We start from the raw sequence: 72,089 nt of genomic DNA on the forward strand, positions 1-72,089 counted from the left end.
ATTTTACAGTAATCACATAAAGGATGGAGGCCATTGTTCAGTTACACCTAGTGAGCCAAATAAACCTCCTTTCTTTATTGTATATCTTACATTAACCACTTTGAGCTTATAGCCTTTATTTGATCAACCTCAATACAAGCTTCCCTACAAAAAAAAAAAAACCATGTCACCTATTCAAATGGAAAAGAGGCAAATTGAGTTTAGTCAAAGATAAGTTTTAAAACTAAGTTTGGGGTGGTATCAAGTTTCTATTGCATTAATTGAGGACAAGCAATGTTCTAAGTTTGGGGTGGAGGATGGAAAGAAAATAGCAAAGTAAGAAAATTCATACAGAGAAAATAAATAAAATGAAAAGGAAACAAAAAGATGCAGATAGAAAATTTAATGAAAAAGGAATAAAAAGAAAGTAGCAAATTAGAATGGAAAGAAAAATTGGTGAATCATTCTACAAAGTTGAAAATGTTTTGATTTGATTGTGTTTGATGCATAATAGAAACAGATGATGCAATCCTAGGCTAAGTTTAGAGCTTATCTACTCAAATTGCACCTTTTCTATTTGGAATTAGCTGCATTGTTTTCTTTAATTCATTGAACACACACCTGTCCTTAAGCCTCAATATTACCTGAAAAAGTCCTCTTGATATGTGATTAATTGTAAATTTGCAAATGAGGTCAAGAATATAGGCAAGCTTATGGCAGAGTTTAATGAATTTGGTGATGCTGAGAGCAAACACAAAATTAAACACTGATTGAGTTAGAGAGAAACACTATCTGAGAGTTATGATGATATTTCTCAACACTATTTTGCATGCAGCTTTGATGATTTGTTTGACTGAAATGTATGAGGCTTTGCAACAAAAAGATGATTCAAGTGTGATTGTCATGATGAATAATTGGTGAACAACTTAGTAAAAAAATAATCAAAATGGATTGAAGTGGAATGAATTTTGAAAATATGAATTTTTTGGATATGTAAAAAGCTTTTCATTATGGATTTCAATTGATGAATGAATTCATGCCTTTGATATGTGTTGATTTGCTTGAGGACAAGTAAAAATTCAAGTTTTAGGTGGTGATAAATCTATATTTTACCAGTATTTTACTTTAGTTTTAATGCATTTAATAAAGAAAACATGTTAGAAAAAGCTGAAAAACTCATAAAAATAATAGAATGTTTAAAGTCTTTCTTAAATACATAGTTGTTTAGATTTTATGAATTTTCTGTGTAAAAAGTAATGATTTAATCATATTTTGTAGGAAATTCTAAGCTAAGTTCATAAGATTGGAAGATCAAGGGAAAGATAGAAGAAAAGTAGCAAAAATTGGAAGGAAATAACAAGGTCTGATAAAGCAAGAACTGGGCGTGATCACTTTTCCTGACAAAAGTGATTGTTCCAAAGCCTAACATTGAAAGATGACCTATGAGTTATCACTATCACTGATGATAGTGATCGTTCCAGAGAGAGCTCTAGCATGGCAAAACGCGCGTGATCACTTTTCCTGGCAAAAGTGATCGTTCCAGAGAGAGCTTCAACATAGCAAAGGTGCGCATGATCACTTTTGTTCACTAAAGTGATCATTCCAAAGAAGCCTCTAGGAAAGTAAGCTGCGCGTTATCACTTTTATTCACAAAAGTGATTGTTCCAAAGAGTCTTCCATCCCTACAAGTCGCGTGTGTCTCCTATTGTTCACTAAAGTGAACATGCGCAAACCTCGAACTTCTGTGTTGCTACTTTCTTGAAGAAAAGTGATCATTCCAGTCATGAAGATTATCAGAAAAGCCTCTGCGTGGTTACTTTAGTGAAAAATAGTGATTATGCTAGATAGACGAGAATTCTATAAATATGAATTAGCTCAGATTTATGGGAATCTTTTGTTCATTTTTACTTTCCACTTGTTTTCTGGTGTTAAGAGAGTCTGAGAGAGAGATTGGGGATGAACATCAAGCTTCAAATCTTTAGGAATCGACTTGAAGATTGGCTTGAAAATGCTTCTTCGTTCATCTTATTCTTCTCTTTCTTTCCCTTTTCATTTTGTAATGGTTGCTTAAACTCTTTGTAGTTAGGGATTGTGGATCTGAAATGGAAGTGTTGAATTGATTTTGGATCTGAACTTTCAGTATTGGATTGGATTGAGTAATTGATTCTGCTTTTCAAGTAGTTATTGAATGAAAATTTGATTAACTAATTACAGAGAAACTTTTATCAATGGAAGTTGAACTTGTTTCTCAGATCTGAATCAATTACCAAGATTATTGATTTCTTAGAGATAAGACATCTTTATCTTGCAATCTTTTGATTCCTCATACTTAATGCAACATTTAATTGAACCAGATCTCAGGCATTAGAATGATTGAATTGAATATTAGATTCATTGAGTTAAGAAATTAACCTTTGATTAATATATTGTGAAACTGATTGTCATTCCATCTAAGTACTTGCAAGTTCAGAACTTTATTGAATAAACACTGAAGTTTTGCTGAAACAAGTCCCTAACTATGTTTTCTACATTTGTTAAACACATATTTGCATATTCATTGTTCTATTCTGTCTTCTGCATTTAATAATTCTTGTTTTTACTTACAAACTTCATCTGAAATTCGTTAGGCTCAACTAATTGTGAACTTGTGAAGTGATAATTGGAAATCTATTCCCTGAGGACGATATTTGAGACTCAAACATAGTTCTAACATTTTTTATAACTTGCTGCAATAACACTAGTAAACTTGCTAATTAAATTTAGTTCTGTTAAGAAGGTGACAGTAATCATGGATCATTTTCTAAATTCCTTCATCATTAATTATGTCCTGTTTGCTAACCCTTGTAGTAGCACCTGTGGGAGTACAAAGGTGACATTTGAACCTGTTGAAGCAATCTGCATACAGTAATTGAATCATATTCATTTTTAAACACTTGATCATAGTCTATAAATACCGAACAAATTGACAAAAAATGAATACATACAAGTTCTTGCTCCAACTAAGCATACCCTTTTGTTGACTGCATATATCTTTAAAACATTCCTTTTGCCTTTGCTGTATTAGCCTCACGTTATTTCTATATTATATTTCAAAAAACATACCAAACTATTAGCAAGTGATAACATTACTATTTTGAAGTAAAAAACGTCAAACTTCATCCAATGATGAGTTACACCGATAAATCGCTGATATTACTCTAGAGGATGGGAGATATAATTTTTTCTTTGTCTCTAATATGTTTCTTCAATTGTGAATGAAAAACACAAATATCTCGTCTTGCTAATGTAAGAACAAAGTCTTTGTGCATTTCTTGCACCTCAAAGCTTTGCAGCATTGGATAAAATTTAATAAATCTCACAACACAGTTATATTTGTATTAAAGAAATAATTAAATAGATTTTGTTCACCTCTACTTGCTCTAAAATATGTTTCTTTATATTGCTAGGCACATTTGACCAATCAAAATAATTATTGATATTGTACTCTAGTAACAAACTCAACAAAATATGCAAATATGGATATGTTAGGGTTAATAGGTTGACCTTTTGAATTCCCTCCAATCTATATAATATTATAAAGTAAGTATTTAAAGTCATAATATAAACATAAAAGGAACATAACAGTAAGATTGAGTAATGTTTTTATTATCAGTAGTTTTTGTTGTAACTTCCTAATTTACTAACGCTCTTTATTTTTGTTATTCCTTGAGTGTTATTCTTCTTATCTTAGGACTTAGAATGAGGACCTCTCTCCATATTATTTGAAGAAGCCATCTATGATAAAACCAACAATGTTAGTAATAAATAATGGTATAGAATTAAACATGTCAGTTAAAATAGTAAAGTAAAAACATAGATGTTTATGTGCACTATTTTCTTTTCTCAAAAATCTTAAGATCTTATCTATGTCCCTTTATGGTATGAAATAATGGATTTAACCAAATACATTCTTTATGATTATTAGTGAATCACTGTTTGACATGTGTTCTATGCATATGAAAGAGTTGTTCTTGACTTCAACTTCTTCTTCCATGCTTTCACTATATGTGAAAACATTGATTTTATTTGTCAATAAGAAAATTGACCATGACTTATCAATAGGATCAGGGACATAGAAAACTTGTTGGGTCATTTTTTCATAACTCACTCCTTGAAGATCAACTCTTATGAAGTCTAAATCCTCAATTCAAACATCGTTATTATTGTCAACCCACTTGTAACCAAATACAACAACTCAAAACTTTGTTAATCCAATTTCTATATGTGTTCAATTACTCCAAAGTATGACATATTTGCATAAATAGGATTTTTATCCTTTACACTAGAGATTTGTAGTGATTAGGTAACAAGAGTCACCCCACTATTTTACATTATACTTTGGTTATCATGCTCTTTTGTGTAAAAGGTGAAGCCATTGATTATTAAGTAAGAAGTGTAAGAAAACGCATAACACAAGAACCTATTGATAACTATAGAATCTTTTTCAAAATTGAATTCCTATTTTCTCTCAACTGTTGAGATACATGCTTTTGTAGCCATGAAATAAATATCTCGTTATCTTTTTTTATAATCTAATTTTCACATCTGTTAGGATTTTTATGCTTTAATATGTCTTTGTTCACAATTATATAATGTTCAAATTTCAACAGTGTTTTGTAAAGTATATAAGTGTGTTTGATCCCATTAAGTCTTATAACCTCTATTAGTTGATAACCAGTGTTACCTTTCCCTAATATCTTTCCTGTGTGACATGATTTTGGAAATCTATTGATTCTATATTTGACAAGTATTCATTGTAAAATTTAATAGTTTTTTTTTTTTACTAAATATCTTTCAACAATACACCCCTTTGGTTTGCTTTATTCTTTACATATCCTTTTAAAATCTTCATATATTGTTTAATGGGATACATTAATCTCATATATAGGCCCACACAATTTTGTCTCCTTAATCAAGTGAATAGTCAAAAGAACCATGCTATCAAAGAAAGAAGGTAGAAAATATATTTCAAGCTCATAAAAGGTTTCAGATATTTGGTTTTGCAAAGTAGGTAATCTCTCATAGGATTAATTACTTTGCTATAAATTTCCTTAAAAAAACACACATCTTGGTGATGGTTACGCCAACTTTCTTTGATAGAATAGAACATATAGTCACTGGAATTAGATTCTCTAATAAGATATGATAATTATGAGACTTCAAGCCTTTTAACTTTAAATTTTTCAATGATACGAGACTTTTTATGTTTTATGAGTACTATGAAGCCAATTTTTGTCTCTCAGAAGATGTTAACTCCAAATATTAAAAAATTTGAATAAAAATAATAAGATTATTTTAACAAAAAATGGAAAACTTTGGAAAATAAGCTTGACTCTTAGAAATAGAAATCTTTCACTATACATGCTTATACCTAGCACCTAGAGCAAACTTTAAGCATAAGAAGGGAAAAATGCAAAAAGATTGTCCTCAAGACCCTAAACATAAAGAAGTGGACCAATATAAATACATAAATGAGAGATCCATAAAGGGGTAGAGTAGAAAAATTTCAAGAGCGACAAAATTTTTAAGAGGAGAAAATTTTAGAGAGATCTAAAAAAAAAAAAGGAGAACAAAGAAGAAAAAAAGGATCTTCAAAACAAAATATACAAGAGTAAAAAGAAAAGAGAGAAAAAGAAAAAAAAAACTATAGAGAGAGAGAGAGCTCTAATACATAAAGATCGATTATATGTTATCTAACATATTGCCAACTTTAACTCTATGTTGGAGAAGTTCTTCTGCCAAGTATGATGAATCTTTGCTTATTTTCTGAATCTTCGCTTATTTTCTTGATTTTCAGGGAAGTTGTATCTCTTTTTTTTTAGCAATGTCTCTGCCCCCTCTCCCCCCCCCCAACTTATCTAACAACGTGTAGAAATTATGAACATAATTAGTAATGAATAGTAATATTTTGTTTTGATCTAATCAATATTATGTTTTCTATTTCTATTAAATATCATTTGTAGTAGTTTTGTTACTATCATTTTTAACATTATATAACTATCAATTTTAATAATTTTTTTCTAAATACAATTCAAAGATAATGAGTATAAATTAATTATAATTATAATTCTTAAATTATGCAAATGAGTATAATTAATTTTAATATTTTTTAATTTAATGTAATTTTAAAATTTCTTATCTTATATATAGTATTTTCATACATAAACTTTTCTTTTTATTAAAAAATTAATTTAATAATATATAATATAAACTAATAATTTTGTAAGTGTATTCTTTTAATTCAAAGTATATTTTAGTGTTTGAAATACATATTGAATTATAGATTATATTAAAGTAATTAATAAAATAATTTAAATATGTAAACTTATCTTTTCATTAAAAATTTAATTTAACAATATATAATATAAAATAATAATTTTATAAATGTAATTTTTTTAATTTCAATTATATTTTAATATTCGAAGTACATATTGAATTATAGATTATATTAAACTAATTAATAAAATAATTTAAATATATAAACTTATTTTTATTAGAAATTTAATTTAAAAATATATAATATAAATTAATAATTTTATAAGTGTAAATTTTTTAATTCAAAGTACATTTTAATGTTTGAAGTACATAATAAAATATAAATTATATTAAACTAATTTTTAAAATAATTTAAATTAATATCATTTAAATATAACTTAAAAGTAAAGAAACAATGTTATTTTTAATTAAAAAATAACTCAACAAATTTATAGATATTTTTTTTCTATTAATTATTTTCATTATGAAAAATATTATAACTTATTTTAGTAATTTTATTTTTATTTTATATATAGTATTTTCATTTCTAAATTTATCTTTTTATTATAAATTTAATTTAATAATATATAATATAAAATAATAATTTTGTAAGTATAAATTTTTTAGTTCAAAAGTAAATTTTAGAGTTTAAAGTATATATCTAACTATAGAATATTCTAAATTAATTAATAAAATAATTTAAATATATAAATTTGTCTATTCATCAAAAATTTAACTTAACAACATGTAATATAAACTACTATCTTTGTAAATATTTTTTTTTTAATTCAAAGTACATTTTAGTATTTAAAGTGCAAAATAAAATATAGATTGTATATCCAGTATTTAATACAGTAATTTGAATTAATATCACTTAAATTTAAGTATACTTAAAGAAAATATATAATTTTATTTTCAATTAAAATGTTACTTAAGAAATTAATAAATATTTTTTTACTATTTAATTATTTTCAATCATTAGGTACATTTTTACTTGACAGTGAAATTTTTAAAGATTTTTACATTTAAAAATTTAATATTTTTTTATTAAGCATTATGTCATTCACAACAATATTGTTATTGCCGTTTTAAACATAATATAACCATCAATTTTAATAAATTTTTCTTAAATACAATTCATCAATTATTATCATCATAATTATTATAATATAAAATATAAATAAAATATTATCTACGTTAATAAGTTATACATAATTATGATATATCAATTCCTATTAAATTATTTTTAAAAAAATTATAATAATAGAAGAAAAAAAAATAGTAGTTAAAATTTTTTTAATTACGATTTAGGTAGAAATTAAAAGAGAATAATGATTTTATTTAATACAAAAAAGTCACATTTAAAATCTAGGCAAATTTTATGTTAAGAATAAAGTCAATACATAATAATAACAATAATAATAATAATAATAATAATAATAATACATATTGAGATTGTATAAGGTGGACTAAATTTGAAGGTGTCCGACCTTCGACATATTATTTAATTGTATGTTGTGAGATTTGTGATAATTTATGTGCTAGATTTATATATTGTACTGATTGTATAGTGTGATGTTGTATAATAACTTTCTGTTAGATTGATATGATACAATAAGTACAAATATGATTTGATAGTTGTGATATATCCAAATTGAGTAAATTCACATGAATAATTAAAATGTTAATTAATATTGAAAGTATGTGATGTATGAAAGAGAAAGAATGATATGCATAATTATGATACGTGGGTCAGAATAACTTGAAAATGATTATTACGATATATATTATAACACATTGAAGGGTGTATTATAATATATATTGTGATCCACGAATTTATATAAATTGTAATTCATGCATTATAACACATTAATCGATAAAAAGAATATGAAAATGAGAAATGATAAGAAAGAGAAAGAGAATAAGTATAGATAGTACAACGATACACTTGGGGTATAGAGTCCGGAAAAGATTTGGGAAATCTTAAAAAAATGAAAATGGTGAATGCTAACGATAAAATGATGCAGAATAAATTGTTGAAAAATAGACACTCACGGGCCATACCCTCATTTCCTGACGAAACTCCTGATTATACATTTACTAAAAAGGGCTGGGGCGGGACATGTGTATCCTGATGTTGTGGCCAACCAGCAGTTATCTATGTTAGGAAGTCCTCAAGAGATCCCAAGGGCAATTATTAAGAAAGTGTATAGATCTGTAATGGTATAAAATTTGTATGATTATAATATATGTATCGTAACAGATCGATTTATGTTGTTATTATATGTGTGTTGTAGTACATTGATTGGTATGACTGGAATACATGTATTTTGACATATTAATTGAAATGATATCTATATCTATATTCTATATATCAATGTAAAATTGACTGCACCTACTTATTACTGAGTGTATTAAATTTTAAAACTAAAAAATTATTTTTATATATGTAACTTCATCTACTTATTACTTTATACATTAAAATTTCGAATATATAAAGTTACTCGCATTGACTACACTTACTTATTACTCTGTGCATTAAAATTTAAAACGTATAACTTATGAATTAAAATTATATTTTATTCACACTTATTATGTTTGAATTGTATTTAAAAAATGTTTATTAGTATTAATAGTTATATTATATTACAAACTGCAACATAAATATTTATACTATAAATTAGCTTAATATAACGTTATTAAAAATAATTATAATATTTTTCATAATTTATGAATTAAAATTAGTACTATATTTTAATATAATTTATATTTTATTATGTATTTCAAACACTAAAATATATTTTCAATTAAAAAATTAAACTTACAAAATTATTAATTTATATTATATGTTGTTAAATTAAATTTATAATAAAAGATAAATTTATATATTTAAATTATTTTATTAATTAGTTTAATATAATATATATTTTAAAATGTACTTCAAATATTAAAATGTAATTTGAATAAAAAAATATATTTATAAAATTATTTGTTTATATTATATATTGTTAAATTAAATTTATAGTAAAAATATAATTTTACATATTTAAATTATTTTATTAAATATTTTAATATAATCTATATTTCAATATTTATTAACAATACTAAATTATAATTTAAATAAAAGTACTATATTTATTAAATTATTAGTTTATAATATATTATTAAATTAAATTTTTAGTGAAAAGATAAATTTACAAATTTAAATTATTTTATTAATTATTTTAATATAATATATAGTTTAATATATATTTCAAAAGCTAAAACTTACTTTAAAATAAAAAAATTATACATACATAATTATTAGTTTATATTATATATTATTAAGATCAAATAAGATAATTTAAAATTACTATCATAATTTACATAATTTAAAAATTATAATCACAATTAATTTATATTTATTATTTTTAAATTTTATTTAAGAAAAATTTATTAGAATTAATAATTATATAATGTTTAAAATGATAATAACAAAATTACTGTAAATAATATTTAATAAAAAATTATTAAAATTTATTATAAATAATTTAAATGAATTTCAAAATTTTCTATGTTAAATGTTGAAAATAGAAAAAAGAATATTGATTAAATTGTACAAAAATACTTTTGAGAAAATTTGATGAAATTCTTAAGTTATCTTTTAATTATAAATAAAAATATATCTTTATTTTTAATTTCTATTTAACATTTGAATGAAGACTGAGTGCATTAAATTTTTAAACGTAAAAAATTATTTTTATATATGTAACTTCATCTACTTATTACTCTGTATATTAAAATTCTGAATGTATAAAGTCACTAGCATTGACTACACTTACTAATTACTCTGTGCATTAAAATTTAAAACGTATAACTTATGAACTAAAATTATATTTTATTCACATTTATTATATTTGAATTGTATTTAAAGAATGTTTATTAGTATTTATAGTTACAATATGTTACAAACGGTAACATAAATATTTATACTATAAATTAGCTTAAATTACTTTTATTAAAATTAATTATAATATTTTTCATAATTTACGAATTAAAATTATTATTGTATTTTAATATAATCTATATTTTATTATGTACTTCAAATACTAAAATATATTTTAAATTAAAAAATTAAACTAATAAAATTATTAGTTTATATTATATATTATTAAATTAAATCTATAATAAAAGATAAATTTGCATATTTAAATTGTTTTATTAATTAGTTTAATATAATTTATATTTTAATATGTACTTCAAATATTAAAATGTAATTTAAATAAAAAAATAAAATTATAAAATTATTTGTTTATATTATATAGTGTTAAATTAAATTTCTAATGAAAATATAATTTTACATATTTAAATTATTTTATTAAATATTTTAATATAATCTATATTTCAATATTTATTAACAATACTAAATTGTAATTTGAATTAAAAGTACTGTATTTATCAAATTATTAGTTTATAATATATATTGTTAAATTAAATTTCTAATGAAAAGACAGGTTTACAAATTTAAATTATTTTATTAATTATTTTAATATAATATATAGTTTAATATATATTTCAAAAGGGAAAACTTACTTTAAAATAAAAAAAATTATACTTACATAATTATTAGTTTATATTATATATTGTTAACATCAAATAAGATAATTTAAAATTACTTTCATAATTTGCATAATTTAAGAATTAACTTAAAGTTCAATATTTTGTATCTTTTATTAATTAACCCATATACATTCTAGGTAACTTAGCCTTAAATTTCTTGATGTTGTTCTAACTCATAGTTTTCTCTAAGAATCCGATTTCATTAATATCAAATAAACTCAATCTTCCTTTATACCAAAAATACACTTTTATCACATGATTCTCATAAAAATTTATAGATCTTTACTAAAGTAGGTTACTCAAATTTTTCATAAAATCACTATATCTATATGTATAAGACTAAAACTAGATAATACTCTCCTTACTTGGTAACAGTTTCTCAAAACTAGTTTTCTGAGAGATTTACGGAGAGATTTCACAATATCAACAGAGATATCATTCAAAAGATGATGTTTCCTAAGTATTTTGATATAGATGTCTTAATATGAGAAGAAAACAGAAGAAAAAGAATAAAATAGAGATATGAGTTATGAGAAACTTACTTAGATCTGAATGAAATCGATATTTGAGCTCAAATCTGGAAGAGATTCGAAGTCCGAGAGAGTTTTTTTTAGATAGAGGAAAGAGAGAGAAAATAGAAGGTTGTTTGGTGAGAAATGAACGGTTTTTAGGCTGAGGTTCCTTAAATATCCTTCAAAACTCATGCGATCTCGTTTGAGCGAGTCCTCGCCTAAGCGAGATAATTAGACAGCGAGACTACTCATTTTTCTTATATTCTTGCTTAAGCGAGAATATTCTCGCTTGAGCGATATATAATTTTGCCTGAACGAGCTCCACCTCGCCTGAGCGAGATTAGTTCCAGAGAGCATCCTATCTTTCATGTGACTCTTCGTCTGAGCGAGCTCTATCTGCTTGGACGAGCCGCTCTCGACCTGAATGAGATTCCTTTCTTGCCTGGGCGAAAAGACAGTTAAGGCAACTTTATCTCATCTCGCTTGAGCAAGAGAGTTCCAGAACGTTCTTTTTTAGAAGGTCCTACCTCGTTTGAGTGAGGTTTATCTCGTTTAAGCAAGATACCTTCTATTCAAATTCCTATTTTTCATATCCAAAAGTAACAAAATTGAGGGTGTTACAATATCTTATTACTATCTATTTACGATGTTTGAGTTTAGAAAAATATGTAATAATACAAAAATTAAAAAGTATCATGATATTTTAAAATATTTTAAAAACTAAAATACTTGTTTTTTTATTGACAAAATGTAAGTTTAATCTAAACCATTACCATCAAATCCTCTTTCACCAAGAACTCAAACTTAAAATCTTACTTAAGTGATATTAAGCTGCTTGCTACTCAAATTAACTTTCGTTAATAATGTATCTTTTGCTTTACTATGTTGTAGCAATTTTTGAATGACTTTTCACTACCATTTTTTCTCAATTTAAACTATACATTTTATAACTTGGATTTGTTGAAAAAAAAATTATATATATATATATGAAGTTTGAATATAATTTTTTAGTTGATTCATAGCTTGACCTTTCCTTTCTATTTATCTATTAAATATTTTTTTATGAAATTTTATGAAATATAATTTTGAAGTATGAAGTTTATTAATTTAGTATTTGATAAATATTTTTATCTTGGAGGATGAGATAAAAGTAAATAGAGATCAAATTAAAAATATTTAAATAAAAAATTTGTAATTATTTTGTTTAAAGATAAAATTATATTTTGTTAAATTAGTCATTTTCTTATACAAAATTACATAAAATTAAGAGTTTTTGTAAGCATTATATGAGCTATTTAAAAAGGCTTTTTTACATTGGAGAAATTTCTTTATTTATTTTTATTTCCTACTTTCTTCACTGTAAATCTGAACCAGAAAAACATATTAGGTTAATCCTCTCTTTTTTATCTTTCATTTTAAAAAAGTTGTGAATAAATATATAATTGAAGTATTTATTACATGGTGTAAAAATTTGTCTATAAATAATTGTTCCCTGAAAACGAAAAATGGTTATCTGTGGGAAACTCATACACAGTGATACTGATATGGGCTCTCTCAGACTCTCACATGCCACGCCACAGCCACAGCCACAGCTCACAATAGGGTTTCCTTCAACACCTCAAATCTTTTCCATTTCCGCTGTTACTTTCACCCATACATCTTCTGCATCTTCTGCCTCTTCTTCGATCTTAAGGTTCAGCCTTTTTTGTTTTGGTTTTTACTTTTTTTTTTTCCTTATCTCTTAGTTTTTTTTTTCTGTTGATTTTTCCATGCATTTTCGGATTTCTCGATTTGGTTTCTGGGTTTTCAACTTCTCACCATCTTCTATTGTAAAGTTTTTTTGTTTTTTTTTTCCAATTTCAAATTTTTATGACAATGGTTAACACTTAACCGTGCTTGTTTTGAAGTGTGCTGAACATGATTTATCTTTATTTTTTGGTTCAAATTGTTGTAATAGATCTAACTTTATTTATTTATTTATTTTTATTTCTGCTGTTAGGAATAATTGTGGGGCTATCAGTGAAAAAAAAGGATAATAATGAGAAGAGGCTTAAATTAATAAATTCAATGTAGTTTAATTTTTAGTGTATTGGACAAATCATGCAGTCTAGGACCTATGTCTTGTAAACTTTTTCATTTTATTTTATTTTATATTTTTATGGTTTATTTAAATCTGTGATGTGTGATCCCTAACCATAAGTTTTATTCACCCTGGTGTTTGTTTAACAACTCAAGGCTTTTGAAGTTGAATAACAGAGGAGGGATAGTTTTTTATTTCTAAATTTAGAGAATTATAAAATATTTATATAAATAAATAAGGAATTAGAGGAAATTACTTGTTCATGTTGCATTCTATTCCTCTTATTTTTAAAATTTTAAAACTAGGGAAATGTTTATTTAGGAATTATTTGTTGGGAAGAGATAGAGAGAAGGAGGAGAGAATTTGAAATTTCTTTTGTTATACTTAAAATTTTGTTATTATTATTTATTAATGTTTTTCTTACTTCATTCTCACTTAAATCATCCTTTATTGTTAATTTTATGTGTTTTAAGAATTCTAGAATTCTCCATTCAAACATAACATTAAGATGTGTTTGAATAAATAACTTAACTTTACATGAAGACTTGTGCTATAATTTTCCACATTATAAACTCTTGCAAATGTATCTTTAGAATAAAAATCATCTCTGTCTGAACGAGTTACAGCGCGTCTATATTGTAATTATTGCATTTTTTAATCACAACTATTTTAGCTGATTTGTTGTAATACCACATGAAACTATATGTCTTATATGGCTTTGATTGTATTCAGGTGCAAAAGTTCTAGGAGATTGCAAGCAAATCAAAGGCTGTTGGCTATTTTTGCTACAAACCCAAAGTCACCCAATGAAGGATCAAATGTAAATGAAACTAGCAATGCTGCTCAGGGACCTCCTATCCTTACTATTTTGGCTGGATTCTTAATCTTTTTTCTCTTTTGTTGGATTATTGGGTCCATTATCATGTGGCTGATAAGTTTAATTGTTAATGTACCTGCTGCAAAATGATGTCTTTTGTAATGTTGGGTTTGTATTTTAAGCCATCTTATTAGTACTTATCATTAATTTTTCTGTCATTATTGGACTTAATATTATTTTAGTGGTAAAAATGCCAAAGTGAACTAAAAGCAGGATAAAGGGAAGAAACATAGGTGAAAGCAACAAGAATTGAGGAATTGGCAAAACCTAATAATGTTGGTTCTAACATAGAGGGGTTAAGATATAAGATGTTGTTTTAGGTGGTTTTCCCCAGCAAATTTCTCACATGCTGTACTTCTCGGCTTTCATTGGCTATACATAGCTTTTTCTAACATCTGATTGTGGAAATGAAACTCCATTTCTCTGCCAATAAGTTCAACAGTAGCTTAAAGTTCCATTTTCAGCCAGAATCATTAATTGAAGTATAATTGGAATGTCTTAAACAGGAGAAATTTAAATTAGCTGTGCAATACTTGTTGGTTGCACTTCTAGTGATGGTTGTGGAGAAGTTGTAGAAAGATATTAACGATATTTTTTCTAATAATTATTATATTTTGATACTAACGTTTCTTTCATTCATTTTTGTTCCCTTATACCTTGCTTCTTTTGACCGATTTCATAGCCATTTGATGGGTGTAAAATGATCATTTTTCTTTTTCTAATTCTGAAACCATTAATACATATTTTTTCCAAACAACAATTTAATTTATCAAAAATATTAGTTTCATTCTGACAAAGTAAAACTTTGTGTGTGAATGCAATTAACCAAGTCTCCTGAGCCACAAAACAATTCAGCAATGATAGGCGGCAACTACCAATCTTGAGAGGCGGATATTAGAGAGAAAGCTAATGCTACAAATTTGATAGCTATACTCCACACTAAAACATGCATATGAGAACCATTGCATCAATAGAATCATTGTATCGAAGCTCTTAAGAACTAAGCTTTACTGTGCAAGTTATCTCACGACACAAAATTCTCATTCTTCCAGTTCAATTTATATGCATACGAGAGCTGAACGACAGTTGGTGATGCTGGTGCTCTCCAGAACACCTATGCTTATTTGATGCAAAGAGAACTTGCATATAAACATAAGTACAAGTTCTTGGATGGAAGCATAGAAGTTCCAATGGAGGATGATGCTAGTTGCAAAGCTTGGTAAAGATGTGCAACACATTGACACATTCATGGGTCATGGATTCGGTTTCACCACCAAATACTCAGAGCCTAACCTACGTTGGGAATGCAATTGTGGTTTGAAATGATATAAGAGAGAGGTTCTCTCAAGGGAATCTAGTTAGAGTTTTTGAGTTACACGAAGAAGCTTGTGGATTCAAAAGCAAGGGACACTCTCAAGTGACTGAGTGTGTTTGGTTTAAAGTTAAGTGAAGTTTGTTTTGATAAAATTAATTTTAAACTGTTGAATATGATTGAGACACGTACATAAATTAATCCAAACACCATATTTTCATTAGAACATGTATTTTTCATTAAAAAAAAGTGTTGGAATAATTTATTTTCTAATTATAAAGCAAACGCGTGTAAACTCCTCTACAGCTCAAAATGTTATAATGGAAGGAGATTGATTCAAATGCGATGATCATCAATCAGTAAAGGAAGAATTTCATTAAAGCCTATTAGTATTTTAATTCAATAACAAAGTCAACAAGCTGCGAGCTCAAGTCAAAATCAAGTCAATTTATCACCTCATGATAACTTTTTGACAAGTGCACTAAATCGTTGAAGTAACAAATTAGATTATCGTTCATAGAAATTAATGCTAAGTATTAACCTACAAGAATAGCACTAGTTGGGTCCTCAAAAATAGGATATAAAAAGAACGAAATTTGACTAAGTGCAGAATTGTAACAAAATGAAATTAAAAGTGCTGGAATTGAATTTTATAAATGAACATAACTGAGAGACTAAAATTGGGAATGAAAATTAAAATAATTGCAGAATTTAAATGTCTTAATTACTGAAAGTGGGTCTAAAAATAATTAAAAGGCAAATTGAGTTCAGAATCTCTTATTCCCTTCCTTTTGCATACAAATATATTATAACTCAAAATACAACTTCATCTAATGGCTAGATTTTCTAAAATATTCAACTCCAATTCCTTGGTAATTGGTTCTAAAATGGAATTAGTGTCCTAATTTCTTAGATACAACTAAAAACATTCAGCATTAAGATTTAAACTCATTGATCACATCATCACAAATTTCGATTCCTAGATAATCTATAATGAGCAAATTAATTTCAATCTAAGAAAGTTTACTACTTTTCAGTAATAAACTCTTTTTCATCAACCTTATTCACATAAAACAAAAAAGCATTAAGTTCAGAATCAAGATGTTAAATAAAAGCATGTATCTTGAACTATATCCCATATTAGTTCATTGCAAAGGGTAAAGGTGTAGGTTTATCTTTACTCAACCCAAAGATATTTAGTTAGACATAATGAAAGTAAATAATATAAAACTGAAATATATTGCAGAAATAGAATTCATATTCACAGCAAATAGATGAAATGAGAGTGTTACTGTTCCATTACATAAACAAGAGAAAATGAAAAGAGAATGCAAGTTCCCATAAGAATCCTCTAACCAAAATGTAAGGAAATTGTCCTGGCTATCATATTCTAAGTAAACTGTATGAAAACCTAGAATTCTGCACCTCTAAAATGTACTAAAAAGGAAAAGATAAAAGATACTACATTTTCAGAAAAAATTCGCTTTTATATGATCAGTTAGCATTGTATCCCCACAATCAGAAATATGTGTTCCCACAAAAGTGACCTTTAACACACAACTTTAGCTCTTTAAGTCCAAATGTCAATTTTTGTCTAATCCCTTCAAAATTAAACTGTCAGCCATTAGAATATGAATAATTCATATATATTTTTAACACTTACAACATTCTATTAAATTTTCTAATTAATTGCATTAACTTATAATTTAAACTCAATAAAATATGCTAAAAAGACTTTAAATTTTCTAGATGAGTTAGTAACTCATCACCTCATTTATAGGCCTTACGCCAATTAAGGGTCACAAAGTCACATGTTTTTATTCAATATTTTCTTGTCATAAAGATTAACATTCATTAAGGTAACTGGATGTTATATTCAGGAGCTTTTGGTCATACATACTGCTTGACAGTTCAAGTTGCTACACAATATGCAGGTAATATAAGTTTCTCATCATCGTTTTGCTCAACCAATGTTCTTTTATTGTCAAAATCTACCTTTAATCTAATTTTTGTTCCTATGTAAGTCATAATGTTTTTCTCTCACTTTCAGTAATAATGGTTGTGAATATGTGATACAGAATATGAATGAAATTGTTGAGGATGATTAATTTGACTAATGAAGTTGAAGTACTCTATTATTTGATGGTTAACAAATTAAGTTAACTTTATTTTATTCTATTTTTTTTACTTTGATATAGACTTATCCTGATAATTCCTAATAAAAATAATATTATAATAGATTTTATTTAATTTTATAATAAAATACAATTATGAGTCAAAAAATGTTAGAAACTTCAATTTCATAAAAAAATTATTTATTTCGATAATAGTAATTGGTGAACAGGAAAAATATTAAAAATTTTATTTAATATAATATTAGAATTTATGGATAAAACTATTAAATAAAATTATATATTCATGTTAATCATGCTTATTAAATTTTAAATAAATAAAATGTTTATAGATATATAATTTTAGAATAAATTCACAGAATAGTCTCTTAAATAGTAATGATCATAAATATTAGTTTTTTATTTATTTAAATTACTCTGACAGTCTCTTAAATAATAATGATTATACATATTAAGTTTTTTTATTTATTTAAGCTACTCTGATAGTTATTCGCATTATAAATTGTCAGACAATTATGTCTTTCACGTTATTACATGTAGATGCTAAAATGTTCGAACTGATTTTGCTTATTGTCGTTGCACCCACCATCTTCGATATTCCCAACACCCTCCATCACCTCCTACTCCCCCTCCTTTGTTAGTTCCATTTCCTATACCACCATCCTGTCCTGAAATCTCCACCGCCTTCTCCTCACTCTCTTTCACTGAATCACGACGTTGGATCTATTGTTGTAGCTCTCTCTTTTCTTTAATGGTGATTCATTGATTCACACCTAAGGAAGGAGATCCACTTTGGTTCATGGCTAGTTATGTGTGTTCCATTCATAGTGACTTTGGGAGTTGATTTATAGTGTCATGGTTTTGAAGAGAGGGATAAAGAAAGAGATGGTGGGGGACTTTGGGGGTGTCAACCAACATGTGGCTCAAGGAAAGGGGAAGAGAGAGAAAGGGGTGGTAGGGGCTTTGGGACGTCATAGTTCAGACCATAGTGAACTGTATGCATGGATATGAGGAGAGGAGAAGAAAGAAAGAGCAGAGATGTGAAACAATATCAAGAAAAGGGAGAGGTATGGGCTTTGGGACTATGGACCATAATAAGCTCTATGAATCTGAAGAGGGGAGAAGAAAGAGAGAGCACAAGAAACAACAATATTATTCTTTAACATAAAATTTAACTGTAATAAGTGACTCATAGAATAATTTAACAACAATATTATTTTAGTATCTATATCTCATTTAATGATAAAAATTAATATTTTCAATTATTAATTAACGTAAAACTTAACTATGACAATTTACTATATATGAGTGACTAATAAAATAATTTAAATTAAAAAATTAATATGCATAATTATTTACAATTTGAATAAATAATTTAAGTTTATTAATTATATAATCAATACTTATTTATATTTTTTAAAAATATATTAGCTATTAAAATAATTTAACAAAATAAAGAAACATTAAGTGAAATGAATGATTTTTAACAGAGTTATACATAAAGTAACTTAATTTTCATTCGTGTATATATATATATATATATATAAATCTAAAAATTCTTACACCCAATCTAAGTCTTCTATTTAACTTAAATCTAATAGCTAATAAAATAATAAATTTTAATCCGTTAGATTTAAGTTAAATGAAAGACTCAGATAAAATATAAGAATTTTTAGACTTACAGAAATTTAAGAAGATCTTGCTATATATATATATATATATATATATATATATATATTACCATAATATAAAAAAAATATAAAAAATATACACATAAATTTATTAATTAAATTTAAGTACTTTTAATCTTGTTTTTGAGATATTACTTTTAACTTCTTTTTAGTCTTTCAAAAATGTATATTATCAAATACTTTAACCATTTAAATATTTACAATAGCAATTCCTTCAAATATGGAAAGATATAAAATAATTTCTATTTTAATTTATAAATTAACAAAATAATCAATTTCACATCATTTGAGAGATTTATTTAATGTCATAATTATATAATACCTAAATTGATGTTAAATAAATTTGTAAATACTAAACAAATAACTTAGCATTTCTTTTGCATAATTTATTTATTAAAATAGAGTGTAATGTAAATAAAAAAAAATTAATATTGCTATCAAAACATTCTAAATTATTTGCAATATAACCACAAGAAATTACATAGTTAGAAAACCCATGTAGCTCACGAGAACTAGTAGACTCTAATTCAGATGCTTAGTTATTATAAGAATGGGATTCAAAGTTCTTTTTTCTTTTAAAATCAGATATGGTTATTTACCCTCAAAGCAAAAACAGACATGGTTAAAGCTTACAACTTGCGTTTAGCTTAATTTAATTTGAAAAAGTAATTTCTTATTTTTGCCAACTTCCTAATAAGAGTTTTTTTTTTTTTGAAAAAAAAAACGCAATTATTGCACCAAATTTAAGCATTACATACACAGTCTATTGGTTATATTTGCTTTTACACAATGTATTGGTCTGCAGTGATCAGTGAATATTCGAGGGAAGATGATCCAAAATATAATGTCCAAGACGGCCCGTACGGAAAAGATTAAGCAACTTCCCGGCAACCTTGTCTTGAGCATCTTCAAATTCAGTAGGAACGTGGAAAGCTTCCTGCAAGGCAGTAAACTGCGTTACAATAAGCGCTTCCATTTCATCTTCACATTTTATATTGCCTTCAAAAGATGAAATTGTTTCATAAAGTGTTCGTCGAACATCCTGCACTATGCAGTCCTGCAAAACAAATGTTCCTTAAAATGCATTTAATTTTTTAGAGCAAAGCCAAAGACACTGATCAGGAACGCAATTTATTGCGACCGTTCTTTCATCAATCATACAAACCACGGGAAATGAAGAAAATAAATGCACATCTTGGACTTCGTCACCCAACTTGAAATTTCAATGTCTAGAAGTGTTACTAACAATCCTCATGCTAATTGTTCGCTCAAGCCCCATTATTTTACTCTTTCAAAGTGAGAATGAGCAACCGTGTAATATATATATATATATATATATATATATAGGTATAGGAGAAGGATTTTCATGCAAGTCTAAAATCTCTTATACTGGATTTGAATTTTTCATTTAATTTATATCTAACGGTTAGTAAAGTAATAAATTATAATTCATTAAATGTAAGTTCAATGAAAAGTTTAGATTGAGTGTAAGAATTTTTAAACTTATACTTGTGTGAGAAGATCCTGTTCTATATATATATATATATACATATAAGCATGTTTACCATTAATTTGAATTGAAACCCTCGTATACTCAACCCACTTTCAATCACCGGTAGATACACCTTTCCTTTCCCACTTTAAAAATCGCACGTCAGAAGGGTTCAATCCAGAGTCCAGTAGGATGCAAGTTGAGATCAAAAGAAATGCAAGGAATTTTTTAAAAAAATTTGACTCCTTTATCAGTTTACAAAAGTTTACACACATATCCATCTTTAGACCATTTGTTTATGTTCAATTCTTTGATTGTCCTTAATTCTTTTGCTGGCTGTGTATTTTTATCAGAATACAACTATTTTTGAATCATACCATTGGAACATTATATGAACATTAAGATATAGACAATAATTACCTGTGTGTGATCTGCAGGGATTTGGTTCTTCTGCTTCATGTGCAACTCAGAGTTAGTCAAACATTCTGTTGCACGGTTAGGGAAAAATCTTTCATTATCCTTTGTAGATAATTTTTCCCATTTCTTGTATTGCTCACTGGAGTTGTGAATAGCTAGAAAATATTGCGCAATTTCTTGTCTTCCGACAAAACAATCCCCAATTGCTCCTGCATAAGGATTAAAAGGGTCTGAATTCTGAAATGCATGAATAAAAATAAGAGGTTATCGGAAATTTTGAGCTACAAAAGCTAAGCTAAACTAGAAATCATTTGTTTTTGTTCTTTGATTCACTTGGAAGTAACAGTGTGCTTGTTTGCAAAGGAGGAAAATATAAAATGAAAATTATGCAGAATAAAATGTAGAACCATGTGGAACCATTCAAAGTAGAGAAAGCGCATTATGCATAAAAGGAAGAAAATCTCTAGGTATGAGCATATTTGCGTAGTCTGGTGCAATATACTAAGGCAATGTGAAGAATATTTCATATTATCAGTATTATATCTTAATAAATGTTGAGGATCTTAGAGATTATCTCTTAGGACTACTTCTCTGATTTCCATATTTTGTTATTTAATTACTTATTTAGTTAGGATTATTAGTATAAACCAAGATTAGTACCTTATGCCTTATCATTTGTGTAATATACTGATATCAATTTAAGAATATTTAGACCCAGTTTGGGTAAACTTCTAAAAAATTCCTTACATAAGTTGTTTTTATATCTTGAAAGAGAAACTAGCTACTCAGTTTGAAATGAAGGATCTATAAAGAGTGAAGTACTATCTGCGAATTGAGGTGACCAACTCAAAACAAAAAATTCTCTCTTAAGGAAAATATGTTATAGATCTTCTTAAGAAACTAGAAAACTGGGATACAAAGCTGCTGCAATACCTATGGAACATACCCATCAAATAGGAGATGAGGAGAGATCTACCGTAAATAAAGTCTAATACCAAAGACTAGTGGGAAAGCTAATCTATCTATCTCATACTAAACCTGATATTGCATAGGTTGTTAACATTGTCAACCAATTCATGCATGATTCACGTCAAAGACATTCACTAGTCCTATGAAACTCTTGTGATAACAAGTCTATCATCGACATAGTGCATAATCCTGTCCAACATGACAAGACAAAACATATAAAGATTGATCAACATTTCATTAAAGAGAGACTGAATAATGGTCTCATAGCTACCACTTATGTCCCTTCTAGAGATTAAGTAGCAAATAAGTTCACTTAGGGATTGGCAGCTGAGCAGTTCAAGATCTTTCATGCAATCTAAGAATGATAGATATCTATTCACCAAATTGAGCAAGAATGTGGAGAATATCTCAGATATTATGTTTTACTGTAATTATTTATTTTTGTTATCTCTATGATTAATAGATGATTTTATTCTCTAATATAAATATTAGGATTAGATTCCTATATAATAAGTAAATTATAATGTATAATGATGAAACAAAATTCAAAATTCAAGTGAACTTATTGTCTCAAATAGTTGCTGAGGGCATAGTTTGGTAGATTTAGCTTAGCAGTTCAAAAGTTTGGTATGACTCCTTGTGAACTAATTACTTAATTTTTTATGGTCCTTCAATCTCAGGTTGTATGTACTTGATTGTGTACATCAACAACATTGTTATTATAAGAAATGATCACCATGACATTGAACGATTAAAGCAACACCTTTATTACCACTTCCAAATAAAAGATATTGATAAACTTACATACTTCTTAGGAATTAAAGTGACACAATCCAAAAATAATATTATAATTTTCTAAAAGAAGTATGCAATGGATATCCTAAAAGAAACAAGATTGATGAGGGTCAAACCCATTAATACTCCTATGTACCCTAATACCAAACTTTTGCCAAGTCAAGAGAAGACACTTTTAAATCTAAAGTATAGAAGACTTATTAGAAAATTAAACTATATAATTGATACTTGTCCAAACACCTCCTTGGCAGTCTGTGGTGATTCAATTCCTTAACTTGCCTTATAACAAACATTGGGATGCAGTAATCTGTATCTCATTAAAGGAGCTCCAAAAAAAGGTCATTTGTATGAAGACGAGGAAATACTTGGGTTATGGGGTATTGATGAAGTCCCAATTAGGCTATAATATGATATGAATTTAGCTTCTTTTAAAGGTTATTAACCTTAATTTACATGTTTTCTTAGCCAAATATGTCAATTATTAAACATTCATAATTTTAAGTTAAATTTATGAATAATTGAAGTTATTTACCCTAATTTATGGTAGAATTAAATTAATTTATGTATTTTTATTGTCTAAAGAATCATTTGACAAGAAACTAAAGCTTGAAGAAGTCAAAAGGAGAAACAACTAGAAGCTAGGAACCAAGATCTAGGCATAAAAACGCCTAGAATGGGCATACAACACTTAGAAGCAGGAAAAATTCACGTTGTCATTGACCTGTGGGCGTCAAAATGCCCACCTACTTTTGACGTTCAAACACTTTGACCACGGGTGCATGTCAAAACACTTAGGGTGGACATTTTGATGCCCAAAACTTGCAGAAATTGCTATTATTCTACTTCCAAGCATAAAAATGCCAACGTTAACATTTTAACACTTAACATGACTCCAAAATCTACAAGTAAATGTTATGGGGGCTGATTTTCAAATTTAGTTTGTTTTTTGTTAGTTTTTGTTAGAGCATTTTATATTTTTCATATTCTATCCCTTTTCTTTCCTAGGAATTTGGAGGACTTTTTTGTGTCCTATATTAGATCTCTTAGGAGTTTTTTTTTTTTATTCTTATTGTTTCTGTGTTTATCATTGTAAATATGTGGAACTAACTTTCTTATATCAAGATAGGATGAATTTCTATTTAATTCTCCTGTATTATAAATGTTATTTCATTCTTATTTACCTAATTCTCTTGCAATTGAAAGAGTTTCTCTGTTCTGAATACAATTTTTAGTTTGGCCAACTAAAAATTGATTTTAAACTTAATTTCACAATTAAAAAATTGGTTGTTGAGTTGGATCTTAATAATTCATCACAATTGTTGAGATGTTAAGGAATTCACTCAATGATTGTGAGGCTTTTCTAAATACTTGGACGTTAATGCATGTGTTAATTAGATTCGCCTAAGGAGTTAGAGAGTTTTGGTTAATAAAGGAATTTTTATTTAAGGAATTAAATAAGATAACTTTCAGTACAATGAGACAATTAAAAGGGATTCTAATCTTAATCTCTATTGTTCATTATATTTTCTTTGTTGTTTGTCTTTGGGTGCAATTACACAAACACACAAACAGTTTGTCTTTATTTTCTGATTTTTAGTCTACAAAACATGTCACATTGCTATTATAAATGCCCAAATAGTAGTTCAATGAAGATACATGGGTAGTTGGCAAAAATCCTCATAGGAACAAGACTGATTATACTTGATTAAATGATTGGTGCTCTCGTCAAGTTTGTTTGTTCAAGCTAGCAAAACAATACAGTAGGTATTCATATGCATATCAGGCAAGATCACCTAGTGATAAGCGGTCTACATTTGGTTATTACATCCTTATTAGTGGTAATTTAATTTCCTGAAAGGTCTAGTGCATAAGTAGAGTATCAAGCTATGCTTTTAGTCACTTGTGAACTTATTTGCCTTAAACAATTGTTCAAAGAATTGAGATTTGGAGAGATTACATAGATGACAGTAATCTATGATGATCAAATAGCATTGCATATTGCTTCAAATCCAATTTTTTATAAGAGGATTAAATATATTGAGATAGATTGTCACTTCATTAAAGAAAAAATCTTACATAGAAACATTGCCAGTAACTTTGTGAATTCTAATGATCAATTGACAAATGTTTAAACCAATTTACTAAGAGATCCTCAAATTAGTTATATATGTGACAAGTTTGGTGCATATGATTTACATGCTCCAATTTGAAGAAGAGTGTTGGAAATATGTAATTATAGTAATATTATAAATACGGAAGTTGATATCTTTGTAATAATAATAATTAATTAACTATTTATTTCAATACTTAATTCGTGTATCAATTATTTTTATTATATATACAATCACTACTGTGTAGTTCAAACACATAGATTCATTCTATGTCTCATTCCTCTTTGTTCTCGACTGAAACAAAGCAAACTCTGCAAAGAAGAAAACTAATTGAACATACCTGTTAAAATTAATTTAGATAAGACATCAACATCGGGAACCTTGGGAGATAAAACAGCGGGAGTGTCTAACACGTAAATATTGGGATGGCTACCAATCTGAATGGAAAGCAAAGTTTCAAAAGTGAGAGGCACAAAAGATGTACTAATACAAGATTATGTGGACAGGAAGTATAAGGAAGTGATGGAGATCTTAGTGGAATTGATAGGCCAACAAAAAGTACCCAATAGGAATCAAGCTTACCTAAACATTTATCCCATTCAAAAACAGTTTTCCAGGATTAAATGAAATAACAGCCATGCCATAAAGTTTTGTCCTTTACTTTTGAAGTATGTTCTTAAAAGCATATAGCAGATGGCTACGTTGGAATACCTAGGAGATGTTTAGTATGCTGACTACTAACTTATATTCCTAATTCTTTTGTATACGCAATAATCGCATGCGTGTATTCAATGAATTACAATTGGAAACCATGGCATATATTTCGAAACATAATTGATAAATGGGTAAAGTTGGCAATCTACAAAAAAATATCTCGGTTCTTACCTAGGAGACTGAAATTCCCACATGTTTTGGATGGCATCATTAACATGCGTAACAATAGTTTCTGAGTTTGACATACAAAGTTTTTAGTGAGCTTTGCTCAATTGATAACTTTTAGTATATGTATTCTAGATCTTATTTTTGGTGGTTTCTTTAAGTGGATACTTTATTCCCTGCTCGTTTACTTCTTTCCATCTATTCTCTAGTGAAATTTCTTCCCTTAATTTAAAAAAAAATCATACCAGCTAACCAAGCATGAGCATCTTGCACAAGCATTCAAGATACCCAGGAATGTAAGATGCCTAAATGAGCATGTCTGGGCACAAAACACCTTTCAAAAGTTAAAAATTATCAATGTCAAGTAGTTGTTCTGCTCAGTATGAGGATCAAACGTTTAATTATGTGAAATATATGAGATTGTTAAAAGAAAAAAAATGACAAAAGGTATATAGAATTGGATTTTTCAAACTCTTTTATAAGGTGCAACGGCAAACTTATAAAATTGATAAGGAAGCATTCAACTTTGGAGGTCCAAAAATATTTATAAAATAAAGGCAAAGAAAACAAAGGGCTTAACCTTATAACTTCGTATATCTTTAGTCTCCCCAGGCTCTGGACCCACAGTCGCATGCTTTAACTTTCCTTTCTCTATAAAATAAAAATGACAAAAGAAAATGAATTATAAGATAAAACTGAAAATTTTGTGAATATATACATATGCATTCACTTGTTTTTCTCAAAAGTTGAGCATGTCATTTAGTCTGTTGTTCTATTAGAATTGTAATAATAATTTAAATACCTGCAGCAGTGATTCTCCCCACTTGATGCAAGGCATTGGTAAGTGCCGACTTACCAACATTTGGAATCCCAATTAACATTACTGTCGCAGTATAATTAGCATGATCAGTTCCCCTCAATTTTCTCACCTGGCGTTGTATTAGGCTTAGAAACTATCTAGAAGAAAAAATCGTTGTTAGTAAATTAGTTGAACATCTCTAAAATCAGTATCAATTATAAAATAATAATAATATTAATTAAAAAAAAAACAATATAATAGTACAGAAAATTTACTGTATTTGTCATACTCCATGGAGAACCTTTTGCTTTTCTAGAACGTGAAGAGAACATTTCTTTTATATATTAATATTTTAATCCACACAATTACTTTGCAACTAGGAGATCCAATACATGGAATCTCACGAACTCAAATCATCCCAACCCTTGGATGTTATTTCCACTAAAATATGCATAGACTAGAGAAACAAACCAAAAGAAAACAGAATTACTACAAGGAATGGGGAAGAAAAAGGAAAAAGATAAGAAAAGCCAAGGGGAATGGCAGCAATATAGTGCAAACTATTTTCAGAATCTCTAACCGTTCATGCTTTAGTTTGTGGTTAAAATGTTTTATACTAGTGCAAAAACAATTCCACTACTGTTCATGTGTGTTACAGACAACCATGAATGCATATTACCACACATATAAAGATTCCTTAGAAGGAATATCAAATGCAAGTTCTTAATTATAATTTAAATCAATTTAAATGTGAATTGTACACAACGGTAAGATTCAAAAGTAGAAACTTGGTTCCACGTATTTAACAATTTATAGACTAACCAAAAAGGCCAAACCCAGTGTATTTACAGTAAAACCATTCATTCCTGAGGCTCTTTGGAAGAATGCACAAAAAAGGAATGTAGTATTTACCTGTTTGATACTTTCCTTGTTATGAGCATTGACCCCACAAGATATGTAGTTCCTTTCCCTAAAATATTCCATCCATGCCTACTCACAGAATGAGTTGTAAACAACATTTATTAAATAAAACAAAATTCATTAATTAATAAATCTACAAGGACTACAAATTGACTCTTAAGCAAAGGTGGTTAATTGATTGACTTTGGTTAAACTCCAATAGTTAATTGGTTAAATTAATTTGTTACTATTTTGATTAGGATGTTAGCCTGCTTGGCATTACTGTTACTCTAGTCGGCTTAGTCCCTTTGACATCAAGAGCTTAAGTGTGGAAACTCCTTGTGCACAACTTTTCTCATTATATTTCAATATCTTCTCTTGTTATTTTCTCTCAAATTAGATCATAATTTAAGTATCTTCGCTCCATCTTATAAGGTGGAGAAATAGAGGCATAAAGCATAGAATCTAAGAAAATTTTAACATAAAAATATAAGATCTGCAATGTTTATATGAAATTGAATGCTGGGAGTAAAACATCAACAACATAATAAATTCAAATGAAGCAGAGATGATATGCTGTGTTGGATGATTTAACATACTAGACAAAATAAGAGCATAAATGAATGCACTGGAGAGAAAGTTGGAACAGCACTTGCTATACAAAAGACTATACAAGCTCATCTTAAATGGTTTGCACATATGTAGAGAACTGATAGAACCAAATGTTAAACTGAATACGAAAGAATGTTTCTTTATTGCTGAACCTAATTCCCAATGCTACACCAATGTAGTACAGATTAGGAATAGGAAGAATTTTTACAAGATTCCAATAACCTGAGGTAATTCGAGAAATCTCCCTCTCCAGACCAGTCTATTCTATTCTAACTGAAAAACTGAAAACTCCAAACTATTTTGTGCCAGCTGTCCACCATTAACACACTTGATTATTTACTCTTTTATTTCCTGACTAGTCTTCTTTCTCCTACTATATACGTGTTTGAATCTATCAAGAACACATCTAGAAGTCCAACCTCCACCATCATCCTCACCCCCACTCCCTCCCCATCCCCCCACCTCCAACACTCCCACCCCCTTCCCTCAACCTCTACCCCCACTTTCACCCCGACTCCCACCCCTAACCCCCACTCTCTCCCTTTTTCTTTCCCCTTCCCCACTACCCCACCCTCAACCCCTCCCCCCCCTTAGGCAGAATGTTGTCAGTTTGCAAAGTGAACGAAACATTCAAACCCAAAAGCTTTTATTTTTTTTAAATCACTTTGCATTGTATTGATAGGATGTTGAATGGAAGGTATGTCATCCCAAAATTCCCTTGTTTTCTCATACTCTTTTCTTTCCCTTTTTCTCAACATTTGAGGCTCTTTGGTCTTTCACAATGCTGATTTCTCCCAAATTTTGATAATGTAGATGACGTGTCGTTGCTTCCTTCAATTGCATGGTACCCACGATCCCTTCCCCACCCATTTTTGAATTTGACAAGGTTTTGGGAGCCATTGTCAAAATGGGACACTTTTCCACTACTATTTCACTCTTTACGCAACTTCACTTTAGAGGAATCACCCCTTCCGTTGCTATCTTAAGCATCTTGATCAATTATTATTGCCACAAGGGTCATGTTCTTTTGCCTTTTCTCTGTTGGGAACTAATCTCAAGATGGGTTATCAACCCAATATGGTAACTTTCAATACTCTCATTAATGGTATATGTATCAATGGTATGATCTCTAAAGAAAGGGGAGAAGAAAGGAAAAAAAAGTTAAAGGAGGGGTTTTTTTACAAATATTTAAAATATATTTAGGGATTTTTCTACAAATATTTATTTTAAATAATAAAATATTATAAAATAAATGATGTGGCATGTTACATAGTACTGTTAAACTGACTTTCTATTTGTCAACTCAACACTTAATAAAAGCAAATTGACGGTAGGGACTAAATCTTAACAAAAAATTTTATAAGAACTTATCATAAAATATATTAATTTTATAGAGACCAAAAATATAATTAAACCTATAAAAATTAATATTTTTATTTTTCATAAATTTTTTTTAAAAATTTCAATTTAAAAACTAATATATTTAAAATTAATATTTTTTATAATGTTTTAAAAAAATTCTCAATTTAAAAACTAACATATTTTGTAAAAAAAAAAAAATAGAATCCTAATCGTGAAAGAGCATGAGAGTGAAAGAGAGAAAAATCCCCTAAAATGGGGGAACTCAAAAAATCAACATTAGGAAAGTTTAGAAAAAATCCTTAACCCTCCTCAAAATTAATTAACTCCCAAACAAGGGTTAAACTCCACTAACCCCTTCCTTTCCTTCTTAAACATAACTCCCAAACATAGCTTAAAGTTCCAGCCTAACCTGATCTTGAAATCAAGGTTTGAGCTAACCTAGTTACATGATATCTGCCATTATTTAAGGTCTAACCTGACTTTTTTAAGAGCTCAACCTAATCTATAAGCCAATTTAAAATAAGGCCTTTTAAATATATAAAAAAATACATCTAAATAGGCTACTAGGCCTGAAGTTATATGTAAATCAGCAAACTTAAACTAATATATAAGATGATATATAATCTCAAAAGATAATATTAATAATAATATTGTTTATTTAAATAGGCCAGCCCTTTTCAAATAACCTGATGCGTAACCTTTTTATTTAATAGGGTTTTAAAAGGCCATGACCAGACCCATATGGCCTCAATGAGCAGTCTGGCCTATTTCTACCCCTGAATGGAGGGTTACCAAATCAGTAGAGGCAAACGGAGACCCAAAAAGGAAAAAAGTTCATGTAAAATCATTTCGATGGAATATTATGACATCATTTAATCCATATATTGATTTCAGGTAGTAAGAAAAGGCTTCATTATTGCCATTGAATTTGTCATTCAATTAAAAAAAAAGCATTTTAATTTCTTTAATCAACACTCTGTTTTCTTAAATCAACAATGAAGCATCATTTAATATTTACAAATTACCATTAAGATAATATATTCTATTAACTAAACTAATTTTAAAAATTTTTAAATAAGTGTTTTAAACACTTATACTTTATTTTTATTTTTCTTTACATCACTAAAACAATTGTGTTAATTGAACCAATTCTTTGCTTAATTTAACCCGCATTGGGAAGACACTTGCTATTACATCAAAATTTCCAAAATCCTTTAACAAAATGCAAACATTATCATAAAAAAAAGCACAAAGAGGAGCTACCTGCAAAGCCGATGGACCAGCAAGATCCATTTTGTTCAGCACTATAATTTGCTTCAAAGAAGATATGGTGTAGTTTTGGATTAACTCACATTCAGAAGACAAAGGAATCTGAAATTGAAGAGAATAACAGGTATAAACATGTCAAAGAAACAAAAAAATATAAGCAATAGTGATTCAAAATGTGGTACCCTTGCGTCTCTGACATGGACAATAAGATCCACCATAGGAATCCTTTCTGCGATGGCACGAGAAACAGCAGCCATAAATGAATCATGCCATGGTGCTCGAATGTTTTTCTGCTTTCCGAGTTTTTCCTTTGCTGCGGTGCCAATTCGTCTACCGAAATGCATTGCTGCCATTGCAATTGAATGTAGAAATTAAGGCAGTTTTTGTGCAGCAAAAACTTTGTAATCAAACTCCGCAATTGCCAATCTGGAATCATTATTCGTGGCATTAGAACCTAGTCCATCATGATTGTGTCTTTGATTGTGAGAGGTGTTGCTGAAAATAACTTGCTTTTAGGCGTTCAAACACTAGAAAATTGAAAAATCACTTCAAAATATTAATTTCATTATTCTTCTAAATTGATCACACAGTCATAATCGATTATCATCAGTCAAACATTACAATTTAAATTCAAATATACCAACACAAATTAATAAATTCAAAAATGTAAACAATTAATTTCACTAATTTTCACACAAAACAAGATAAAATTCACATTGCAATGAGTTAGGGAACACTCTCACTTCGGTTGCCCTTTCTCGTTTTATTTGAGAAAAAATTTGAAAGGAACAAATTTAATGTTATAAATTCAAAATTTATGAATTAAATAAAAAATCAATTCTATTTATTTTATTATATATACATTAAAAGAGAAATTAACTATTAACAAATTAAAGTTTCTAAATGAGAAACCTCCAAACATTAATGAAATATTAATGATAGTGATGATACTATTTCAATTTGGGTTGGCTTGTTCACTAATATTAGTAAATTTTATTTTTTTGGTTAACTTCCAAAATTTACATTTTATTTTGTTAAGTAAATAGACAAATAATAAATATGATAGTAAAGAGTAGGACAAAACTGAAGCAAATATACTTAGAACCCGCTAAATCACACTTATTGGATTGATCCTTGGTGGTAGCTGCATTCTCGCCTCAATATAGATAATAACTTTATAATATAATTATAAGTTTTTTATAATAAAATGATAATATTTAAATTTACTCATAAGTTCTGAATAGGATAACATTTAACATGGACTTTACCAAAGTTCAAAACTTAAAATGCATATGAATTCCAATATCATTTTGGAGATATTTCACGTACCCCTATTCTAATTCAGCAACCTTCCTACCCTATCTTACCTATATTGGCTGCAATGGAAATTTGATAATCCTGTTTCATCTATCTAGAATAATTCTCGTCAAAATTTCAAAACTCCAAATAAAAAATTAGTAATAGTTGAATGCTCCACATGTGTCAAACCATGTTATTGACCCCAAATGATAATATCTATCGTAAAAACATATTGAGCTTGCTTTCTAGCATTAACTTGTTTCCTAGAATGATATAGAAGTTACTTAAATATACTCTCTAAATAAACCAGTTATTAATATCTAAAAACAATTAGAATTTTTAGCAATTAATTTCAGGTCCAGAAATACAATCTTATTAGTTTTACAATTATCAACATCAAGTTAATTTTACACATTCCCTTACTGCAGCAACATAGAACTCCTTTCTCTATAACTTCTATTCTGTTATGTAATACATTATTAAGCCTTAGCAGTGCAAGAGCTGACTTCATATACTCTAATACTTAATCATATGTTTAAGATAGTGATTTGGTCATACTTGCTCTGTGTAGCATTAACAGGACATGTAAGCTGCATTCCACTATAAGATTCATAACTAAGAGGACAATGAAAACAAACTTCCCTATCAAACAATCAATGCAGCAGAATTTACAATACAATAATCAACGCAAGGTCTTCTTAAAACTATGAAGCCAATGAATGATAAATTTCTTATGTGGGACAGCAACAAAAATTCCTGAATTTTCCTGATATACCTCTAAAAAGTCTTTTCCTTTTAACGGTTATCAAGCAAAACAAGATTCAATGTCTATCTGCATAATTGAAAACTCAAATGCAGATCAATAGCATCAAATATTATCAAATTCAAGTACCAATGATTAAGTCCAATAAGTAACCTAACCGAAGAACAAACCTTATGCAAGGACGTTTTTTGCAATCACCACCGCTCCAACGTTGAGTAGATAAGGATTCAGAGAAAGAAGAATAAGAATGCTCCCCACTTTCAGTAGAACAACCAATAGAAGAAAAGAGTCCAATGTTCCGTCTCTGTGTAGTCAATGAGGAAGAGAGAATTTCAGAAAGGAAGAAACCCCACTCGCCAAAGAGAGAAAGACAAAAAATAAAAATAAAAAAAGTTTTTGCCTCCCCCTTCCTTCGTCGTCAATCTTTGTTCAGAGAGCTCGTTAGTCCAAAACAAAAAACAAAACGAAGAGAGAAGGGAATTTGTTAAAATTCAGAAAATGTTTGATTTTCTTTTTTAAATTAGTTTTTATTTTTAAAAATAAAATATAAAATAAATATGAATTTATTATCTTAATCTATTATTTTAGAAGATTATTTATTTTTAAAAAAATTATGAAAATTTTTATTATTTTTAGGTGTATTTTATTTTAATTTTATTTTTTTTATTTGTAGTTTTTCATTTTCAAATTTCTTTAAAACCTTTATAAATTTTATTTATTACATATTTTCCTGCAAAAATATTATTTTTTATTTTAAATTAATTTTTTTTAAAACTACTTTATTACCCTAATTTAGTGTGATTTGATTTAATAGACTCGTTTTATCGACTTTAATTTTAATTAAAATTAGTAACTATACCTTTATTTATATGAGTTATTTATGAAAATAAAATAAAATATTATTTAATAAACAAAATATTATTTAATAAATAAAATTTTATATTAAAAATTGATATTACGGGTTCCTTTAACAAAATTAATAAAGATAATAGGTTAAAACTCAAAAATTTGCTAAAAGCTAAAATGTAAAAAAATCAAAATTAAATGTTAAAAAAGTAATTAGTTAATTAAATTAAAAGTATTTAATAAAATTAATTGTTGAATTAATTAATATATATATATAAATTGATAAATAGCAAATAATTAATTATTATATGAGAACGTAAATTTTTAATAATTATATATTTTTATATTTTTATTTACTTAAAATTAGGTTAATATTTTTTAATTTTATTCCTATTTATGAATATATTTATTAAATAAAATGAAATAATACGGTTGTAAATAATTTTATATTATTATTTGATAACTTTATATTATCAAAAATATAATTTTGATGATTTTTTCAATGCTTTTAAAAAAAATTAGACATATTGGTTTCTCAAAGGCAATAGGTGCCGAGGTATTTTTTTTATTTTTCTTATTCGTTACATTTTTAAAAAATAATTATTAAAATTTTATCAAACAAATTTCTATCTACTTAAAATTTCAAGTAACAGTTCTATACATATATATTTAAAAAAAGTACGTATTTCTTTTACAGTTTTGAATTTGTTAATAAAGATAAAGTATATCGAGTTTATGATAATGGAGAGACTATGAAAAAATATTTGGAATAAAAAAAAATCAGCTATGAACTAAAAAACTTAAATGCTATTGAAGTAGCATTTTTCAAAGCATTAAATAGCTACTAATTTTAACTATTTTATCAAGTAAAATCATTTTAATCAAATAAATTTTTAACTAATAAAACAAGTTTTCAGCTATCTAAAAATCTGACTAAGGGTATAATAAAGATCACAATAAAAGAATAGCAAAAAAAAAAAAAAAATCACAATAAAAGTTCAGTATATATAGTAAAGGTTCATAATTTATATTTTTTTCAATCTACTCTAGCTTTGTGTGTAAAATATGTAGTTTAAGTTCTATTTTTTTTAACATTTCATTGAGTCATATATTTATACTTTATTTCCTTTTAAAAATATTTATTGAGAGCTAATTTGAGAAAAAGTTGTTCTTAATATTATAAAATATGAAAATTTTTAATTATTTTATTGAAAAATCTTATTTCAAAGTAAGAAAAAAATATTTTTATCTTTCAATTTCTATTTCATATACACGTATATTAAAAATAATTTAAAAAATTAAAAAATAATAACTAACGTTGCAAAATTAATAAATAAAAAGTATTATTCTATAATTTTCTATACAAGAAAAAATGTCAATGAAGACATGAAAAATAAATAAAGAATAAAAAATATAAAATATAGTTAAACAAAGTCTTAATGTATGTTATGGACTTAAGAGCTATAGGCTACTATTTTTCTCTTTTGTTTTCAAACAATTTCATCCAAATTCAATTTCTAGATGTGATGAATGAATTTATCATAAGAGATTTTTTGCACATACAAAAACTTAAACTCAAAACTTTACTTAAACAATACTAAACAACTTGTCACTCAGATTAATCTTCAGTCTATATGCTATCATTTTGTTAATAATTAATTCAATTTTAAAAATTGTTAAATAGAAAATCTCTAAAAAAAATATTTATTCAGGTCATTTTTTGATATGAAAAAGCAACCAAATATACTAGTGACGATTTTTGACCAAATTTTTTAATTTTTTTAAATTTCATTAGGAATTTTTTATTTTAAAAAAATTGTCAGTAATAATTTTAATTTTATATATTTTTAGTATTTTTAAAACAAATCATCGGTGATAATTTTTAAAACTCAGTAACTTTTCATTGTTTTATTAGTACACCAAAAATTGTACATGACAATTTTTAAATTCTATATATATATATATTGTTGAAATGAACGGAAACTAAACAGTTTCTACTCAGACATGATCGCAGCAAGAAATAGTCAGATTGGTCTCTCTTTATATTGAATAGCTTTTCTTACTCAAAGATTGGATGTTTTTGTGGATTGAGTCTACCTGCAGCCCCTTCAGTGTATTTTTTCGGTTCAGTTATTACCTTCGTTGAATGATTGACTAAAATAAATTACCTTATTTAAATAATTAAAATATTATATTGTTTGTTTATTATTATTATCCTAAAAATATATTTAAGAGAAAAATATAAAAAATGAAATAAAATAATTGAGTTAGGTCCAGTTTAAATAAATTTTTTAATAAGCATTTAACATTAAGTAAAAAATAATAATTAAATTTCTCTCATAAACTAAAATTAACTTATTTTTTTTCCTTTTCTTAGAAGTTTTTATTTCAACTTCTCAAACTTTTGAGAAGAGAGGTTATTTTTAATTTATGAGATAAATTCTATTAAATTTTTTTATTATAATCTAAAAGCTTATACAAACTGGACTTCAATAGAAATAGATTTGAAAAAATATATATACAAAATGAAAATTTTATTATAAGTGCATCATTAATATTCAAACAAATATATTTAAAGCAAGTGTGGACGGAAGATCAAGTTTCATCATAGGACCAAGGTAGAATTTGGGCTTTTGAGAGGTAATCCTCATTTATAAATTCATGGCATATGAGAGAAGACCATACTTCATTACTCTTTGCATCATTTTTATAAACTACTCAGAGGGAAATAGAAATGAAGCTGTTCTGGATTCTTCTATGCTTTTGCCTTTTCCTTCTCCTCTTCCTCCAAACCACTGAGGCCAGGTATATTATTGTTTAACTACTGATTAATCATGCTAACTATCAGTTCATAATTTATTCTAACAAGAGCAGTAGAAACAAATGCTTTTGATGTGTTGACAGGCTTGGACGCTGGAGCGATGAGCCACAGGCCAACCCATCATCACCTACTGGTGGCACTGAAAATCATCCATGATCAATCAATCACATGCGGTCATTAAGAACCTTTAATTACCTGTTTAAGTATAAATTCAGAGGCCTTAATTAACTTTATTAACTGTGTCTATTGAGTTTGATGAAAAGGACTAATGTATTGTAATATTCAAGTTTATGTCTATGCTTTCTTTATTGCAGCAGTGAATCAGTACTTGTATTAAGCGTTTGCAGTCCCAAGTCGCAGTTCACAACACATAAAAGTTAGAATTTGAATAAAGCTTGAGTTTTCTGCAATATTTTATTACACTTGCCTCTTTTTCTCTCTATGTAAACTTCGGCTCTTCCTGCACCGTTTTTTATTAACGTTAAGATCCCATACAAAAGTTACAATTAGTAGAATTGAAGTCAACGTGATTTAGTAAATGCGAAACTAAAGTTAAGTTATCCTTCATAGTGTTATGAAGTAAGAGACTATGGAAGAACTTCTAAATTTATTTGCCTTCTTTCAATGAACGCTCTACAACATCAAGTTCTTGTTGCCCTACTGAGAAAGAAACATTTACACTCAAATTTTGAGTAAATAAATTATTTAGGCCATGGAAGATACACTTTACAAAAACCTGTGTATAATCAAAATAAAATGTATCAGAATCGATGTAATGAAAATAAACGCGTCTCGCAGTGGCGGAGCTAGAGGTAGATGATTTTAAGTAGGGTGGCTAAATAAATTAAATATTATTATTTTTTTAATGTGTATTTAAAGAGTATGTAATAAAAAATTAATAAATTATTAATTTTTATTAAAAAATATAATATTTGACATTATTAATGCATTAGATTAAGTATATTATATAATTTTTTAATAGAAACTTATTCAACTTTTATTGTGTGCTCTTTGACATAACGCGTTAACAAAATTGAAACACTACTCTTTTTTTTAATTTTTTATAAAAAATAAGTATTCGTATTTTTTAAATTAGAAGAAACAAATATTCATTGTATAAGTTATTAATTTGACTATTTTATGTTAGGGTTAAGAACAATCAGGTTTAGGTAGATTCAAGTTTAAAAACTTAGAACTGAAACAATTCAATCTCTTAACAATTTGAATTGCTTCCATCCAATAATAATGAAACACTATAAAAGATGACCACTACCAAAGACGATCACCATCAAAGACAACCACTGTGAAAAGTGTTTGGGACCCAAACATCAATGAAAGATGAAACATTGTTAGCAACACTGAAAATGAAGCACCATTAGAGATAATCACCATGAAAAGGGACACCGAACGGAAGCAACCAACAGTAGTGCAAGACATTTGGAGAAGACGGATGTGGGAAACTATTGGTGGAAGCTGAGCGGTGCAAGAAGAAAGTGAAGTGGATATTAGGGTATCTAACATTTTACTGATATCACACCGGTTGATCTATGCAAGCTCTCAAGTTGCATGTGTTCATGGAAAATTTTACTCTCACCAACAACACTGCCTAAAGTCTAAATGCCTCTTAATTCATTTACGTATTTATTATTTTGATGATGCTATCTTTATTCATCAATTACATGATTCTTCACAATTGTGTCATTAAGATTACCCTATCAGTTATCCTAGTCTTTGCAATGGTTTCTAAAGGATTTGTTCCTTAATTTTTCTATTTATAGAAATTGATTGTCGGCTTGAGATGCATAATATATATATATATATATTGCACTAATTAAATACCATTTAGCTCCCTGCCAAAATATGATTCCCAAATGCAATCAATTTTTTAATATCAAATTTTCAAAATTAATTTTATAAGCAATTGCTTCAAATTTAGTTTTACCAAAATTTAAAGCAAAACACGGTATCTCTCATAAAACCTATTACATTTTTTTATATGAATTACTTTTTAACTATGATTTTATAAAATTAAAAATGATATAAATAACAGCTCATAGAAAAAATGTAGGTAAAATATGTTCTCAGTCCATATAAATATGACAATTAGTCATTTAAAAAAAATGTTTCTTATGATTCCCATAAATTTTAAAATTATTCCTTGCAAAATTACTAAGGATATGACATTCAAACACGTCATGTAACTTACCAACTAAATAGTTAATGATATAACATAACTAAATACATGTTATGTCGTTTCAAAATTATAAGAATAACAACTTTTGATAAACATTGAATTTTATCAATTTATCTATTAAATTAAAAATTGTTATCTAGTAGATTAAACCTAAAAAAAGTTATACAAATAAAAAATTAATAAACATATCATTGAATAACTTTATTTGAATGTATAACATAGTTTTTAAAATATAAATTATAATAAACTATAAAATTATGTATCTACAAATGGTTTATTTAAAACTTGATATACATTATACATAAGTTAATATTAAATTATAAATTATTCAATGATTGAATCAATAAAATTTAATGTTTGTAAAGGGTTATTAAGCAGAATAATTCCAATAAAAAAAATACTCCAGTAATAATTTGATCCCTGCCTATTAAAAATTATGTGATATGATATCAATTAATTTTATAGTAACATATAATTAATTATTTTAATACAAGTATACTGAGATAGCATGCCTGTCTATGAATATGTTTAGGGTAAAATTTAAGGTATACTTACTGTTGAAGAGACTTTAAATGCTCTTCTTAAATGTATAAATTTAATTTTATATTTAAAAGATTTTTAAAATATATATTTACTTATTAATTCTTAAAAATATTTATGTATTATTATTAAATGATATTAAAGGACTTTTCTGTAGTAAGAAAAATATTAAAAGACTTTTTACAATAAAAATTAAATTATAATAAACAAATTATAAATTAATTAAACTAATGATATTATGCCACATAAGAAAGATATCTATACCCCCTCAAAGAGGCACAAGAGCAAACACCTATTTTTAGTTTAACTAAAATTTAACATATATGTTCATTAAGATAATATTATATAATTCAATATTTAGAATTATTCTAAAAAATATATATTAAGTAGAGTAAATGATGTGATCCTAGGAGTCATCGGATCACACATGTATATACTTTTGTACTTGCATTGTTCATACTTAGAATATTTTGTTTTGGACCTTATATTTTGGCAATAGTTTATTTTGAGCTTTGTATTTTGGCCATGGGCCTAGGAAGCTCATCGAGCTTTGGGGTGAAGTCTTTTATATTTTTCTTTGTGCTTGTATTAGGCTATGTTTCAGGGTATGTATTCAGCCCAAATTTCCATCCCCTTTGTTTTCCTTGTTTTAAGGCCCATTAGAGATCATATTAGGCCTTGAGTTAGCTTGCCTATATATAGGCTAAACTCCTTTGTAATTTTCAAATTTTTTATTCATTTGATGTATTTTTCAGCATAGTCTCCTCTTGAGTGAGTTTTTTTTTGAATTTTTTCATTGAAAATTTCATAACCATACTCTTATCATGAATTCTTCCATGTGGTGAGTGTATTGATGCTTATCTCCAATTGGAGTGGCGTGTGGCATTATAATTTCATTTTCTTGCTTTCCACTTGTTTTTCCTTATTTATTTGTTGTTGGATTCATGAAACTCTCCATACATTTGCTCAAAATCATAGCTGAAACATCTCTTGGACGATCCGCCTTTGGTTATTCTTGAAGGAAGTTTCAAATATTACATCAGTAAATTAGACAATGATTAGTTTAGATGACAGGTGAAATAAAGGAAAAAGAAATAGAAAGATGAAAAAAATACCAAAACAAAAGCATAATTTAGATTGAATTAATTATTAAAAGTAGATGTAAAATCCCATCTAACATAATATAATAAAACAATTTCAATTTTTTTGCAGTATTCTTTTTTTCTTTTTGGCTTTTTGTTAGTTCAGACGTTGTTTTAGTTTAATTTATATAATGTGTATCGGATGGAATAATTTTTTAAACACTCTTGTTTGGAACTGGTAAAAATATTGCTCAAAACTATCCACTAGTTGAAATAAATATCATTGCTAAATTATAATTTCTCTTCATTTTGTTTGATTTGCCTACGCTACAACTCACCAACTTGACATGACATTAAGTTTGCAATAGTCAAATGTTACATGTTGGACCAACCCTAAAAAATCCCTTATTTTCTTTCAAATGTCAAGGAAATTTTTTTGCAATTAGTTGAATTTTTACTAAGCCACAATTTTTAGCCTTTTGTTTCCTTCTCTACATGGATTATCCTTACATATTTTAAAACTTGAATTCATTTCACTAATTCTATCCAAATACTTGATCAATTGGTCACAATAGATCATATTCTAATCAAAGTCCACAAATTGTTGACCGATTTCTATGCCCAAATGATGACATATGGTGGCAAGACACCAGCAACAATATCAAGGGCAACTAGTGAAAGTTGAATGTTTTTTCGTCTCCAACACCATAATTTCAATTTTCATCAATGATCACTTAATAACATATGTCACTTATTGCATTGAATCTCAAACAGGAAGCCACGACTTCACTCAATATTTTATTCAAAAAGAATGCAAACTTATTCCTTAAAACTTGAAACTCAAGCTCAAAAGGTACATACAACAAAAGTTTGAAAGGGATTTCTGTAAGGAGCAAATGAGATTGTTTCTTATAGCAAAATAGGAGAATTGAACATTATAAAATTCAACACCAATCTAAAGCCTGAAGTGGTAATCAAGCCGAGTGTCAAATATACCAGCATTCTTCAATTTGCACCCTCCAAAAGATCAAAACATGTTGAAACTACCCCCTAGTTTACACTCAACCATAGATTCCAAGAGTTTTAATTTTTTTAAAAACAATGCCTCAAGCAATAATCAACCACAATATAAAAAATCAAAACCAATGGGGAAAAGGGAAGGGGCTTAAAAAATAAGTAAATAACGAACATCAAACATAATAAGAACAAGCAAGATGAACCATTCATGCATTAGAAACATATCAGAAAGATAATCAATGAGGTGCAAGCACATATCAGAAATAACCGTTAACAATTCACAAGACTATGAAACTTGGATTGTACCTGGATATGTGATCCGTCATTGACAAATTTGGATGCAAACAGGAATGAAGAAGAGGGGCAAATGGGGACAAACTAGAGATACAAACACAGATCAACACTAGCAGTTTGGATCAGGGAGATTAGGGTTTGATTAACGTGAAGATATTAGAGAGATTAGGGTTCAATTTGGGAATTAGGGTTCTTAGGGGTGAAAATTTGAGTTTGGTTAATGAGTGTGAACGCTGAAAGGTAGTGGTTCAAGGTATTCTGAAGTGAATCATGAGACTGAGATGTGAACCAGTTTGGCCTTTTGTTTAGTCAGTTGATAGGTTCACATAGGGTGCATCTAATTGCATTGCTAACCAGTTCAGGTATTGAGCTGCTTTGGGGTAAACAATGTGGTTTGATTCAAACGGTTTTTTGAACAGCCAAAACCATAACGTGATTGGTTGACTTTGAAGGAACTTCTGTAACCTCTAATCCAAGAGTTTCAATTTTAGATTGCAGTTCAACTTCTTCATTAGTCAGTGCTTCCACCTACACAGTTTACACATCAAATATGTGTGAGCATATTATATAGCAGTGATCACTTAGAAATAGTGCAATTTAAGTTGAACTATAGGTGGAATTTGAAGAAGCTACATATGTAATCTTCTTTGATGCTTAATAAATTAGAATGCCTGATATTTGAGTTGAGTGATGCAAAAGTTCGCAATTTTTAGAAGAAGCAGTGGCCAAGGATATTAAAATTATGAGTATGACAAATCACACTTGGAAAAAAATTGTAGTCTAACCTTTTTTCTGTTCACAAGAACAGTCAAATGGAAACAAGTTAAATTTGCAATTTTTAGAAGCAGCAGTGGCCAAGAATATTTAAATTATGATTATGACAAATCACACTCACCAAGGGAAAAAATTGTAGTCAAACCTTTTTTCTGTTCACAAGACCAGACAAATGAAAACAAGTTAAAATGAATTATAGCAAGTAGGATCCTGGGTCCTCTAGGATCATAGTTAAATGAATTGAAGTTCACATAATGACATGCAGGTGTTCAGTTTTTCTCCACTGGAAAACACTGATCTTCCCCTATAAATGATTATATGATAAGGAGTATTTTGTCTCAATTCCTAACCAATATGAGACATCTGCATGGGTGGACCCAACAAGACTGGATATTTGTGGGCTCTGTAATAAGGAGTATTTTGACTCTATTCCTAACCAATATGAAACATTTGCATGGGTGGACCCAACAAGACTAGATATTTGTAGGCAAACTGAATAGGCTTTGATATCAAGTTAAGACATTTGAGCTTAACTTACTCCCAAAAGCTAACTCATAGGAGAAGGACTACCTTAACCTTTATAAGAAGTATTTTGGCTCTATTCCTAACCAATGTAGGACATCTTAACAATTATTATCCAAACATCATTCATAATTGAAACATGGATAAATGGATTCATGAAAAGACATGCAATCTTTTAATACTTAATACATGTAAATTGATATTGCAAGGTCCCAACAAATATATTAGACCTTTAGGGTGCACTATACTACATAACGGCATAACAATGAACTACAATGGTGCATCATTACACAGTCAAATTCTTGGATGCTTGGGTCCTGCAGCCATCAGAAATACAATGAAAGCAAAGAAAGACAACAAGTACATGCTACTAGAAGGATTACCAAAGAAACAATTGTGAAAAGGGCATGAGTTTTGAAAATTTATAACCACAACTTCATGCTAGTTATATTTTAACTCACATCAAAACATGCCACGCTTTAGTTAGATTTTTTTATGGAACTCTTCAAGGTTTTGATATGATGATACTATATGACACCAAGAGACGATTAGCAACTGATTGTCCAACTATCCATTATCATACAAATTCAGATCACAGCATCCAGAATAACTCCAAATTTCCTTCTATCTCCCTAATTTACAATTTTTTAGCATAAGGAAAGGATCATATAAAATTATAAATGAATGATTAGCTTGGTACTAAAATGGTTACATCCCCCCTTCCCCTCTCCCCAAATCTTCAAGGAATTACACAAATTCCAAAACAGAATCACAATTACAGAAACAAAATTTACAGAGGGGCAACATCAGTACTACAAACATGATACCTTAGTTAAGGGGAATCACGCATGTACTACTGCCAATCGTTTTCTCTGTTCTCGGTTCTTTCATTTTCCCTCCTAATTTTCTCTTGGTACCGCATCACTCACTGTGTATTGTTCATCCTTTCTCCAAGACCAACATTTGAGATAAAATCACGCAACACAAAATGTCAAGACTCAGAATACACAACCCAACTACTACCGGCCGTCGCCTTCACTCCCCTCTCCTTCATTTCCCTCATCACCTTCTGTGCCTCCTCCATCCTCCCAACACTAGCATACATCTTCGCCAATAGAACATAATTCGCAGCATTACCAGGCTCAACCTCCGCCAACGCTCTCCCCGCAATCTCTCCCAACCTCAACTCCCCAAAATTCCTACAGGCCCCAAGAAGTGCACCCCACGCCTTGGCAGTCACCTTCACCGGCATCCCCTTAATAACCTCATACGCCTCCTGCAACCTCCCTGCCCTGCTTAAAACATCCACCAAACACGAGTAATGATCGCTACTCGGCTCCACGCCATAATCTTCTCGCATTCTCCTGAAATACCACAATGCCTCATCAGCCAAACCAGCGTGGCTACAAGCCTTCAACACTGCAAGAAACGTGATTCCATCAGGCTTCACTCCAGCCACCTCCATTTGACGGAAAATCCCTAATGCGGTGTTTGCCTCGCCGTGAAGCGCATAGGCCGATATCACACTGCTCCAAGCAACAACATCCTTATCCCTCATCCTCCAAAACACGGAATCTGCATACACGATAGAACCACATCGCCCATAAGCCTCAACCAAACCACTGCTCAATTGATGGTGCGGATCAATCCAGTTCCTTACAGCATAACCGTGAATCTCCTTAACCAAATTCAAAGCCGCAACGCCAACAGCAGCAGGGAGCAACGCGAGAAGCGTAATCAAACGCGGCTTCAAATTTAGGGTAATCATTTTTCGGTAAAACGAAATGGCGTTAAACGACCCGTCGTTTGACGCGGCCAAAGCGGCAATGATGGGATTGAAAGTGGATTCGTTGGGGGGAATGTCCATGGAGTGGAAGAGTTGAAGCGCGGTGGGGAGGTGGTGGGCGTACAGGGAGATGATGGTGTTCCAGACGACGACGTTTCGGGGAGTGGTTTGGTGGAAGAGTTGGAGTGCTTGAGAGAGTGAGATGCAGGTGCCGTAGAGGTGGAGGAGGGAGGAAGAGACGAAGGGGTTGGAGAGGAATGAGGATTTGGTGAGGTGCGCGTGGAGTGACGTGGCAAGTTGGATTCGGTGGAGGGAGGTGCAGGATTTAAGGATGAGGGAGAAAACGTGAGGGTCTAGAGGGAGTGCCAGTGTGGAGTGGATGTGGTGGAACACGGCCAGGGCCTCGTGGTGGCGGGAGTGGCTTATGTGGGTGGATATCAGCTTCGTGTATGAGAGGAGGCGCTGGTGGTTCGGGGAGTAGAACCCCATCGGTGTCCGTGGCTCCGCTCTCTCCTCTGCTTTTCTTTGCTTATGTTAGCAAGTGATTGGCTAGGTGAGGCGTGCGAGGGGAAACACTTGCCTATGTCGTGTTTAGTTAAATCGCTAAAAACAGAGCATCACTTTTTTTCATATACATATAACACCTATTTTAACTCATAATATAGGGTTAATACATATGATAAAAATGATATATGTTAATTCAAATTTTTTATAAATAAATAATGAAACGAATTAACAAATTACTACTACATAGACAAGTTAAAAATAAAAATAACTTTTAAAGACTAAATTGAAAAAAGAAAAAAGAAAAAGGAGTTAAAAAGAAGTATATTTTTAAAAGATTAAAATTTTATTTATGTCTTTTAAAAAATAATAATCAATTTTTTAGTGACATATTAAGATGAAAATTATTTCTTTTTAAAAAGAGAAAAATTTTAATTTTATCCTTTTTAAGGTGAATTTAGTTATTTAAAAAATTAAATTGATAATGCAGATAAAAATGATTGATATTCATAATTTGTTTTATTTTTTTTCTCTAAATAGTTACATTTATCTCTAAATTCATTTTTATCGTAAAACATGAAATTTCAATTGGATAATATATATATATATATATATATATATATATATAAACTTTACAATTTTTTTAATCAAGATAAAAAAATTATATATAGTAAATTATTATTAAAAAAATACTAAATTTAATGTGTTGATATAATTAAATGTTACAATTTCTAATAAAAATATATTAATATAATATCTTATCATATGCACAAGTTAAACAATTTTTTTTTTTCAAAAGTATTTTTGACAAAAGCATCTCCGATTACTAGTGCCATATGAACATGTGAACATGCTCTAGCCATGTGAACATATGTCATAACAAGTTAATAGTTTGTTTCTTCAGAAATAAATTTGGATAGTCTAGAATCATGTGAATATGATGCTGTCTACTCTTAATGTGACATATGTCACAATTTTACAATTTACAAAAAAGCAAAAAATACATACATGTTACATTATGAGTAACCGGAATTATATGATCTTAAACTATCCAAAAACTTCTCCTTTCTCACGTACTAGCCTCTTCTAACTTCGAATTCATTAATAATTGTTAATTTAAATTAATTTGAAGAAATCGTTAATTTTTGTCAAATTTTAAGAGAATAGAAAAATTATTAAATGAAGGCCTTGCGCTCAAGTCTCTGCTCGGAGAATGCCTCAAATTCTCAAAAAATGGTCTTTCCTTTTTATCTTTTGCCAATTTTAACAATTGATTGACTTATCAGTAAACAAAACAATACAATGAAACATTCTTATATAACTAGTTTATTACAAATAATATAGAGCATTAAAAAAATATTCATACTTAATGACAGGAAAAAAAGGAAATTATTTAGAATTTTCCACATCTGTTTGGGTGTTGTCTGCAGGAGATGCTGTAAAATTACGTCTTTCTTCAGAGGTAGCAGTGATAACTGGCATCCACACATCAGCTGTACCACTCAAGAGTGACTGCACTTGTGGATCTGCAGCCATTGCTGATGATATCATCTCATCAACATCATCCAATTTTGCTGATAATTTATCCAACTCCTTGGCTATTTCCAACTACATAGACAATGAATTAAAGAAAAAAAGAAAAGGACAGAAGTGTTATTTCATTTCAACAGAGATAAGGGAATTGTGCATCAAGTAATGGCTAAACTACAAAATGAAAGCCACCTCGTTAAGGTGCTGAGTTGACGATGAAGGAACTTTTGTAACCTCTAATCCAAGAGTTTCTATTTTAGATCTCAGTTCAACTTCTTCTTGATTTGTCAGTGTTTCCACCTACAACACAGATTACCATCTAATATGCGTGAGTGTATTATATAGCAGTGATCACTAGGAGATAGTGCAATGGAAGTTAAACTATAGGCGGGATTCAAATAAGCTGCATGTATACTGCTTGGATGCTTAATAAACTAGAATGCCTAATACTTAACTTGAGTGATTTAAGAGTTTGCAATTTGTAGAAGCAGCAGTTCCAAAGATATTAAAAATTATGAATATACCAAATCAAACTCGGGAGAAAAAAAAAATGCATTCTAATCTTTGTTCTGTTTACAAGAACAGTGGAATGGAAACAAGTTAAAATGAAGTACAGGAAGCATGTGTCTAGGATAATAGTTGAAATGAAATGAAGATCACAGAAGGATAAGCAGATATTCTTCCCCATGGAAAACACTGATCTTGCCCTAGCTTAGGCTTTAACACAAGAAACCAGTTCATTTCACCATAAATGATTATGTGCAATTCACAGTACAGATCATCAATGGAGAAGCAGACCAATAGAAGCTCCAGTTGAATGAGTTGATCAAATCACCCATAATCCAATAATTGGAGGTAGAAGTAGACCAAGAAAAGGATATAAATCTAATGGCATCTCTAAACATTTTATGTTGACAGAACAAAATAAGGTAATTTGAATTTCAATTCCTGAGGAGGATTTGGCTGGTGTTGCAATAACTGATGCTCATTCATCTCCAAACTTTAAATACCAAACATGACTCATCAATAAATACTTGGTTCAAACACCGTTAAAGGCAGATGTGCATCCTCTTTCAGTCTTTTGTTTGCTTTGCTGTATTATTATCCAAACATCATTCACAATTCAAACACGGATTGCAGCCATATGTGAAAGGCACACAACCCATCTGTTATACATGCAAAGGGATATTGCAAGGTCTGGACAAATATGTTTGACCTTTAGGCTGTACAACATATTATATGCATCATGCATCATGATGGCATACCAATGAACTACAGTGGTGCATTACAGTCAAATTCTTGGACGCTTGAGTCATGCAGCAATCTCAATTCTCAAAAACTATGAAAGCAAAGAAAGACAGCTAGTGCTAGATGAGAAGGATTACCAAAGAAACAATTCTTAAAAGGGAATGAATGGTGTGTAATGAAATTTTATGAACACAACTTCATGCATGCTTTAACTCACATCAATATATGTCAAATGTTTGTTTGAAATCTCTCTCTCTTTTTGAAACTCCTCAAAGTTATGATATGATGATATCTTACTGCATCACCAAGAGACAGTTAACCATTGATTGTCCAACAATTCATCTTACACTTGCATTTATCATACAAATTCAGATCACAGCAGGCAGAATAACTGGAAACTTGCTTTTATCTCCCTAATTTTCAATTTTTTAGCATAAGGAAACATCTAAATAAGATCCCTTCCCCCTCTCCCTGACCCTTCCCCAAATCTTCAAGGAATCACACAAATTCCACCAGAGAAACAACACATTCTTATGAGTTACTAGGAGAAGTATTAAGCAAATAAAGGAAAACATACTCCTGATGCAAATACATTTACAATAACAAAAATTACTCCGATAGATAACATCGGTACTACGGACAAGGATTAATCACATATGGAAACTCATGAAGATGACGATAATGACTGTCACAACAACAACAACAACAACAATAATAAGTATGCGCCTACAAGAATGTTATATGATAATTGCTCGAACCCACGTTAAATTACAATCCAGTGTGTAAAATCAAACTAAATTTAAGCATGAAACGGGAATAAATTACAACTCAAACGCAATTAACGGATCTGGGTATAATAGGATGGTAAAAAGTGGGATATTCAGATCATCAAAATCCATTAAAAAGGAGAAGTTGAAGGTTAATTGCAGAATGGAACAACAAATTAAGAACATAATAAGCGAATAAGTTGAAAAGAAAAAGACATATGGTGAAGTGAAATGAACCTGGTTGAGGAGATTGGAAAGAAGCTGGAAGAGCTGTGCATCGGGTTTCCCTTCCTCTGCCATGGAATATCTCCGTTCAAAACCAGGCTGTTTAATTTTGTTGCTATTTGCTAAGGCCTTCTACGGTCTTTTCTGGTTTGTTAAATTCCCACTTCACGCAAATCTTACCATCATAATTTTTTTACACAAAAGTGGGGTTAACATATTATATTTGTTAGTAATTTTTCTATACTTTGTCCGGATATTATTAAATTTAATTGTTTTTAAATAAATTATTGAAATATATTATATGACTATTTTAAATTTAATAATTTTAAAAAAATATTACAATTATTAATAATAAGAAAATATCTATTCTATTAAATAAAATAAAAATTATAAAAAATTCATATTTAAATTCATAATAAATTACAAATACATAATATAGAAAAAAAAATGATAGACGTTAATCTCTCAAAACGTTTTAATTTGAGTTTTTTTTTTAAAAAACCACTTTTAATAATTTTGTTAAAATATTATTGTTAAAAAAATAGTACTTACAATTTAAATTTATGCATAGAATTTGATTACTGAAATTATTTTAAAAGTTACAAAAACTTTTTAAGATCTATCAAATTTTTATAAGTTTTAATAAATTTTAGTCTACAGTAAAAAATATTCAAAATATATAATTAATCTTTCTTTTATATATTACCCTCATGTAAAGAAATATTTAATTCAAATTTTAAATTTAAATTATATATGATATTTTGGTTTAACTTTTTGAGTTTATTAAGTTTGTTTTCAAATTAAGTTAATTTGATTTTTTTAATTTTTTTTCATTTAAAGTCTTTAAATTGTTTTTTATTCAAATATCAAGGAATTTATGATAAATTTAGGATACAAAATACTTTTAAAAGTTTATAGGTGAATTTTTTTAAAAATTTATAATAAATTATTTTGTATATTTCTTTTTTTGTTTTCTCATTTAGTTTAATCTAGATTAGACTCAATTCTTACACATGGATGTAGTGGTAGACTACTATAAAAAAATTTCTTCTTCTTAGTTAATTCAACAAGACATGATTACTCAGTATCGACATCATCAAACAAGGCACATGCACAAAAAAAAAATAGTAACTCGTAAACGTTATTTTTCAAAATAAAAAGAAAATACATTGATAAAAAGTACCATTTTTTTCTTCTTTTTCTTCACTTATTCTTCTACTTCCAAAACCATATAATCCAAAGATATAAATCATTACTATTTTATTTTTATCATTTTGATTGATTATTTGTACTTAATTATTCTGTAAAGAAAAACATCATTTTTATTTTTCAAATTTTTTTCTATATAATCATCTTCTAAATTTTCTTTCTATCTTTGTCTTTTTCTCTTAACATTATTATGATATAAAGGTACAATCCTTCTTTCTAACATTGTTTATGCTTTATTGTACCTCCTACAAAATCCAAAAGAAATCATTTTTCTTTCTTTTAGTTTTTTTTCTACACACTCTAAGTAATTATCTTCTAAGAACTCTTTCTTATTTTTGTACTTCTCTTCTAACAAGATACAATATTTATGTTATTTATTTTGATATTTTTCTTTTTATTTTATTATTAATATTATTTATTATGATAATGGTAAAGGTTATTATGAATTAGTAAATTAAGTGACTCACCAATAAATTCGTAAAATATCCTACTATAATAGGTATAACAGGTTTTTAAAATTATAATATTTATAATTTCAATCTTTTATATATTTAAAACGTGTCTTTTAATACATTAATATTAAAGGCAGTTATCATTTAAATAAAACATAATTGTTTATTAAAATAAAATTCAATCATATCTTTCAAACTCACTCTTATCTTTATTTTTGAAGTAAGTTCTATAATTTCTTTAATTTTTCTAACAATTAGTTGAATCATATCTTTATTTCTAACAATTTTCTCTATTAGATTGTATAAAATTTTATTAAAAATATAATAAAAAAACTATTTTCAAAAATTAAATAATCCCTTAGTTTTTTTTAAATAAAATATTGATGCTAAAATATAAAACTTTGTGAGAAAATATGTCCGTGACAACATTTTACAACAAAGAACACTCAAGTTGCTTTGACTAAAAAATAATTGCTTTACCTTGTAGTTTTATAACTGATTTTATTTTTAAATTTATTATTTTATTTTATTTTGGTTGGATAATATTTTTACTATTAGCTGCCATTTGAAACTCTTTGGTCTTCATTTTGGTGTGGCTTCCTTGCTTAATTGCTTGGCATTGCAGAAAAAAATGAACACAAATTAATAGTAAATTAGACGTAAATTTATGCCTCTTACGGTTTTAGAGCAGAGTCCATTAAGCCACAATGCAGTTTGACTTTTGTTAGCATATATTACTAATTTGGATAAATTCTCAAATCCATCCCAGTCCTACTCACGCTTTTCTAACACCTAATTCAAGTTGGGTTATAGCCGTTTGAGCACCTAATTTCATATTAATGCAATTTAAGTTCAAAGTACAAGACTAATTAAACCTCACTAAAATCGAAGTCCAGGGAACGGAAATTTTTTGCATAATGAAAAAAATGATATTACGTATTTTTTAAAAAAAAAATTAAATACGTAGCAAGATGTGAATGAACTAGATGACATAGTTTCAGAATATTCAATAATTTTTTCTAGGAAACAGCCTACGATATCAATTTTAAGTATAGCTGCATAAAATTTGTATTTTCAATTACCCAAATTTGCATAATTCCATCCCTATGCATTTAGTCCTGGCAAAATATTTTATAATCACTGAACTATACCTTCAGAGCTTGAAACAAAAAAAGAAAGAAAAAGAAAAAAAGAAAACAATCTTTCAGTTGATAGTTGTAAAGAGTCTTACCATCTAATGAAGCTGGGATAGTAGCAGTTATTGAGTTATAGCATGTAACTGTCCAAATATGTCACCGAAAGATTTGAGCTCATTATCCGTGCGATGCTCCCACTCCAAATTATATCTCTTTAGCTTGGAATATAATAATACAAAATGAAGCCACGAACATGTAATTCAATCACTTCAAGGGTCTCAAAATAAAATGTTCAGTTACAAGTACATTATACGTTAAGTAACAAAACATTAGTCCGTAAGTGTAATTATCCCTAAGTTCCAACTGCCATTCTTACATGCACAAACATGATCTTCCACAATAACTTATTCTTTCAGCAACTTCAAAATTTTCAACTAAGATTACAGAATGATTTGTAGAAATTGGTCACATTCCATATTCAAAAGGTAATACTGAGATTATGAGTAACACCAAATAACAACATAACTGAAATGATGAAAGGAATGAAATCAAAACAAGGTGTGTAGTACTGTATATCAAAAACTGTATCCAACTCTTGATGAGTGAAAATATATATATGGTACAATACTAAACTAATAACTATACTACTAGTTTAGTGACTAAAACTAACAAAATTATAACTACCAAATAATAGAAAGCTGACAGTTATTTGGTTAATACCACGCAAGCATTATCCCAGCTCGGGTAAAATGTGATAAAAGGGAGTATGGTCAAGAGGTTTAGTGAATATATCAACTACTTGATTGGTGGTGAATATGGGCAGCAAATGAAACAACTTTTAAGTTTTTCTCATCAACATGACAATCTACGTTAATGTGTTTTGTTCTTTTATGAAAGATTAAATTTGCAGCTATCTGTCTAGCTGGTTGACTGTCACAATATAGAAGAGTAGGACTTACGAAAGGTATTTGGAGGTCTTGAAGAATGAAAATTAACCACTGTAGTTTACATATTGTTGTGACCAGGGCTCTATACTCAGCTTCTGATGAAGATCTCAATGTTGTATTCTGCTTCTTTGATTTCAATGATATTAGGGAGTTTCCTAAGAACATGCTGTAACCTGTCACTGATTTTCTTGTATCATAACAAGAGACCTAGTCTAAGTCACTAAACGCCTTTAATTGCATGGTTGAGGTTATCAGATAGAAAATCCCTTGTCCAGGTGTTCCTTTGAGATACCTTAAAATATAAATAATCCCCTTGTATTGAATCATTGTTGGTGATGACATGAATTGAGACAGTTGTTGCACAATAAATGTGATGTTTGGCCTTGTTGTAGTTAAGTATAAAAGTTTCCCAACTAGTTTTCTATATCAATGAACATCAAGAGAAGGCTCATAATCATTTTGGTAGAATTTTGCTGTTTTTATCACAGGGGTACTGACTGGTTTGGATGCTAAAAGTCCCATTTCAGATAGGATTTCCAGAACATACTTTCTTCGACATAACGAAATTATCTGTCCCAACAAGTATTTTAATGGACCTATATTTTTTACCTTAAAACGGTTGTTCAATTCCTATTTAATAAAGGCAATTTCTAAATTATTTGTCCCAGCAAGTATGATCTTATCTACATACACAAGGAGAGCAGTAAAGTGGTTATAAGAACATTTGGTAAACAATGAGTGATCATGTTGTGATTGCCTGTATCCTAGAGATTTCAAACAAACAAATAATTTCTCAAACCATTGTCACCTAACTTGCTTCAATCCATACAAAGATTTCTAAAGTTTATAAACTTGATTGGGCTTTACGTAGAATACCCCTTCATGAATGTCTATGTACACTTTTTCATTTAAATATCTATGCAAAAATGCATTGTTGACATCTAATTGCTCCAACTTCCAATTCTGGCAAGCTGCAACAGCCAAAAGAATTCTCATAGTAGAAATTTTAGCTACAAGAGCAAACGTATGAAAATAATCTAATCCTTCTATTTACGAGTATCCTTTTGCTACTAATCTTGCTTTATATCTTTCTATACTTCCATCAAATTTATATTTTACCTTATACACTCATATTAATGGTTTTCTTACCTAATGGTAAATCAATTATATTCCGAGTATGATTTTGTTCTAGAGCTTTTAACTCATTATTCTGCATGGCTTCTATCCAATATTGAGACTTTATAGCTTCCTTATAATTCTTAAGTTCTAAATCTATTGAAATACAAAGTGTATAACATAAATGTGATGTATATAAAGATTTATAAAATAATACAGACGACAGAGGATATCTTACTTGGAGGTCTCATTCACCTAATGAAGAAACCATTGTATTGCGGTGAAAATCATGAAGATAAATAGGTGGGTGTCTTGCTCTATTAGATCTCCTTAGTTGAGGTTCATTCTCCGCTTCTATTGATCCATTGTTGTTGGGTATTGGCAATTTCTAGAGTACTTAGGATGTTGTTCATTAAAAGAGTTATTATTCTAAATTGCATTAATTCGATTAGCTTCCATAGGTACAAAATTCACTTTATCATATAACAGAATTAAAATTCTCATGTGAATGTTCTACAATGCCATTTGATTGATCATGAGTAAGAACTTTATAAGGAAATTTTTCATAGAATATAACATTTCTAGATATAAAAAATTGTCTAGACTTTATATCCATAACAACATATCCCTTTGTTCCTAATTTTACCCCCACAAATACACATCTTTGGGCTCTAGGATCAAGTTTGTTCCTATTATGTGTAATGGTTGATGCATAAGCTAAACGTCCACACACCTTTAAGTCCAACAGTGTTAGAGGCTTCCCATATAGCATTTTGAACGGAGTTTTATTTTGCAAATAGAAGGTAATCAATTTATCAAATGTATAGCATATGTAACTGCATAGCACCAATATATCCTAGGTATGTTTGACCGATAAAGAAGAGATCTTGTCACATTTAGAATGTGTATCTGCTTCCTTTCTGTAACAGAATTCTGTTGTGTTTCTACACAACTTGTTTGATGAATTATACCATTTTGAGCATAAAAATCAGCCACATAAAACTCATTTCCATTATCTGATCTAATTATTTTAATTGTCTTATGAAACTGATTTTTAATTAAAGCAACAAAATTCTTGATTAAATTGCTAGTCTTGGATTTTGTTTCAGTAGGAACAGCCATGTATGCTTGCTAAAATCATCTACCACAAGTAAGAAAGTATTTATGACCATATAATGAGTTTATGCTGAAAGGCCCCCACATATCTACATGTATAAGGTCAAATAAATTTGAAGTTTTGCTATTACTAATAGGAAAAGGTAGCTTACATTGTTTAGCAAAGTGACATATAGATTGTTTCTAAATTCAGCAAGCCCAATCATCTTCACCGTATGAGAGTCCTGTATCAGACAAGAATTTTGACAAAAAATTAATTTGCACTCATTTGACTCAGTTAATTTGTGAATAGAAATCAAACTATACTTGAGTTTTGGTACATACAAAACATCATGCAAATAGAGTTTCTTTGACATTTTAATATTTCCTGAAATCTTGGCAATGGTAGTTGTACCATTTGGCAATTTCATAGTGATAGGATTTATATATTTATATGTGTCAAAACAAGCTGTAGAATTGCACACATGATCTGTGGCTCCACTATCAAGAATCCAGTATAAGAGGTTTGAAGGTTTACCTGGGTTTTGTTCAATTGTTTGCTGATAATTTGTCAAACCATTAGCACTACCATAGGTTACTTGATTCACTACATGATTGAGCTCAAGATATGATCTTTCTAGAATGGCAATAATCTGTGCACACTGTTCTGGGCTGAAAGTCATGTTAGCTGATTTGCTAAGGTTGGAGGATTCTCCTTGGTTTGGTGCTTCTGAATTATCCTTGGACTCTACATTGTTAATAGCAACATTTTCTTTTTTCAACTTAAACTCGAAATTTGGGGGGAATCCATGCTTGAAATAAGATTTTCTGCTGCATGTCTTTCCTTTCCGCAAAATATGCAGATCTTGTTTGTGTTTGTGTAATGACTTCCCTTAATGAACCTGCCTCTTCCTCTATTTCCAAATGTTCCTATCAGATGGTAGTCTCCAATTTGTGTTTTGTTCAGAAAGTTGAACAAAATTTTGGGTTCTCCCCGCAAGGTATTATTGATCTGTCTTTCTTGTTTTAAAACTAGAGAAAACACTTTGTCAATGGTTGGTAATGGTTCCATAAAGAGTACCTGACTACGAATTGTAGTGTAATGATCATTTAATCATTTGAGGAAGCAAATAACATTCTCTATATCTCTGTATTTCTTGATTGCTTTGGCTAGACTGCAACTGCATCTCACCACACAAGTGTCAAGAAGGAATTGGTCATAGGGACTCCAATTCTTCCCATCTGGTTTTCAGATTAGTGAAGTATAATGACACTGTTCTTTCTCCCTGGTTGATTGAATGTATTTCTTGTAATAAGTTTGAAATTCAAAGATGATCACCTTTTGAGAATCTGTCTTCAGATCATCCCAAAGATCCTTGGAATTGTCATTGTAAATCATGCTTTGTGCAATCTGTTGATTCAATGATCTAATAATCCAAGATACAACCATTGTGTTGCATTATCGAACCATCAACAAATTTGTATTTGTTCTTTGTCAATAAAGCTGTTTACTGAACCTACTCCATGCGTGGTAGTTTTACACCATCTAGTTGAGGTGAAACAAAAAGTGTTCCTGGATTCTCTCCAGGGTGCAAGTAGGAAAGATTTGCAGGGTTTTGTGTTAAATCAGAATTACCTCCATTGTTGGCAGAGTTTTGTGTTGAATTAGTGTCACACTTGTTGGCAGAAATTGACATTTTCAGCCATTGTATCAGAGAGCGCAACAGAGCTATCTCTGGTACCATGAAATGATGAAAGGAATGAAATCAAAACAAGGTGTGTAACACTGAATATAATGTCATGCATATCAAAAACTGCATCCAACTCTTGATGGCTTACTGTTTGAATTATAAAACTTCATGATGGAAACTTGTGTGACCATTTTCTTCAACACAAAATAATTATCCCTTTGACCAAATAATAATAGAGGAAGCTGCTACAATTGGTTTTCATTTGAAACTCTTTGGCTGTCATTTTGGTACTCGAAACTTTGACACACTATCATGCACAACACTGAACAATTTCTGTAACATGTTGGGCTCTTAAATGAGAATTAAGAGGTAAACTATATACTCTTTGTGGTTTTAAATCAGAGTCCAATAAGCCATAGTTTGAATTTTGTTAATATGTACCCATTTAGATATTCTGTCACACATACATCCTAGTCCTATTCCTAACCCATTCATTTTCCAAACTTTTAATTGGGGTTGGGTAATAATTATTTTAGTGCCTAATGTAATACAAATGCAATTTAGGTTCACCCTATAACTCTGATTATACCTCACCTAAATAAAAATCTTAAATTAGACTTTGGACCTAATTCTTTCCCAATTGTTAGCTATTAAGTTAAAGTTATTGTAACCTTTATAAGCTCTTATTTAGTTTTATTTGTAGTTGATGTGGGAGTTTAACATCCTGCCTCACACTCAAAAATAGATATTTAGTGTGTAAATTGTAAGACGAGTTTTTTCAATATTGCAATTAAAATTTGCAGAGTCAAGCAGGTTGCACTGAGAAAGTGGTTGAGGCCAATAAGTTGCATTGGGAAATCTACGAGGCCAAATTAATTGTACCAAAAATCAGTGTTTTTTTTATATATATTTAGTCAAGGATGGCCCAAAATCAAATTTACCACAGGCTCTCATACTATATAGAAAAAGAGGAAATGTGTTTGACTCTTGTTATGTTTTAGAGGCATACATATGTACTCCACTTATAGCTACTGATTAGAGTATCAAAATCAATTCAAATATAATCATATATAATCAAATCTCCTAATTAATGTGACAATTATTCCTAATTACAGTAACCGCTAATTTTGGTCCTGCCAGATATCATATTGATCTCCAGTGACACGGTGTAATTTGACATATTTCAATTCACTTGAAAAGAAATACTGTCAGCACAGTATGAACAACAATTTGCATAACAAAGCTATTCATATGATGAAATTCAAAGTAAGGGAGGCCAAAGTGATATCCTATACTAAGGGAGTTTTTTGCATGCTTTGAGGGGAGATTCTTTTAAGATTTTTCATCATTCATTTTCTTTGTATCTTAATGATTCCTGAACTTCTTCACTTTCCCCTACTCCCCACCCCCCTTCTCCACCTTAGTGAAGTTATATCCCTAAATTCCATAATACTACCTTATTGTATGTGTAGCTAACAAACTAAAAATATTAAACAGAAAACAATATATGTGTGCATCACTTATTTGCAGTGCAATTCTTTCTTCAGCTCCAAATTTTAGGTTTGGAGATTAAAATACTGTTACTAAGATACAACATCTAATTGTCAGAATACTTGCAAAGTCCTTGTAAACATCACATCTTGGGTTATGCAGCTACTTTATGGCAGGGTTTATGGTAGTGGTGATTCAACCATTATTTACTATCATATTTAACATTAAAAATAAGGAAATAAGTTAAGGATCTCCATCATATATGAATATTAGAACAAGGTTTAAACATGTCAAGATTAAATTCATTGTGTGGAGCATACAACAACCAAAGACTTTCACCTTATAATAAATTATTAGCAGTTTTGCAAGCATGGCAACAAAAGCATTTTGGATGCCAAACAGCTCCATGCAACTCAAAAATATTACATATCCAATCATTGCATTGCAACCAACACAAATTCTGCAATATATTTTCCACACAACTGTAACAGGAGATGGAACACAATTAATAAACCAAAAGAAACCCTAAATCAACAATAAACCACGGAAGAATCAAGATAAAAAGGGTGCTCCCTATTCACAATATAAATATTCCTACTAAAGCATTTATATGAATAGCGAATTAATTACCTTCCAAAGGCCTAACTGTGTTTGGATTGCAAAACAGCTCTTTTAGCTCCTATACTTTTCCCACTAAAAAGAAAAGCAAAGATGTACTTAGAACAAATGTGAGTACTCTGTACATTGTAAATAACAAAATCAATTTTTAAGGTAAACGAGTTTTTTAACATTTGCCCAAAAACACATAACAAGAAATCAATAAATAGTGACCTTTAATTGAAAATTGTAGCCTTTAATGTTATAACTGAGTTAAATTCTGTGATGTCATTTGATTAGGTTTTAATTGTGTTCCCTTGGACACATTAGAAAAACCTTTAGATAAACTAACAAGTAAATCTTAAGTAATAATCTGTCCAAGTTCTAACTGAATGTTGTATAAAGAGCATATTCCAATTTCACTAATTGTTGCATAAAGTGATCTAACCAAATGTTTTTCTGGAAAGAAAAAACTTATTCATTCATCAAGTTCACAGAAAATCATCAGACAAATTTATATGCAGGTGAAGAGAATAAAGAAGCATTCTATGCAACAAACAAAACATAACAAATGAGTTAAAAAGATTTAAATATAAAAAAAAACTTGGACCATTTCTCGATTTGTGCGTGTCATCCTTGCGCAGGGGCCATGCTAATCTTCTCTGTATCGTTCCAATTTTATCGGATGTCCCCGAAGGGACACACTTTGATTCACTCTAACTCTATATAAATTTCTTTCAATATCCGAAATCAAACGATGTGGGACTTGTACTGACTTGTTCTGACATCATGCAGAGGCTCTTCAAGCATTAAATTGAGAGAACACAGCTTCTTTTCTCACTGAACCACTCAGCCTTCACCGACTGGGAGATGCGGAGAAGAAGACGCAATTCACAGTAAAAGAAAGAACGGTAAAAGTTAGAATATACAGTCTTCAAATATATACTCAAGTCTGTATAAATTATATTTTATCTGATGGTCACGCATGAATGTGATATTTATGCATAGATGACTAAGTTAAAAATGTGTTTACGATTGTGTTTGCAAAACTTTCACTTTCTCATGTGATTATGTAAATTATATTTATAAATTAGTAAAGTTGTATTGGGAAGACGTAATTTAAAATTCTTACACGGCATCTATTTAAACAGTAAACAAAATATTTTAAAACATTGTAAAATTTTAATTAAATAATTTTTACGTGAAATAATTTTTTTTCAAATAATTAGTATTTATAAAAAATTTAAAAATCATTCTACTATACTTAAATTTTTATAACTATTTATATTTCATCTTATATTTAACTTTCACTTTAAATATTTTTTTAAAAATTTATTTTATATTTTAAAGGATTTTAAAATTCTTCATCTAATACATTTTAAAATATACTTATAATTATTAATTTGTTTATATAATTTAATAATACATATAGTCATATAGACATATTAATATAAGGAGATTTGGTTAAAAATTTATTTAAGTAATAAGAGTATATTAAAATTATAGACGTAATATTGCTTTTGAAGATGTCAATTTTACTATTTTCTGTGAGTCATTTGTTTTATTTATTTATTTTTTAATATTTTAAAAAATAAATTTTTAAAATAGTATTGTTTTCAAATAATTTTGTTGTCATTTGTTGTATTTTATTTAAGGTTTAAAGTTCAGGTGTGAAACTTATTTTTTTTAAAAGAATTTTGTATATTAAAAAGATAAAAATAATTTTTTTAAATTTTTTTTAAAGAATTGTTCACGTTATAAAGATGATTTTTTTTATAAAAAAAAAGTTAAACTCTAAAATGATGAAATTATAGGGAAGATAACACTGTCAAAATTTTAAGCAATTTTACCTTTCTAAAATATAAAAATCTTTTAAAAAATAAATTTTGCACCCAACGGTGATGTGATAAAACTAGCTTTAGAGAAATAATTTAAAAATAATATACTTTAAATAATTTATTTTTTAAACTATGTTTAGAAAAAGTGTATTTGTTTTTCATTTTGAGAGAAGCTCATCTCAGTTTTTCCTTTTCCTCATTTTTAAATTTGCATTTATAGATCCCCAAATTTTCCATAACTTGATCTCTCTGCCTATGATCCGGAAAGAATGTTCCACAATCACTGCACCATATTTTGATATTATATTATAACTACAAATTGAACCGCAAAAATATGCAACAAAAAGCAATAGTCGTATATACTAATTATCAATTCAAATCTTCCACTCCAAATTAAAATCTCTGCAGCTTGGAATATCAAAATGTTATTATTTCCATGATGAAGAATCTAACTATCCCAATGAACCATAATTATCACTGTTGCACTAGGAAAATGATAAAATGTTGATCACAAACTTCAAAATTTGACACCAAGATTCACCAATGACTAGTAGAATTTGGTTTCATCCCATGCTCAAAAAATAGCACCCACAATGCATTTTAGTTTGGTTTGAAGAAATGTTTCTATTTTTAACTTTTAATTTTTTAAGATTTGTACAAGAAATATTAATTTTTTTTTACTATTTTCTACTTTTATTCAGTTTTTACTATTTTTTATTCAGTTTGGTTCTAAGCATACTAGCTTTCAATAACTTCAACGCTTGTGTTTTATCTTCAATGCACAATAAAGGTTAGCAACACAACTAAGACAGTATCACACAATCGAAACTCTCGTGCCACTCTATTTGGGAAAATGGCCCAAGTAAGCTTTTCAAGAGAATTACATTTTTAAGAAAGTAGAAAACGAAGAGAAAAGAATAAAGATTGGAGAACTAAGTTTCGAGAAACTTACTTTGAATCACAAATTAAAGTTTAGATTCAAGGAATAATCAGGATTTAAAAGAAGTTTTTCTTAAGAAAGAAAGTGAGAGTTCAGATTAAAATGAGAAAAAAAAGTAACTTAAATTGTAATGTAAGTTTTCTGGTTTGAAATTTTTTAAATATCCCTCAAATTTGAGTGCTTATCGCTTGAGCAAACTAACTTTTGCTTAAGTGAGGTATCATCTTATTTAGGCAAAAACATCAAACAATAATTTTTTAGACTTTTTATGATATTCTTACCTTAGTAAGGGTCATTCTTGCTTGAGCAAAAAAAGGTTTAAAGATCTACTCATTTTCCTGTGATTCTTCGCTTGAGCAAGTCCATCTTATTTTGGCAAGAGAACAATTGGGATAGCTTTATCATATCTCATTTGAATGAGACTCATATCGCTTAAGTAAAAATACTCTGAAATCACCTGATCTAGAAGCTCAGTCTTGCTTGAGCGAAACCTCCTGCAACAAACATCATTTAAAGACTTTCAAAATAAATATAATTCAACCATAACTAATAACAAGTAAACAATTAAAAAAAAAAGAATGTTAAATAATAACTTAAGATAAGGTAGACAAAAGGAAATTTATATTTTGAATCATACTATAATATATGTTAGTTTTTGAATTAGGAAAGGAACACATTTTTTTAACGATTATATAGTTTTACTTATGCATTTAAAATTCCAGCAAATTCCAAAATATCATAATGATTCTATTTTCATCCCATTTAAAAAATTAATTATTAATATTTTTTCTTCTAAATATAAGATATAAGCATTGTGTTATACCTCTCATTTATCCATAAAAGTTGATACATTCATTTATTTAATATATAACATACTAATTTGACTATTTAATATTATAGATATTTTTAAAATAAAAAATAGATTTATAATATATAATTATTTTTTTATTTTGATAAATTGGTACTTATTTCTTATAAATAAGTCTAGATGCATTATAACGAATTTTTGAGTTTTAGAATAGACCCAAAATATGCCAACAATCGCTGCACATGTTTGGGCTTCAGACTGAGAGTAAACAATAACCATAATATCATAAAATAATTAAGAGGACCAAATGTATATCACATGTTACAATAAATAAAAAAGAAAAAAAAGTATATTTTACTTCTAGAATTTAAATTGGAAATTGTATAAAATTGACTTTAGAATTTTTTTTCTAAACTAGTAAATTACACTTCTAGAATTTAAATTTTGAAAAATTTTTAAAATTAATTTCTAAAAGTTTGTAAATTATACTTCTTTGAAATTAAGTTTTTAGAAGGTAATTTCATATGCTTCCAAAAAAGTAATTACAGAACTATAATTTACAATATTTTAAAATCAAGCTTTTAGAAATCAATTTTAAACCATTATAGAATTAAAATTTTGGAAGCTATTTTTATACAATTGTTGAAACTATTTAAAAATAAATAAATTCAAAAGCTAGGAAAAAAAATATCAAAACCAAAGCTAAATGACAGTGATGTTCACTACCCACAAAAAAGATTAATAAAGACTCGGTGATGTATGAGTAAGAGTAAGTATTACTATTATATTTTTTGGAATGGCTAAAAAAATATTTTTGGAACAATATTTTAGAGAATTTATTAATTCAGCTGTAAAAACAAAAAAACAAAAAATAAAAAAGCAATCCCTGAGTCAAATGTTGACTTCTTTAGGCCTTGAAGGCATTAAACATAAATGGTGGCTTGAGGCTCAAAATAATATCACTATATTAAATTTTTTTTTCATGATTCCCACTAACAAGAACGATATATTTGTATACAAAATAAGACTTGGCTTTGATTTTTGTTTTTATTAGAGAAAAGTACTAGTTTAGCTAGCTTGTAGTGCTTTCGATCTAAATATTAATGGTAATCGAAAGTTCCTTTACATATAAAACTCTACCCTCAAGAACAACGATCCATGCTTTTGGAAAGTTAAAATTTCCCAAAGCATATAACTTTAATAGTATAATGGGATATAGACAATTTCTTAGCTTACAAGCAAACACAAGAGTAATGTTGGGATCTCTATCTGTCAATTCACTCTTTGTGATGAAATATGTAGACAAGAACCTCGGAAGATGCCTTGTATTCTGATTCATGCCTGAATTAATTTGGTAGAACTTTGGTTTGTTGTGACAATTATTCTGTAAGATGCAAAATAATGCAAAATAATAGCCAAGTCAGTGTCTCCTTGGTCAGTTGTCGTTTTAGGCATTAAAGAAAGACTATGATGAACATTCATGTGGGCAACAAAAATATATATGACCCATAACATTATTATACATATCTTAAGGTCATGGCCAAACATCACGTCAATGATGCCTACTACAATGTCTTTCTTGGTCTTCTTTCTTCCCCATTCAACATATCTAGTGTGCACATGGATCGTCTTGATTCATACACCTACTCCAAGTCGAATTTAAAAAGCATGGACCTAATCTATAGAGTTAAAACAGTAGGACAAATGAAGCCCAAAAGTAAAAATAGGATAAATTCCAAGTCTCTTTTACGTTCCACTAATATAATGTTGTAGTGGAACTCCAAGTAATCAACTATTCACTAGCTCGTTTTTTTTTTTTTTTTCATTATTGATTAACATGTAATTGGGTTAGTAATTTGTATACCCTCTTATTTCATCAGACCATCATATCTTTTCTCATTTAAAACATAATTAATTTCTTTTTGATGATTTTTAAATCTTGAAGAGATTAGTTTTTAATTATTTGTTAGTTGCCCTTAGTACACATTAAAATGATATTTCTTTTTATTATTTTAAGGTTTCAAGTCGATTTTAATCTTTGTATTTTTCATTTGTTTGATTCTTTGAAGATTTTGGTCCTTGGAGATTTATTCACTTAGCTTTTCTCTTGTCATTGAGTATCATTTCTTGGTTTAATTTATTTAAATTACGTTCCTATGATTTAATAAAACAATAAAAATTTGTAATTTATTTTATTAAAGTGTCATTCTTAAGGGACCAAAATCTTAATCTTATAAAGTAATCAGGACATATAACCAAAAAAACTATATGGTGCAAAACCCAAAGATTAAAATTTCGTTTAAACTACATTTATTCTTATTTAAATATTTCATTAAAAATTTGATTTAGTTTCATTTTTTTCTATATTTTAATATATGTATAATTTTAGTCTCTTTAATTTTAATTACTCACATTTAGTTCCTTTAATTTTTTTAAACATTAAAATTAAGTCTTTCACCTTAAAAATTTTAACAAATAATCAACAAAAATATGACATCTTATTTATTTATACAACTAAATAAAAGTAATACAAAGTATTTAAATAAAAAGTTAATTAAAATAATATATAATATAAAAAGAAAAGTATAATTAAGTCTAAAATTTGTATTTTTTTAATGAAGTTTAATGATATGAGATGATTAAGATAAGACTTAGTTGATAAGGATTATTTTGTTCTTGTATTTTATTATCAACCTGCACTTCGCCCTGGCCCTACTGCCACCCACAGGAACTTTTAATCACAAACTTACTAATCAATCTCCGTTTACGAGTCATTAAAAAATGATGTGAATTATGATGCAAGCAGCTTGGTTTTCTAAAAGCCCACCATATCGGTCAATAATAGTATTAGTTTTTCACATCAATTAATCTTTTCATATTATTTTAATTAAAAATTAAATCAATAATACTTATAATTAAGGATTTTGTTAGCACTCGTTAAAAATTAATAATAATAATTTTTTTATTAATAATCACTTGAAAATATATAAAAAATTATAGAAGTGAGTGGATTTTTACCCTATTTAATATTTTGTGTTTATTTTTAGAGATTGGTTAGGACCAAACTATGGGTTAGTCCTGAGAGATGTGAAGTCTACAAGTCAATGGTGCAATAATTGAATTGAAGTTTGCAGGAAATTCAGGTTTGCTTAACAAGTAATTTTGGAGCAGTTTTCACTGTTCTTCATTTTTTCCAAATGCATGAGGTAGGGACAGATGACAAATAAAGCACGGCATCTGAAAGATGTAACGTGTTCTTATATAGATACATATAGACTTAACAAAAAGATAATAAAACTTAGAACGTTTCCTAATATTTAAAATTAAAGAAATACCAAACAAGTAATTATCTTTTCTTAAATTATATATAGATCTTAAATTATAATTACTAATTTTTGAACAAAAGTGTTTTTTTAAAGGGTGTGCCAAACAAGTAAAATTTAGAACCTGCATAAATATGCGAAAAAAAACAAGATAAGAAAAAGAAGAAGAAAGGGAATCCACGTTGCAGATTTATAAAAGATGGGAGGACCGAAAGAACGCTCATTCATTCAACAAGCTACCTTCATTGCTATGCCAAAATCACCGTCCAATGTCAGATTAAATTCAAATATCACAATAATTCTGATATTCCATGCTTTCAAAAAGGATAATGATCAAGTGGTTAATCCTCACCCTCTCTTTTCGTCATGTCTATTGAAGGAAGAAAACTACTACTATTAATTTTATTTTATTAAATATCCTTTTTCAATTTAGATAAGCTGTGAGATGGATATTTATAAAAAAAGAGTAATTAATATAAACAGAGATAATTTTTTTTATAAATTAAAAGTAATTTATACTCATCAAATTTAAAAAATGTTAAATAAAAGGCCTTTTAAAAAGTTAGATAAACATAAATTAATTTTAATTTATAAAAAAATTAGTTATTTTATTACAATACATTGAAAAGTTTATTGAATTAAAATTTTATCCTTTTGTTAAAACATAAGAAGATAAAATAATAAAGTGATTTTTTTAAACTTATATATCATTGTATAAATAAAAATATATGTTTAAGAATTTTTTACTACGTATTACATAATTTAATACATTAATACTATTAAATATTATAATTTTAATAAAAAATATTGCTTGTTTATGTTTTATTATATACAATGTTGTGCAGATTAAAAAACTCGCAAGTAAAATTACTTTTGCAATTATAACAGCTTTCCTAGCACTTTCTTGCCACCTTTTATTATTTGTTTTCTTGTTTGTTCTAACTAAAATGTTTATTTTTTAGGAGAAACTACAAAGAACCTCAAGTCATGACGTGGCTTTCTCTGATTGGAGGAACTTTACCCGCTTAAGAGCATTGACTTTAAACAACCATCATGCACATGGTGCATCCTCAGTTACCATTGCTCTCTTTATTCACTTATTTGTGAGTTGTTTGTTGGTGACACTCTCCCATGTTAATTCCCAACCACTATTGCTCTTTCACTCTCTCTGTCTCTCACACTATCTAACAACCATGTAAGCTTCTTCACTCTATTTTCCTTTCACTTTCTTTTAAAAGCTTTCTTTTTATTTTATTGTTACTTGGACTTGTGCAGACGTAAGAGCCTTTTTTTTTCTTTATTAATATTATCTTTAATAATTAAGAAGTAAACTTGATCTTCCTATTCACACTCTTTTCCATATGCTCAGTGCCCACAACTTGATTCGTGTAAAAGTTGATCCTTTTTGCTATTCTGCATGTTGGGTAGCTCAGATATAGTGGGAAAATGAAGATAATTTCTTGCTTGATTGGTGTGTCTTGCAGAAACGTAGATGTCACTGTCTCTGCTCACTGAGTTTCATCCATGGCCTTTTGAGGTGTGTTTAAAAGCGCTTTCATACAATTAGGAATATGGTTTTACTTTGAATTATTGGATTTGGAAAGTATTTTTTTTTACTTACGTTTACTGATCATAACACCGGTGCTTTTGGGGAATTATACTTCGATACCGATTCCCCTTCTCCAATTTATTTTTATATAGTTTATATGGGTTTTCATGATAATTCAACTTTTTACTGCCAATGGAAGAGTCCATGAGAATAGTGTAATCACATTCAACGTTGCATCTTATGTGCTCTATTTGCCTTCTGGTTTTTCCAATCTTAACATACATATATATATATATATAGAGAGAGAGAGAGGGAGGGGGGTTTGAATTGAGCCCTGATTGACCAAATAACCAAGCTTAGTATGTGTTTTTTTTTTCAAATTATAGTATTGAAAAGTGATTATTATCACAGAATTGTGAAGGGTCAGTTTTCTGATATGCCATAATTTCCTATAATTGCCATCTGTCTTTTTTATTTTTGCTGATTGTATTTTCTGTTTAATTTAATGCTTTCTGTTTTGCTTCTTACAGAAGTGATAGCAGCTGAAAGTTATAGGGATTGATAAATTGAGATATCAAGATGTCATATAGAAGGGGCTCTGATCAGCAACCGCAAAGGCGGATTTTGAGGACTCAGACTGCTGGGAATTTGGGAGCAGACCCGATCTTGGACAGTGAAGTGGTGCCTTCCTCACTTGTTGAGATAGCTCCCATTCTCCGTGTTGCAAATGAAGTAGAGGCTAGCAATAAAAGGGTTGCCTATCTCTGTAAGTTGCTGTTTTGTGTGTTTATGTCTGTACTGTTTGGACAAGTTATCATTTTTGTTTAGATAACTGTAGGATAAATTCTTGTTTGTTTAGCATATGCCAAAGTTAAAGTCCAATATTGTTTAGAAGCTTAACTTCGTAGAAGAGTAGATAAAATGCTCCCAATAATCATTGAGAAAGAAAAGTATATATGGATCTGATATCTCATTCATGAAATTTCTGAGTAGACTCTTGGTTTGATTAGAAATGATCTTGAGGGTCGTGTTAAAAATGCTTGTGCATTTTAGATCATTGAGTATTTTATACAGTTTTGGGGTAAGTTTGTTGGACTTTTCTAAACCAGTCATCACATGAATGCCTATTTTTTTTTAAAATACTAGAAGGCATTATGTTTTTCTTAATTCCTTAATAAATTTATTGCTTTTACAAAATGTTAGTGATTGGTAATTTCTGGTTCTTCAAAATTTCAAAGAACTGAAACCATTTGTTATCTGAGTTTCAACGCCACCTTCCTTTTATTGGTTAGGTCATGTGGTAACAGCTCTTTATATAGTTCATAATTTTTTTACTTGTATTAGATTATTGTATCTTTACTTCCTCAGTATTTGAAATCACTCTGTTGAAATTTCTTCTTTTTGTTACTTTTACCTTGTTACTCATTTTCTTTTGGTTAGCTATTTGGATATTACATTAGTTTTATGTTGTATGACAAATCAATGAAATGCTTTGATGTGAATTTTCTTTATCTAATGCTCATGTTTTATTGTAAATAGGTCGGTTTTATGCCTTTGAACAAGCTCACAGACTAGATCCCACATCTAGTGGACGTGGTGTTCGCCAATTCAAAACTGCTCTTCTTCAACGTCTAGAAAGGGTAAATTGCTGATTTCGTTTGTAAAGAATTTCTACATTTGTTTTCTCTTGCTAATATTTTCAATCCTTTAGGTTTCATTCCCTATATTTAATAATAAATGCCACAATTAAGATAGTTGAGAAGCATTGTTTAGTGATATCTAATTTGAGTATATTAATGGACCAGCCGAAGACCAAAGAGTAAATGCTTCTCATGTTAGTGTAGCATAGATTGGAAAGCATTTCTGTGGAAATATGAAGTATTTTTCCTTTCTTGACAGGAAAATGTCACAACTATGGAGGGAAGGACAAAAAGTGATGCTCGTGAAATGCAGAGTTTTTATAGGCATTACTACCAAAAGTATATTCAAGCGCTACATAATGCTGCTGACAAGGACCGGTGAGTTGATAATCTAAGTGGGTATTTGGTTCAACTTATTTTTTAAAAAATAATCACTTAATTTTCCAGATTCTCAAGACAGATTGTGATAAATAAGTGATTATTTCTCCAAAAATAAATGATTCCAAAAATGCACTTAGTCAATCAATAATTTGGTCATTGACTTGATTATTGCTCTTATTTTACACAATCATCTGTGAATTCTTCTAATTTCTGTTAGTATAATTTGTTTACTTTTTATCAAAAAGCAAATTAGTGACATTAGCTTCATTTGCTTATCCAGTGCCCAGCTCACAAAAGCATATCAAACTGCTGCCGTTTTATTTGAGGTATTGAAGGCAGTTAATCGAACTGAGGATGTTGAAGTATCTGATGAGGTAAAATTACTAAGTATGTTAGTCACTGAATAAAGTTTACCAAAAAAGATAACATTTTATAAATTCTTCCTTGTTTGTTTTTATTTTGATTCTTACATCCTGTTTTGATATTTAATTGCAGATTTTGCAAACTCATACTAAGGTTGAGGAAAAGAAGCAGCTATATGCCCCTTATAATATTTTGCCTCTTGATCCAGAGGGTGGAAAAGAGGCTATCATGGAATATTCTGAGGTTTGTTCTCTTTAATTATGCTTTAATCCAATTTTCATTTGAGTTAATGTTTGATATATAAAGTTCCAGAGGTAACACCCTGAAGTATAACTAGCAAAATCCTGTTTAAGCAAGTGAAAAACAAAAGGGAGTAAGTAAAAAGGCTGTTGAATCACTGAACCAAAAACTGAGTGGCTAAAAACATCAAGTATTTCAGTGGGTTAGGCATTACCTTTGTTACATACAAAGCCATAAGTTAAGATTCAAAAAGCTCCAGAAATTGAGTAATGAAACAATTTTTGGTTCATAATTTACTCATTCTTTTAAATGTCAGGCACCAACTTTTCATTACTACTTCTTGCTGATGAATAACTTCTGTTAGAATTTCTTTCAAAGTGTTGACTGGGTTGCTTGTACTTTTTTGCTTTTACAGATAAAAGCGGCTGTCTCTGCTCTACGTAATACCAGGGGTTTGCCTTGGCCAAAGGATCATGGTAACAAGGCAAATGAAGACATTCTAGACTGGCTTCAGCTGATGTTTGGTTTCCAGGTATTGACTGAGCTGAGCTGATCTGTGTCCACCATTTGGTTTTTAGCTTAGTGTTTCATTTAGAGGTTATCTTCCTTGTACTCGTATGCAGAAGGGAAATGTGGAAAATCAAAGGGAGCACATGATTCTTTTGCTTGCAAATGTACATATACGACAAGTTCCAAAACCTGATCAACAACCCAAAGCTTTTTATGTATTGCCATGGCTTGGACCTTCATTTTCTGATTCAGTCATACTGTTTTTTTTCTTGTTTCTTACATACTGAACTTTCTGTTTTTAGTTGGATGATCGTGCTTTAAATGAAGTGATGAAGAAACTCTTTAGAAACTACAAAAAGTGGTGCAAGTATTTGGGTCGCAAAAGTAGCCTTTGGTGAGATTTGTATATCTTGATGTAGTAATTGCTTCAAATGCTAGCTTTGTCAAGTGTCAAATTGAAACTTATGGTCTTATATGTACCCAGGTGAGTTGTGGGTGGAAGTCCACCTGCTTTTGAGCCAAACTATTAGCCTATGTGGGCTGAGTGGCCTAAATAAAAGTTAGCAAGCTTAGTTCTGTATCTTTTAAGCGTGTTATATACGTAAACATCTATATAAAATGTGCATGTAATCCTGGATGCGTGATGATATTTTAAATTTGTATTTATAATGTTATAAAATTTTACTTGTATATGGATATATAATAATTGAAACCAAGCGAATGAGAATTGGGATTTTCTTAGTGCAGCCATACATTTCCTTTGATGTTTTGGTACTTAAATTATCATAGTTTGTGGTCAAAGCAGACTGCATTTTCTGTATAACTTTTTTTGTCAATATGCATGTTCTTTTCTTCTTTTGGTATAGAATTAGATTATTTAATTGATATGCATAAACAACTACTTTAGACCCTTGTATACTCTTCTAATTTTCTTAAATGATTACTAGGTTGCCAACTATTCAGCAAGAAATGCAGCAACGCAAATTATTATACATGGGTCTATATCTTCTTATATGGGGAGAAGCTGCAAATTTGAGATTTATGCCGGAATGCCTTTGTTATATCTACCATCATGTAAGTATTATTTAAAATGAAAGATATTAATGCTTCAGGTATATCAAAATAAAATAAATGATTTTCTTCAGTTAGAAGAGAGAATTAGGTCTTTCACTCATTGGTGGTACACTCCAATTCCTCTAACATTGTCTCATATGGACTTTTCCTTATTGGGTACTCTACCTGAATATTATTATTTAGCATTTATTTTTCAAGTATGTTGCATACTTGCACGGGCATTTGAGTTGAATGTCCAAAGAATTACTGACAAAACCTAAGTATAAATTTTTTTCATACCTAGATGGCATTTGAGTTGTATGGGATGTTAGCTGGGAACGTTAGTCCACTGACAGGTGAACCTGTAAGGCCTGCCTATGGTGGTGAAAATGAAGCTTTTCTTATGAAAGTAGTAAA

General features: G+C 28.7%; 5 protein-coding genes and 1 non-coding gene across 8 annotated transcripts in view; 2 read left to right on the top strand and 4 right to left on the bottom strand.

Moving 5' to 3' along the window:
- The first annotated feature begins 12,909 nt into the window (after positions 1-12,909).
- LOC113855599 lies at positions 12,910-14,431 on the top strand. Its single transcript, XM_027487230.1, has 2 exons — positions 12,910-13,077; positions 14,197-14,431. The coding sequence occupies exons 1-2, from the start codon at positions 12,929-12,931 to the stop codon at positions 14,429-14,431; spliced, it is 384 nt and encodes a 127-aa protein (XP_027343031.1). The 5' UTR covers positions 12,910-12,928.
- Positions 14,432-20,284: 5,853 nt separating this feature from the next.
- Positions 20,285-33,403, bottom strand: LOC113855600 (DAR GTPase 2, mitochondrial). The gene is made up of 9 exons (XM_027487231.1): positions 33,314-33,403; positions 31,264-31,608; positions 31,076-31,183; positions 27,851-27,928; positions 26,942-27,092; positions 26,720-26,790; positions 25,601-25,697; positions 21,389-21,594; positions 20,285-20,533 (listed from the first exon to the last, which is right to left on the bottom strand). Exons 2-9 carry the CDS (start codon positions 31,432-31,434, stop codon positions 20,285-20,287), a joined length of 1,131 nt encoding a protein of 376 aa, XP_027343032.1. The 5' UTR covers positions 31,435-31,608; positions 33,314-33,403.
- A 6,723-nt stretch (positions 33,404-40,126) lies between these two features.
- Positions 40,127-51,947, bottom strand: LOC113854412 (putative pentatricopeptide repeat-containing protein At1g03510). 2 transcript variants are annotated; one of them, XR_003502759.1, is made up of 2 exons: positions 44,061-45,638; positions 40,127-42,465 (listed from the first exon to the last, which is right to left on the bottom strand). XR_003502759.1 is itself a non-coding variant. In XM_027485373.1 (2 exons), exons 1-2 carry the CDS (start codon positions 51,945-51,947, stop codon positions 44,225-44,227), a joined length of 1,287 nt encoding a protein of 428 aa, XP_027341174.1. In that variant the 3' UTR covers positions 43,822-44,224. The 2 variants fall into 2 exon arrangements, 1 of the variants encoding a protein (XP_027341174.1); XM_027485373.1 differs by lacking the exon at positions 40,127-42,465 and adding an exon at positions 51,918-51,947 and having other exon boundaries at positions 43,822-45,481.
- On the bottom strand, positions 46,872-49,483 carry LOC113854413. Its single transcript, XM_027485374.1, has 3 exons — positions 49,306-49,483; positions 47,246-47,353; positions 46,872-47,131 (listed from the first exon to the last, which is right to left on the bottom strand). Exons 1-3 carry the CDS (start codon positions 49,366-49,368, stop codon positions 46,913-46,915), a joined length of 390 nt encoding a protein of 129 aa, XP_027341175.1. The 5' UTR covers positions 49,369-49,483; the 3' UTR covers positions 46,872-46,912.
- Positions 51,948-59,625: 7,678 nt separating the features above from the next.
- Positions 59,626-59,728, bottom strand: LOC113856750. Its single transcript, XR_003502984.1, has one exon. It is a non-coding gene; the product is annotated as a U6 spliceosomal RNA (small nuclear RNA).
- A 7,286-nt stretch (positions 59,729-67,014) lies between these two features.
- Positions 67,015-72,089, top strand: part of LOC113855023 (callose synthase 2-like) — a 21,215-nt gene continuing 16,140 nt past the window's right edge. The window contains exons 1-12 of one of the 2 annotated variants that reach the window (XM_027486448.1): positions 67,015-67,131; positions 67,421-67,473; positions 68,016-68,251; positions 69,025-69,125; positions 69,385-69,503; positions 69,787-69,880; positions 70,002-70,112; positions 70,525-70,641; positions 70,733-70,834; positions 70,922-71,013; positions 71,567-71,693; positions 71,977-72,089. The exon at positions 71,977-72,089 is cut by the window's right edge and continues 25 nt beyond it. In XM_027486448.1, coding sequence (XP_027342249.1) covers positions 68,065-68,251; positions 69,025-69,125; positions 69,385-69,503; positions 69,787-69,880; positions 70,002-70,112; positions 70,525-70,641; positions 70,733-70,834; positions 70,922-71,013; positions 71,567-71,693; positions 71,977-72,089 — 1,163 coding nt within the window. In that variant the 5' untranslated portion in view covers positions 67,015-67,131; positions 67,421-67,473; positions 68,016-68,064. Of the gene's footprint in view, positions 67,132-67,369; positions 67,474-68,015; positions 68,252-69,024; positions 69,126-69,384; positions 69,504-69,786; positions 69,881-70,001; positions 70,113-70,524; positions 70,642-70,732; positions 70,835-70,921; positions 71,014-71,566; positions 71,694-71,976 lie in introns of both variants that reach the window. The other variant, XM_027486447.1, reaches the window with a different exon arrangement.

Source organism: Abrus precatorius, unplaced genomic scaffold (assembly GCF_003935025.1).
Source record: "Abrus precatorius isolate BTA unplaced genomic scaffold, Abrus_2018 Scaffold11, whole genome shotgun sequence".
Lineage (NCBI taxonomy): Eukaryota > Viridiplantae > Streptophyta > Magnoliopsida > Fabales > Fabaceae > Abrus > Abrus precatorius.

Coding starts and splice junctions, on each gene's coding strand:
- LOC113854412 (XM_027485373.1), bottom strand. CDS start 51,947: ATGTCATCTAGTTCATTCACATCTTGCTAC. Junction 45,482..51,917: donor GTTCATTCACATCTTGCTAC/GTATTTAATTTT, acceptor CCGAACCACCAG/CGCCTCCTCTCATACACGAA.
- LOC113854413 (XM_027485374.1), bottom strand. CDS start 49,368: ATGGCAGAGGAAGGGAAACCCGATGCACAGCTCTTCCAGCTTCTTTCC. Junction 47,354..49,305: donor TTTCCAATCTCCTCAACCAG/GTTCATTTCACT, acceptor TCTGTGTTGTAG/GTGGAAACACTGACAAATCA. Junction 47,132..47,245: donor CAACTCAGCACCTTAACGAG/GTGGCTTTCATT, acceptor TTGTCTATGTAG/TTGGAAATAGCCAAGGAGTT.
- LOC113855599 (XM_027487230.1), top strand. CDS start 12,929: ATGGGCTCTCTCAGACTCTCACATGCCACGCCACAGCCACAGCCACAG. Junction 13,078..14,196: donor GCCTCTTCTTCGATCTTAAG/GTTCAGCCTTTT, acceptor GATTGTATTCAG/GTGCAAAAGTTCTAGGAGAT.
- LOC113855600 (XM_027487231.1), bottom strand. CDS start 31,434: ATGGCAGCAATGCATTTCGGTAGACGAATTGGCACCGCAGCAAAGGAA. Junction 31,184..31,263: donor TCCATGTCAGAGACGCAAGG/GTACCACATTTT, acceptor CTTCAATTTCAG/ATTCCTTTGTCTTCTGAATG. Junction 25,698..26,719: donor AAGATATACGAAGTTATAAG/GTTAAGCCCTTT, acceptor CTTTCCATTCAG/ATTGGTAGCCATCCCAATAT.